Here is a 72,089-nt window from a genome sequence, read left to right as displayed (position 1 = left end):
AGAGGAGAAATGCTCACGAACATGGATGTAAACAAATTTGTGCTCAAAATTTGAGAGAAATAAGCTCTTGGTACTTATGGTAAATTTACAGGATCTTTTCATTCATCTCACAGGACCAAGACTTTTTGTTCAGTGTATAAAGGCAAATGCTTCTACAAATGTTCTGTCCTCTGTAATCTCTAATAGGCAGATATTTCTCTGTTGCCTATATTAGTCCTCTAGGATAAGTAACCCTATTAGCTTAGCTTCTATCAAAGGATTGTATAAATTCTTCATGAATTATGTTGACAAACATAGAACTGCATCTTAAAGACAATGATAGCCGAATTGACATTATGTACCTGAATTCTACGAATCTATTGCCTGACAATTCATCCTGAATTTAATTCCACTGATCTATTGATCTTTATTTACATTCAGTCTGAACCTGCCACCCTAGAAGTCGTTTGTGTGATGTCAAAATGATGAGCGTTGTCCAAAACAAATTCATCAGTAATTGGATCGTCTCTAAAAAATCCAACCAATCAGAGTATCAAAGTTGATAACGTCACCCTGTAGGCCAGTTCTTGCCAACTCATTGGTTTCTGGGACCAATCAGAACGGTTAGAATGTGTTCGCGTTCCAGAAGTCGTCGGGGAGAGAGGCAAGTCCAGACTCATCATGGAGAAGAAACGTTAGTGGGCGTCGCAATTGGTGATGTGGATGGGTTGCCACGTAAACAAACCTAGATAAATGGCAAAAAAAATATAATTCACAACACTCGTTATGATGCTGCTACTCCCTTGGTCAGCCAGTAGCCTTCCTTACAAATCAACACTGTGTTCCAAATGGCAGCCTATTCCCTGTGTAGGGCACTACTTTTCACAGGGCGCTGATAAAAAGTAATACACTATAAAGATAATAGGTTACTTTCACAGGTGTGACTGATTGCCTCATTAACTCTCAAAGTAATCTCATTGGTTAATTGTGGTTTCTGACTTGTATTAAACCCCTGTTTCTTTATGTTTGAGGGGAGGTGATGCAGTCCAGAGTTATGGTGGTTTCCCGGAGTATGAGGGAAATGGAGTCTTGTGAGTTTGATGAGCGAAACAAGATGGACCTCTGTCTCCTGAGCTGCACCGACTTCTGTGCCTTTTTGTTATTTTCATTTAAGATTGCATGGTTTGTGAAAGTTCCTGAGCCAGTGAGAAAGGCCACTGCTAAACAAGGGAACTTGCAAACCCTATTTATTCAATGCTGAAACTGGTCCTTTGTTTGGTCTCTACTTCACTCTGCCTACTCAACTCAGATCTAAAAGAACCTGTCACTTTTCCATCTCTTGACATTTGGCGTAGTCGGCAAGATCTGTGTCACCGAGTCGGCAGTTGTGGAGCACAGGCAGGTTTTGTTTACTTTTGCTCTTTGCACTGTGTTTGTGTGCAGTCTGGTGGTCCTGGGAGTGGTAGGCGTAGAGATGGGTGACAGCTCAGCCGCCCTGAGATGGTGAAAATTGCGTTGTGGTTAAGCTGAGGGGGAATTTCCAGCTAAGAGTCCAAGATAGCGCTGGCATGTGGGGCATGACTACCGGACAGGGTGGTCCACTCAAGTGAGTGAGCGGTGTGGCTGGGGTTACGGGGGAGGAGAGTGCAGTAAGCACCCTCGGTACACAGCCAATTTAATGAGGATATGAAACGCCATGCCCGCATGGGCATGGCGTTTCCATCATTTAAGTCTTACTCTAACCTAATCTATAACAATAACTAGGTTTCCATCCAACCTTTTTATGCGAGTAAAGTACATGCTCTGCATTATTTATCAAGAAAAAGGGCTTAAATGCCCAGTGCAGTCAACCTTCAGTGTTTCCTGTGTATACAGAACCAACAGAAAGTATTCACACCCCTTGACCCCCTTTTTACACATTTTGTTGTGTTACAGCTTGAATTTAAAATGGATTACATTTAGATTTTTAGTCACTGACCTACACGCAATACCCCATAATGTCAAAGTGGAATGATATTTTTCTGAATTTTTACAAATTAATAAAACATTTAAAAGCTGAAATGTTGTGAGTCAATAAGTATTCAACCACGTTGTTATGTCAAGCTGAAATAAGTTCAAAAGTAAAAAAATATCTTAATAAGTCACATAATAAGTTCCATGAACTCTGTGTGCAATAATAGTGGTTTAACATGATTTTTAAAAATCATTACCTCATCTCTGTACCCCACACATACAATTATCTGTAAGATACCTCAGTCGAGCAGTGAATTTCAAACAGAGATTTAACCACAAAGATCAGGGAAGTTTTACAAAGCCTCACAAAGAAGGGTACCTATTGGTAGATGGGTAAAAAAACTGTCATTGAATATCTCTTTGAGCATGGTGAAGTTATTAATTACAATTTGGATGGTGTATCAATACACCCAGTCACTTCAATGGTAGTGTACTTCCTAATTCAGTTGCTGGAGAAGAAGGACACCATTCAGTGATTTCCCGATAAGGCCAATGGTGACTTTAAAACAGTTACAGTTTCATGTTTGTGATAGGATCAAAACTGAGGAGGAATCAACAACATTACAGTTGCTCCACAATACTAACCTAATTGACACAGTGAATAGAAGCCTGTACAAAATACAAATATTCCAAAACATGCATTCTGTTTGCAACTAGGCCCTGAAGTAATACTGTAAAAATGTGGTAAAGCAATTCACTTTTTGTCCTGAATACAAAGTGTTATGATTGGGGCAAATCCAATACAACACATTGCTGAATACCACTCTTCATATTTTGAAGCATGGTGGTGGCTGCATCATATTATGGGTATGCTTGTGATCATTAAGGACTGGATAGTTTCTCAGGATGAAAAATAAATGGATGGGAGCTTAGCACAAGCAAAATCCTTGAGGAAAATCGGGTTTAGTCTGCTTTCCACCAGACACTGGTAGACAAATTCACCTTTCAGCAAGACAATAACCTAAAACACAATACCAAATCTACACTGGAGTTGGATCCCAAGAAAACAGTGAATGTTCCTGAGTATCTGAGTTACAGTTTTGATTTAATCCTTAAGAGTCTAAGCAAGGGGCGGGGGGGGGGGGGTATACCTAACATATAGAATTGTTTTAAAATGGTCAAATCAAATATAATTTTGCTATTTGATTTAGAATTTTAGTACCCCTTTAGGTATACAAAAGAGATTACAAAATGATTTGATGAAACATAACATTTGGATTTACTGCTACTAGCCAATAGAAATGCATTGAATAACAGATTCATACATGGAAAAACAGTGAAAAAATGTATCAAAGTAAAGATGCTGATCAGACTCTTGTCAATTTTCGCCTAACATAACCCAAATCTATAACATAACCCAAATCAAATCAGACCCAGAGTCCTAAGCTTGGGGAGAAGCTTGGAGGGGACAATGGTGTAGAACACTGAGCTGTAGTCAATGAACAGCATTCTCACGTAGGTTTTCCTCTTATCTAGGTGGGTGAGGGCACTGTGGCTAGCAATTGATATTGCATCACGCATGGATCGGTTGGGGCTTGCTAGTCAATGTTATCGGTGGAGTCTCTAAACATATTTCAATCAGCACTAACAATGCAGTCCTGTAGCATAATCTCTGATTACCATGTCTCATTGGAGTCACGGGTACTTCCTGTTTGAGTTTATGCTCGTAAACAGGAAGCAGGAGAACAGAGTCATGATCGGAAATGACGAATGGCGGATGAGGGAGGGCCTTGTATGCTTGCTTGTGGGTAGAATAACAAGAGGCTTGTAGGGGTCGTAAAGGGGTCATAATAGTTTGTAGGCCAAACCGTTCGGACACTACATACGATTTTGTGAGAAGAACGATTTTTGGGATGTCTCATGGTCTGACCAACATCGCTCCAAATCTGTCACCTTTCACTGGAGAGGCGGAAGTGCAACATCGGCAAATGGGTGGATTGAGACTAGTTTAAATTGACAGATTTTTAAGGGGAATTTGTATTATGCTAATTCGATTTCAGTGGGGCACGGAAAAAGACAATAGGGTGTTCATTTTATGTACAAAGATAGGATATTCTCAGTGATGGGACAGTTTCTACATGCATCCAATCCAGACCTCCGAAATCTCTCTGCTACCGTATGAGTTTGATTGGTTTTCTGAGGACAGCAGAGCAGGACAGGTCTTGGTTATCTCCCCCTAGTGGATGGATATAGATGGTCTCCATCCTCAGAGTGATAGGTTCCTTGACAAATTGACAGTTTACAAGAGCCAACTTCACCAGTCAGACTGCCTAATTGAGAGCCCCATCTGTTGAAGTTTCCTGCAAGACACCCATTTTAAAGTTAATACTAGACCATCTGCTACCCATTACATGCATTTGTCTTCATAAGGATTCTTCCAAGAATGCATGAAATACTTCACAATACTCCTTTTATTTACATTTTTAGCTGAAGTAGATGCATATGAGTGCAATGAACCACAGTGTTGTTTCCATGGAGACAACCAGATAAAAAGGGGGGCGGTTAAATTGCTGAGCAATGTGTAATTGATTGGGAGGCTAATTTCCAAGGATATAATCCCATTTGCCAAAAATGGGCTGTACAGCATGGCTGATGTGATTGAATCCCTGTATCATTACATTATACAAAGTCGGAATCTAAAGCCTCGCTAGAGAGGCCCAAATATGGTGTTTAATCCTACACTCTTTCCCTTTTTCCCTTCTTGTTCAACAGACTATGGCTTCCCCCAAATGTATTCATATTATTCAGTACTGACAAAGAAAAACCCAGTGCAGGCCTTAAAATTGACACGCTCTGAGAAGTAACAGACCGTGCCATTCGTTTGGTTTGTTTTTTCCATCTGAAATATTAGATGCAAATTTTGCTTGCATACAAATGCTTAGTTAGTGAAACTGTCCTGATTTCGTAAGCTTCACACTTTAGGATATTAAAGCTGCAGTCTGTAATTCAAATAACAATAAAACAGTCACTCAGTCACTTTATCTTGGTAAACATTTCTTTGAAGTGCACATTTTTTAGGAAAATTTGATATTCTGTACATACAGTTGCAACAAGTAGCAAAACGTTTAACCTATCGAACGCACCCCAGGTGATCTTGATGGTGTTCCCATTTCTCCCATTGACCTTGAAAAGGGCTTCTTGCTTGAGGCCTTGCTGAGTCACTGGAGAAATGGGAGCGTATCTGATTAGTGTGTCATCACTTTTTTCTGATTGCCTCTTTCATTTGCATGCCAAATACTCACTAAGCAGCCTTGGGTTCTTATTTAACCAGGCTGAATCCAAATAAAAAAAGACAAAGAGATATCAATTAGAAATATTTTACAGCAGAATCCTCTGAGAACAGCTTCATCTCACAAGCTCTGGCTGATATTGAATGTTTATCCAATGGCCGGAACACATCGGATTTTGTAACGTTGCAATATTAAATTCTTTAGAGGAGACAAAGCTTGTCAAAATTAGTACATTCACTCATCAGAATTAGGATAATCAGGATATATCAAGGATACTAAAAACCTTGTTGGGTTAATGATCAAGCCAAAACACTAGGCCAAATCAGGAAGTGCAGCTCTCCGTTAAACATTTGCCCAAGATGTTCTACATCGTGAGGTAACAGCCATACACATGTTTTAGTTTAGTGTTAGTTTTGGCTTCAGAATGTTTATTTAACCTGTACCTAACCATACCCTGACCATAACCACACATGGTTTATTATCTAACCTTAAAACCCCCTAAAGTTGGCCCTGTGGGAATCGAATTAGCATAATAAAAACATCCTCATCAAAATCTGCCAGTTTAAACTAGAGATATCTGTTTTTTGTATGCATTGGATGTGTCTCAATCCACCACATCCGCAGATGTCGCACTTCCACATCTGCTGTGAAAGGTGACAGAGCTAGAGCGGTGTTTGCCAAATCATGAGACATCCTGAAAATTGGTCTTCTTACTAAGCCAACAAAGTATTTAATCTATGGAAAGATGAGAATCTCACGAACACGATGGTGTTTGCGTTTTGCTCTACGACCCCCACAATCATCTTCAGACTTGTCTGAAGTCGGTACAGCCGATCTGCCAACTTCTGTCTGTAGCATCCTAACAGTTTGGGCTACACACTAATACAACCCCTCAGTGGAAAGGTGAGACGCTCACAAACGCCTCACAAGACTTGTCTGAAGGTACCCAGTTAACAGTTAAAAATATGAATGGAAGTATGTGTGGATATAGTTTAGTACTAAAAATAAGGGGTTAAATACATGTAAAAAAATATATATAGTTTCCTGATCTTTCTTATATACCTTAGATATAGGGCAGACATTATATATATTTTTACTATCTGTTGTTCCATGTAGTGAATCTGTGAATCTGACCTTAGAACAATGATATATGTTAGCTTAGTAGAATGAATGGAGGTAAGGACTTGCCAGAGTCCCATTGATGGGCATGGCAGTGTAGATCAGCTACTGGTCTCTCTCTCTCTCACACACACACACACACACACACACACACACACACACACACACACACACACACACACACACACACACACACACACACACACACACACACACACACACACACACACACACACACACACACACACACACACACACACACACACACACACACACACACACTGATTACATTATCAATGGTGGCTTTGATTAGCCTAGTGGAACCAACCTGATCCTGTGTTCACCTTTCTATTTCACTTGCGATCAGACTCGTTCCACCAGGCTAGGTGATGCCCTGGACATTATATGCATCTAATAAGTAGGAAATGAGAAACAAATAATATCAGTTTACATAAATTATGTTTCAGAATTGGGTTATCAAATGTATCAAACTAATTAAGTTGACTAACTTCTGTATTTGTACAAATGATAAGCCTGTGAAAGCTGTTGCGGCTGAGGTGAAGGTTTCTGGCTAGATACTTGCCAACATGTGACTGACTGTCCCATTCATAGGAATGCTCACAGCGAGGGCATGTCTGCATGATGCTGATGAGGGCCCCCTTGCTGGTCTTCTCTATGCTGCTGGTCGGCTGCAAACTGGACACCTCCCGAACAACTGCAGAAGGCAATATTATGTGGTGTTGACTGGGAGGGCCTTTGACTTAATTTTCTGTTAGTGCTGGAATCCAGTAGACACCAATGACAAGTATCAATGAGTGACATCGTCCATTATGTGACAAGTATTAAGCTTTGTTTCTATTTTTCAATTAATTTACCTCAGGGATACTCCACGTTCTACCTATTTATACAGTATGTACACTACATCACCAAAAGTATGTGGACACCTGCTCATCGAACATCTCATTCCAAAGTCATGGGCATTGATATGGAGTTGATCCCCCCTTTGCTGCTATAACAGCCTCCACTCTTTTGGGAAGGCTTTCCACTAGATATTGGAACATTGCTGCTGGGACTTGCTTCCATTCAGCCACAAGAGCATTAGTGAGGTCGGGCACTTATGTTGGGCAAATAGGGCTGGCTCGCAGGCAGCTTTCCAAAGGTGTTCGATGGGGTTGAGGTCATGGCTCTGTGCAGGCCAATCAAGTTCTTCCACACGATCTCGACAAACCATTTCTGTATGGACCTCGCTTTGAGCATGGGGGCATTGTCATGCTGAAAGAGGAAAGGGCCTTCCTGAAACTGTTGCCACAAAGTTGGAAGCACAGAATTGTCGAGAATGTCATTGTATGCAATAGCATTCAGATTTCCTTTCACTGGAACTAAGGGGCCCGAACCATGAAAAACAGCCCCAGACCATTATTCCTACTCCACCTAACTTTACAGTTGGCACTATGCATTTGGGCAGGTAGCGTTCTCCTGGCATCCGCAAAACCCAGATATTGTCCCTCATCACTCCAGCCAACGCTTGGCATTACGCATGGTGATCTTATGCTTGTTTGTGGCTGCTCGGCCATGGAAAACAATTTCATTGATTTCCCGATGAACAGTTCTTGTGCTGATGTTGCTTCCAGAGGCAGTTTGGAACTCGGTAGTGAGTGTTACAACTGAGGACAGAGGATTTTTACACGGTACGCACTTCAGCACTCGCCAGTCCCGTTCTGTGAGCTTGTGTGGCCTACCACTTAGCGGTTGAGCCGTTGTTGCTCCTAGACTTTTCCACTTTTCCACTATAATAACAGCACTTACGGTTGACCGGGGCAGGTCTCGCAGGGCAGATATTTGATCTCGTTTACAAAACTGAATTTGGACTACACTATGCCTTTTAAGCCCTTTGTCATGATAAATAATGTACGAGCCCTAAGACACAGTTGTGAAGAGAAATGGGAAGGCATCTAATTGTGTTTATGATCATTTGTAATGCCAAGAATGTACAGTGGAAGTCTGAAGTTTACATACACCTTAGCCAACTACATTTAAACTCAGTTTTTCACATTTCCTGAGATTTAGTCCTAGGAACAATTCCCTGTCTTGGGTCAGTTAGGATCACCACTTTATTTTAAGAATGTGAAATGTCAGAATAATAGTAGAGAAAATTATTTATTTCAGCGTTTATTTATTTCATCACATTCCCAGTGGGTCTGAAGTTTACATGCACTCAATTAGTATTTCGTAGCATTGCCTTTATATTGTTTAACTTGGGTCAAACGTTTCGGGTAGCCTTCCACAAGCTTCCCACAATAAGTTGGGTGAATTTTGGCCCCTTCCTCCTGACAGAGCTGGTGTAACTGAGTCAGGTTTGTAGGCCTCCTTGCTCGCACACGCTTTTTCAGTTCTGTCCACACATTTTCTATAGGAGTGAGGTCAAGGCTTTGTGAAGGCCACTCCCATACCTTGACTTTCTTGTCCTTTAAGCCATTTTGCCACAACTTTGGAAGTATGCTTGGGGTCATTGTCCATTTGGAAGACCCATTTACGACCAAACTTTAACTTCCTGACTGATGTCTTGAGTTGTTGCTTCAATATATCTCCACATAATTGTCCTGCCTCATGATGCTATTCGCTCTGGATAAGAGCGTCTGCTAAATGACTTAAATGTAATGTAAATGTATTTTGTGAAGTGCACCAGTCCCTCCTGCAGCAAAGCACCCCCACAACATAATGCTGCCACCTAGAGTTCGACCGATTATGATTTTTCAACGTTGATACCGATACCGATTATTGGAGGACCAAAAAAATCCGATATCGATTAATTCGCCGATTTTTATATATATATTTGTAATAATGACAATTACAACAATACTGAATGAACACTTTTATTTTAACTTAATATAATACATCAATAAAAATAAATGTAGTCTCAAATAAATAATAAAACATGTTCAATTTGGTTTAAATAATGCAAAAACAAAGTGTTGGAGAAAAAAGTAAAAGTAAAATATTTGCCATGTAAAAAAGCTAACGTTTAAGTTCCTTGCTCAGAACATGAGAACGTGAGAAAGATGGTGGTTCCTTTTAACATGAGTCTTCAATATTCCCAGGTAAGAAGTTTTAGGTTGTAGTTATTATAAGAATTATAGGACTATTTCTCACTATACCATTTGTATTTCATATACCTTTGACTATTGGATGTTCTTATAGGCACTATAGTATTGCCAGCCTAATCTCAGGAGTTGATAGGCTTGAAGTCATAAACAGCGCAATGCTTGAAGCACAGAGAAGAGTTGCTGGCAAATGCACGAAAGTGCTGTTTGAATGAATGCTTATGAGCCTGCTGCCTACCACCGCCCAGTCAGACTGCTCTATCAAATATCAAATCATAGACTTAATTATAATATAATAACAAACAGAAATATGAGCCTTAGGTCATTCATATGGTCAAATCCGGAAACTATCATTTCGAAAACAAAACGTTTATTCCTTCAGTGAAATACAGAACCGTTCCGTATTTTATCTAACGGTGGCATCCCTAAGTCTAAATTTTGCTGTTACATTGCACAACCTTCATTGTTATGTCATAATTATGCACAATTCTGGCAAATTAATTACGGTCCTTGTTAGGAAGAATTTGTCTTCACACAGTTCGCAACGAGCCAGGCAGCCCAAACTGCTGCATATAGCCTGACTCTGTTGCACAGAACGCAAGAGAAGTGACACAATTTCCCTAGTTAAAATAAATTAATGTTAGCAGGCAATATTAACTAAATATGCAGGTTTAAAAATATATACTTGTGTATTGATTTTAAGAAATTCATTGATGTTTATGGTTAGGTACACATTGGTGCAATGACAGTGCTTTTTTTGCGAATGTGCTTGTTAAATCCTCACCCGTTTGGTGAAGTAGGCTGTGATTCGATGATAAATTAACAAGCAACACATCGATTATATGCAACGCAGGACAAGCTAGATAAACTAGTAATATCATTTAACCATGTGTAGTTAACTAGTGATTATGTTAAGATTGTTTTTAATAAAATAAGTTTAATGCCAGCTAGCAACTTACCTTGGCTCCTTGCTGCACTCGCGTAACAGGTAGTCAAGCCTGTCACGCAGTCTCCTCGTGGACTGTAATGTAATCGGCCATAATCGGTGTCCAAAAATGCTGATTACCGATTGTTATGAAAACTTGAATTCGGCCCTAATTTAATCGGCCATTCCGATTAATCAGTCGACCTTTACTGCCACCCCCATGCTTCACGGTTTCGAATGTGTTCTACGGCTTGCAGGCCTCCCCCTTTTTCCTCCAAACATGGCCAAACAGTTCTATTTTTGTTTCATCAGACCAGAGGACATTTCTACAAAAAGTGTCATCTTTTTAGGTTCATTCCCCTCTTTCTCTCTTCCTCCCTCTCTCTCTTCTCTCTATCGCTCCGTTCCTGCTCCCAGCTGCTCCTATTCCCCTAATCAATCATTTAGTCTTCCCACACCTGTTCCCTATCTTTCCCCCTGATTAGAGTCCCTATTTCTCCCCTTGTTTTCCGTTTCTGCCCTGTCGGATCCTTGTCTATTGTTCACCGTGCTGTGTCTGTGTATCGCCCTGTCGTGTCGTGTTTCCCTCAGATGCTGCGTGGTGAGCAGGTGTCTGAGTCTGCTACGTTCAAGTGCCTTCCCGAGGCAACCTGCAGTTCAAGATCGAGTCTCCAGTCTGTTCTCGTCATTACGAGTGGAAATTGTGCTTTATGATTGTATTTTTACTTTACTGGATTAAAGACTCTGTTTTCGCCAAGTCGCTTTTGGGTCCTCATTCACCTGCATAACAAAAAGTATGATCTTTGTCCCCCTGTTCAGTTGCAAACCGTAGTCTGGCTTTTTATGGCGGTTTTGGAGCAGTGGCTTCTTCCTTGCTGAGCGGCCTTTGAGGTTATGTCGATATAGGACTCGTTTCACTGTGGATATAGGTATTTTTGTATCTGTTTCCTCCAGCATCTTCACAAGGTCCTTTGCTGTTGTTCTGGGATTGATTTGCACTTTTCACACCAAAGTATGTTCATCTTTAGGAGACAGAATGCATCTCCTTCTTGAGAGGTAGGACAGCTGTGTGGTCCTAAAGGTGTTTATACTTGTGTACTATTGATTCTACAGATGAACCAGACCTGTGAAGGTCTACAATTTTTGGGCTGAATTCTTTTGATTTTCCCATGATGTCAAGCAAAGAGACACTGAGCTTGAAGGTAGGCCTTGAAATACATCCACAGGTAAACCTCCAATTGACTCAAATCATGTCAATTAGCCTATCAGAAGCTTCTAAAGCCATGACTTCCTTTTCTGGAATTTTCCAAGCTGTTTAATGGCACTGTCAATTTAGTGTATGTAAACTTCTGACACACTGGAATTGTGATATAGTGAATTATCAGTGAAATAATCTGTCTGTAAACAATTGCTGGAAAATTACTTGTGTCATGCACAAAGTAGATGTCCTAACTGACTTGCCAAAACTATAGTTTGTTAACAAGAAATTTGTGGAGAGGTTGAAAAACGAGTTTTAATGACTCCAACCTAAGTGTATGTAAACTTCCGACTTCAACTGTATGTATGCTAAGTATTTAAAACACTTCATGGGCTTTGGTACGACAGGACACAGTTGTCCTCTAAAATAATGGGTGCATGATGCCCATGTGTGTGTGTGTGTGTGTGTGTGTGTGTGTGTGTGTGTGTGTGTGTGTGTGTGTGTGTGTGTGTGTGTGTGTGTGTGTGTGTGTGTGTGTGTGTGTGTGTGTGTGTGTGTGTGTGTGTGTGTGTGTGTGTGTGTGTGTGTGTGTCTGTGTGTGTGTGTCTGTGTGTGGGTGTGTTTCAAGGGGGACATTCAGTAATGACACACTGATTAGAGTAATATACTGTAGATGGAGGGCATTTGTAACTAAGTAGACTAATGAACACATGACCCACACGCACACACACCTCCCATTAATATGTATTCTTGATATACAGTATAGCTAACTTTTATCATCATCATTCATAAATTACTTCTAAGCAGGGTGAACAATGTTTTACAACGGCCAACAGGAACAACATTATCATCCCTTACCTGGTTGTTTGATAGGAAAAATGACACACAGTATATGAGTTTAGTCTAAATTAGGTGGATTAGATTAGGTTGCCAGTTCCTTCTGATTTGCCTCTGTAGTGTAGTTACTGTCCAGAATATTGCCTCCAAGGCTTTCATTCTGTGTTGCTGAATAACGTAACTCCCTGTATTACTGTAATCTTAAATAATAATCCAAAGACTTAATTTTAATTAATATACTCTTGCCTGGGTTCAGGCAGTATCTCAAGATAATTATTCCTATGACATTGAGTGAAAGATTTAATTAATCAGACGCATTTAGCCATTGTGCAAGTCATGAATACATAATAGCAATACTGTAATAACTATCTATCATTAAAAGTGCAATCTGCTGTTCAAACAACAACAAAGCACCCATCCAGCCACTGTTTTGGTAAACACTGAGGGATGGGTTTGGAGAAATGTAACCACTCTCAAATTCATAGACAGGGCAAGGACTGTCCATCTATTGGATCAAAATGATTGTTTCTCTAAGCAGTGCAGTGTGTGCAGTCTCCTGGAACACTGAAGTGGATAAATGACTTAAATGTAAATGTAAATGTAAATGTAAGTGCAGCGTCCTCTTTCCCTGGTCAGTCTGCATTACATGAGCACCACATGTAATGTTTTATCAACCAGGCAGCACAGTAGTGGCAAATGAAAGCACTGAAGATGAATGTACCCGGCAGGGAGAAACACAGCAATTGCTCTACCATTGAAGCAAAGCATGATCCTTTACATACTAACTTTGCAATACTATACAGTAGCCTGCATGCAAAGGAAGCATTCTGAAGTGCTGGTTGCCATTACTTTCCTATAATATAGTTGGGGAAGCATGACAGCATGACTTGCTTATATGAATCCTTTTGCAACACCATTTAGTTGGTTAAAATAAACGAAGACTAGAGTTTAGAAACCATGAGGCTGAGGAGATTTGCTGCAAAGTCATTGTGGGTCTGTTAGTCTGTTTTATGAAATGTTTGACTGTATTTAGACAATGAACATGACATGTTGTTATTACGCCAGTTTTTCCACTAAATATTTACTTAAACAGAAAGACTTATGTCCAAGATGAGTAAACTCAGAACACTCTGCAGATTGTTTGGAACAATGTGGAATGGAAGAATTTCAAGCTGTGATCTGAGCTCTGTCACCCTCATAACGTTCACCGGGGAAACAAAAGAAAAGGCACAAAAATTATTTTAGCATCTAATTGGTCATCCAAACGCATTCACCTCAAAGGTTGTTAAAAACAGTCAGGTGACCAGCTTAATGTGGCAACAAGAACATTGTGCTCTGTTTTCTGTGAATCGTGATCATGGAGACCTTGTTAGCACTAACTCATACTCCATATCCAGGACTGCTGCTCCTGCTGGACTTAACATTTGAGCACTTTGAAGAACTCAATGACAGTGGTAATAGTGAGAACCAAGGGCAGAAGATTACCAAAGGGGTTGTGTGATACATGGTGAAGCTATAACACAGCAGACCGACAAATTGGAGCTGTCAACCCTTGTCATTTAAAACTGTAGTGTGAAGAAGAAAGAAGAAGTCACGGATAGATTACAAATCCTGTCTATATGCTTGCTGACCAACTTTTTAAGATTGCTTTTCTCTAACTTGGGAAAAGTGATAATTTAATTTATAGACCTTGAAAGTAGATCTGATTTATTTAAAATGTTCAGACATAACACCTCAGTATATGTAATGAGAATAACATAAGAGAGTACCATGTCTAAAATATCTAGTAATAAAATGTTTTTTTTATTATTATGGAGAGACCATGAAGCTGTTAGTCAAATTAATATTGCATTTCAGTCACAGACTAAATGGAATAAGACAATGACAAGAACTCCATTCATGAGGATGTTCTATTGTAAAAATGAAGACATTTTGAATTTGCTGTAATGAGGCTCATTGAGTTTCCTAAATTGCTTTTCCACACAGGTTCCTTGAACTCAATTTGAACTGAGGACAACATTTGCAGCGTCTTTAAGTTCAATCTGCTGGACAGGGGAAATTATTGAAAGTAGTTGCCCTTCCTCTATAACATTCCTTAAATAGTTTAGCATTGTTACGGTTTTCATGTGGTGAAGGAGAGTCGGACCAAACTGCAGCGTGTAGATTGTGATCCATGTTTAATAAACAACGTAGACACGAAAAACACAAACACTACAAAACAATAAACGTAACAAAAACCGAAACAGCCTATACTTTGTGTAAACTAACACAGAACAAGGACATCTGGACACTAAGGACAATCACCCACAACACAACCAAAGAATATGGCTGCCTAAATATGGTTCCCAATCAGAGACAACAATAAACACCTGACTCTGATTGAGAACCACTCCAGACAGCCATAGAATCTGCTAGATCACCCCACTAGCTACAATCCCACTATATACCAAAACCCCAAGACAAAACACACCACAATACAAAAACCCCATGCCACACCCTGGCCTGAACCAATACATAAAGATAAACACAAAATACTTCGACCAGGGCGTGACAAGCATGAGTCAGTGCTGTGCACAGAGCTTTGGTGGGGTAGGTGCTCAAAGTGAAAAAAGGACAAAACCCCCAATTCTAATAATTACCATAATTCCATTAATAGATTTCAACTTGTTCTGTTACAAGAAAAAAAAATTGACTAAAAGAGAAAGGTCATTATTGTTTTAGCGCCACCAACATTTTTCATAGGAGGGCAAAAAGGCAGGTTCTCCACCACCCCTGGGGTTAGGGTTACAAACATGCAGTGCTGTGTTCTCTAGAAGACCACCCAAAGCAACACCAAGTCAAGGCCAAGACCGGAGCAAATCGAGACCAATTCAAGACCAGGACCGGAGCAAATCGAGACTGGAGGGAGACAGAGTCAAGACCAGAACAATGCAAGTCCAATCAAAGATCATGATTGTAATTTTGTCAGATTGCTACTATAATAAGTGTTGTATTTCTGTGCTCATATGGATTCTGTGTTCATATTTCAAAACATATGGATTCTGTGTTCATATTTCAGATCATGTGGATTCTGTGTTCATATTTCAGATAATATGGATTCTGTGTTCAAATTTCAGAACATATCGATTCTGTGTTCATATTTCAGAACATATGGATTCTGTGTTCATATTTTAGACCATATGGATTATGTGTTCATAATTCAGAACATATAGATTCTGTGTTCATATTTCAGAACATATGGATTCTGTGTTCATATTTCAGATCATATGGATTCTGTGTTTATGTTTGGATTCTGTGTTCATATTTCAGAACATATGGATTCTGTGTTCATATTTTAGACCATATGGATTATGTGTTCATAATTCAGAACATATAGATTCTGTGTTCATATTTCAGAACATATGGATTCTGTGCTCATATTTCAGAACATATGGATTCTGTGTTCATATTTCAGATCATATGGATTCTGTGTTTATGTTTGGATTCTGTGTTCATATTTCAGAACATATGGATTCTGTGTTCATATTTCAGATCATATGGATTCTGTGTTTATGTTTGGATTCTGTGTTCATATTTCAGAACATATGGATTCTGTGTTCATATTTCAGAACATGGATTATTTAGTCATTCAGAATGATGAAAAATGCATGACCAAAGCTGGTCTCTGAAAAACAGATTTTAAAAAATCGAAATATTTTACAATTTCCGCCAGTCCCCTCTTACTTATAGCGAGCATGCAACTAATACAATTTCCCCTAGTGTCCCCTATTAGCGGTGCAAGGAAATTAAGAGGATCAAATCAAATCAACAACTCAACTAAACCCCTTTTTACATCAGCAGATGTCACAAAGTGCTTATACAGAAACCCAGCCTAAAATCTCAAACAGCAAGCAATGCAATGTAGAAGAGGATAATCTATATGTCTCTGTAAGTGCTTCTTTAGTATACAGAGGTGAAAAACCCAGGGAGAGAGAGAGAGAGAGACAGAGAGAGAGAGAGAGAATATAGCGGGAGAGAGTTTGTTTGTGTGTGTTCACAGGTGCATTTGTGCCCTTACAAATTCCACATGTGAAACTGCATATCTGATTCTCAAATGTGAAAAGTGAAACCACAAATTTCAGATGTGAAACTGCAATTCACATGTGAGGTGAAAACATGTTGGTGTTAAAACGTGAACTCTAAATGTAACACGTGCAATTTAGGCTCGACATGTGAAAACATCTATTTCACATGTTATACTGCAAATTTGACGTTTTTTTTTCATAAGGGTGTGTGTGTGTCAAATCAAATCAAAGTTTATTGGTCGTGTACACAATTTGGCAGAGGTTATAACAATGCAGTAAAAATGTCAAACAAGTACACAAATAATAATATGAAAAAACTAGAAAAAGTGTGTTTGAGTGTATATATGAGAACAGGAGTCTGTGTGTATGTGTGTGTTTATGAGGTGTGTGTGTATGTGTGTGTGTGAATGAAGTGTGGGTATATTAAGTGTGTGTGTTTGAGGTGTGTGTGTGTGTGTGAGGTGTGTGTGTGTGTGTGTGGTGTGTGTGTGTGTGTGTGTGTGTGTGTGTGTGTGTGTGTGTGTGTGTGTGTGTGTGTGTGTGTGTGTGTGTGTGTGTGTGTGTGTGTGTGTGTGTGTGTGTGTGTGTGTGTGTGTGTGTGTGTGTGTGTGTGTGTGTGTGTGTGTGTGTGTGTGTGTGTGTGTGTGGCGTCAGAGAGAGACAGTGGAGGAACAAGAGGAAAATAAACTATGTTCGATGAGTACACATTCTATTATTCATGGATAACTGGAACCAGTTAGACTTTCAATCACCCCCTCATTACAGGCAGTACATAGAATGAACTACATATAACTGCATCTAGAGATTGAATGCATTAAAATGTCTAATTCTATTGGACTTTTTAGCACATTCTGACAAACAGTACAAGAGCAACAACAAAAGCAAACAGTAGAGTTGTGTTTGAAGTACTGCAGATCAAGATGTGAGAAACAGATCACTGATTTGTAATGGATCATGTTGCATTGTGTGTGAGGAGATCTGTAAAACTTTGATTTAGTGTGGATGACTAGCTACTTCTGCAAGCCTCTCTATGCCAACAGCTGGTATGCAGAGTGAGCTGATAAGAGGGAGAGTTATAGTCAACAACCCACAGAATGACAATCAAAAGGTAACAGTGTGGAGCTCCAAAAAATGTGGTTAACCTGTACATTATCCTCATTCTTGCTGTCACATTCATCGTATGAATGAGACCAAGGCGCAGCGTAAGTACAGTTACACATGTTTTTAATAAAACCGAAACTCACCGAAACAAAACAAACAAACGAACGAACGAAACGTGAAGCTATACGAAGAGTGCAGACAGGCAACTAAACATAGAACAAGATCCCACAAACACCAAAGGGAAATGGCTACCTAAATATGATACCCAATCAGAGACAACGATAAACAGCTGTCTCTGATAGGGAACCATATCAGGCCAACATAGAATTACAAAAACCCCTAGACCTACAAAACCCTAGACATACAAAAACCCTAGACAATACAAAACTAGCGTACCCACCCTAGTCACATCCTGACCTAACCAAAATATAAAGAAAACAGAGATATCTCAGGTAAGGGCGTGACACTTGCATTGAACGATCCATGATTGTACTGTCCATTGCAGGACATTTTAAAATTATAGTGTATTTGAGGTTTAAAAAGGCTTCTGGATTTTACCTTATGAAAAATGTATCAACCCCGACAAACATTTTCATGAACTATAATCAAAATAATAATTCACATTTCCTGTTGCTTCAGGATCATTTTCCTGCTGTAGCAAACTGGCTCAAATTCAGATCCTATATCTGTACTGCCACACAAAATGGGTATCTGCTCTGTTCTGTCATTACACAGAAGCAGAAAAACACTACCATTTTAAATAATAAAATGGTTTACATGTAGGTATATACAATGCATTCGGAAAGTATTCAGACCCCTTGACTTTTTCCACATTTTGTTACGTTACAGCCTTATTCTAAAATGGAGTAAATAAAACAATCCTGAGCAATCTACACACAATACCCCCATTATGACAAAGCAAAAACAGGTTTAGACATTTTTGCTAATTTACATTAAATAAAAACAGAAATCCTTATTTACATAAGTATTCAGACCCTTTCCTATGAGACACTATATTGAGCTCAGGTGCATCCTGTTTCCATTGATCATCCTTGAGATGTTTCTTCAACTTGATTGGAGTCCACCTGTAGTAAATTAAATTGATTAGATATGATTTGGAAAGGCACACACCTGTCTATATAAGATCCCATAGTTGACAGTGCATGTCAGAGCAAAAACCAAGCCATGAGGTCGAAGAGCGCTGAGAAAGGATTGTGTCGAGGCACAGATCAGGGAAGGGTACCAAAAAATGTCTGTAGCATTGACGGTCCCCAAGAACACAGTGGCCTATCTGCACCACTCCACCAATCAGGCCTTTATGGTAGAGTTGCCAGATGGAAGCCCCTCTCAGTTAAAAGCACATGACAGCCCGCTTGGAGTTTGCTAAAAGGCACCTAAAGACTTTCAGACCATGAGAAACAAGATTCTCTGGTCTGATGAAACCAGGATTGAACTCTTTGTCCTGAATGCCAAGCGTCACGTCTGTAGGAAACCTGGCACCATCCCTACAGTGAAGCATGGTGGTTGCAGAATCATGTTTTTCAGCGGCAGGGACTGGGAGACTAGTCAGGATCGAGGCAAAGATGAATAGAGCAACATACAGAGAGGTACTTTATGAAAACCTGGTCCATACCACTCAGGACCTCAGACTGGGGGCAAAGGTTCCCCATCCAATAGGACAACGACCCAACGTGGCTTCGGGACAAGTCTCTGAATGTCCAAGATTGGCCCAGCCAGAGCCTGGACTTGAACCAGATCAAACATCTCTGGAGAGACCTGAAAATAGCTGTGCAGTAACACTTCCCATCAAACCTGACAGAGCTTGAGAGGATCTGCAAAGAATGGGAGAAACTCCCTAAATACAGGTGTGCCAAGCTTGCAGCATCATACCCAAGAAGACTCAAGGCTGTATTCACTGCCAAATGTGCTTCAACAAAGTACAGAGTAAATGATCTGAAAATGTATGTAAATGTAATATTTCCTTTTTTTAAATATAAATTAGCAAACGTTTCTAAAAAACAGTTTTTGCTTTATCATGATCGTGTGGAGATGTGTGTAGATTGACGAGGGAAAAAGACAATTGAATCAATTTCAGAATAAGGCTGTAAAGTAACAAAATGTGGAAAACGTCAAGGGGTCTGAATACTCTAGGCACTGTATTTAGCCTAGAGGTTAGAGATCCCAAATCTGGTGTGGAAAGTTTGCTAGCAATTGTATCCTAGATGCCACCTACCTTGAGAAAGGAACTTATTTACAGTTTCATGGCATTCTCATGTTTCCACTTGTCAATTGTATGTGTTTTTGTAAAAGTCTCTAATCGATTGGGATTGGTCCACTGAGCTGTAAAAAAAAAATGATAATAAAACCTGGATTCCAACTGCTCAGTTGTGTGTGTGTGTGTGTGTGTGTGTGTGTGTGTGTGTGTGTGTGTGTGTGTGTGTGTGTGTGTGTGTGTGTGTGTGTGTGTGTGTGTGTGTGTGTGTGTGTGTGTGTGTGTGTGTGTGTGTGTGTGTGTGTGTGTGTGTGTGTGTGTGTGTGTGTGTGTGTGTGTGTGCGCGTGCGTGGGGCGTGTGCGTGTGTGTTTCTCAGGGAGTTGGGTTAAAAGCTCAATTGATATGTGGCTGTCTCACCTACCTTCGATGAATGCACTGACTTTAAGTCGCTCTGGATAAGAGTGTCTCCTAAATGACCAAAATGTCAAATGGACATTACAATCTCATTTTTTTTATGTCTTAGCCATATTGAAAATCTAGTCAAACATCAAACAGCAAACCTCTTAACTGAATAAGAATACATTACTTGAAGATATTTAAATGTCAAGAGAACAATATGGTCCATATTGTTAAGGAAGAGCACGGTTCCAATCTGATGCTTGAGGCATGCTTTTGAAGCTCCTAAAAGTGAATCTCCATAGGACATACTGTAATTACAATCTCAATGGATCTTCACTAATAGGGCTCTATTGAGGGCTCTACCTTGGTTCAAATATAATTTGTTCTATTTAAAATACTAATTAACACTAGCCATACTGAATAACGATAAAACGTTATTCTCTTTAAACAGTATGCCTACCCAAACAAATACTTTGCCAGGCCTGCATTGGAAATAAGAATGTGTTCTTACTGTAACAGGGCTAAGTGAATAGTCGAGAACAAAAATATCTGTTAACTATAAGATGCCAGCTACTTGCTTGAATTCCACACAATGTATAGCCTTAATCAGATAGCAATGTAATATGGGCCCTTTACGGTACAGTACATAACCTGTAAATAATAATACAACAAATGATGTTGTATTGTCACATACACTGGATAGGTGCAGTGAAATGTGTTGTTTTACACGGCCAGCCATAATAGTACAGCACCTCTGGAGCAAATGAGGACTTAGTGCCTTCGTCAAGGGCACCGACGTATTTTCACCTTCTCGGCTCAGGTATTCTAACCAGCAATCTTTCGGTTACTTACCCAACGCTCTAACTACTAGGCTACTGTACTACGCGATCTACAGGAGAATACACTACTTCAAAGACATGGACATATGTTTTGATGTAACTAAAAACTGTGCTTGTGATCTACGGCAGTGACATATTTGAATAATAACATCACAGAAGCAGTTTGTAAATTATTCAAAACAGAGGACTCACTGTGGCATTTGTCCTATAACTTAATCAAATGTTTTTTAGTGTCGCAACTGCAGCTGCTTTGTTCTGTAAAACATTGTTCGACCTTCAACACATTAACAAATGAATGTCATCCACTTAACATTTCCCAGAAACAGCAATGTAACACAGAGTTACATTACCATGATTCAAATCAATGCCTATTGGATTATAGGAGTGGGTACCAGACCTCTTTCACTTATAATGCAACACAAAACATTAAATATAAGAATACCTCAAATCATTCTACAAGTGTCAAAAGGAGATTACGTGCGTAAAAGTGTTATGTGTGATCTACTATGTAGATACAGTACGTGATCAAGCATTACACTGCACTGGGAGTTAGTGACACCTTGTATAATGCTTTGACTGTTGGTGCATGAAGTGCACCTGTTGCTTAAGAGGATACCACCTCCTCCACCGCCCTCATCATCACCAACACCACCACCACATAGTTGTACAATTGTAGCCTATATCTTTCTGATATTGGTAGCTTGCTACTAGCCTACACTTTCAACTAGACTTTCAATTGTAGCCTTTATGCCTATATGCTGCGCTTCAGATTGACCTGCGGCTGGGTTTGGAGTTTGAAAAATGTATGCAGTCTACTGTAGCGCACTTAAATTAAGTCATTAAAAAAATTATATACAGACAATTACCACTTTCTAACCCCTTTCTAACGCCCGTGCGTCAGGTGGTTCATGGAGTGACGTCATTTTTTGATAAATTGAGAAAAAGCATTAAGGGAAATTGGTAATATTCATTCATGTTCATCTTCCTTCCGTCACTCGTGTTTACGGGTACGTGCATAACTTGGTGTGACACAAAAGCGCCTTCAAACTCACACTGTGCAGCCTGGAAGGTGAGATAATCGTTCCGGGATTTCTTGTGCTGAGCGCCTCAGCACACACAGCTTCAGTGGACCTGCAACAAAAAGCGATACAGCAAGTCGCGCCAGTGATAGCCTACATTTCAAATCAGCACATCATTATTCAGTGGACGATGGGAAGCGGTGGCAACACATCGGACATTCCGTACTATTTCTCACATTTTGCCATGATGAACAATAGTGTTTTTTGTCGGAACTTCAGCGATAACGTGAGTGTAGAGGCCAAATGTGAGAGAACAGACAACCTAGCCAAAGACTCGACACCAGTGATCATCGCGATTATAATCACGACTCTTTACTCTATCGTGTGTGTGCTTGGTCTGGTGGGGAACGTACTCGTCATGTATGTCATTATCAGGTAAGATATCACAAACTAATCCCATGTTTTATAGTCTACACTGCCCTGACAATTGTCCAGATGTTTGTTAAATCCTAGCCTAGTCTAGGTTAGTCTTTGTACATTTCAAAGTAATAGGGACATCAATGGACAGTAACCCGACATAAACGGGGACACCATGAGTAACTTGTTGCCTTTTACATCATGTAGAATAGTATGTGGTAAATTGAAAGAAACAGGTTGTTTATAGATGAATATGGCACCCTGCTCAATAATTCATCTGAACAGAGCATGCACAGCTCGGTTGGAGCGAGTGGTCGCATCTGCACGTCGCTCCAACGGGTAGTATAACTTTTTCATTATATTTCATTATATCACAACGGTTTGATTTGTCTTATCTTAGCAATTTCTTCTCAGCTAGCTACATAGCCGTCTTTGTATCAAAGATAATTGCGTAATTATCGTATTTCGCCGTCCTAACGTAGTCTTCACTAGCCAGCTAGCTAACGTCCACTGATTAGCTGCACTGAGAAACTTTTACACTCAACTGAACGACTTGATTAGTTTAGTGTTAGCTACCTACATAGCTGTCTTTGCTGTCTTCGTATCATCGTATCATCGTATCCAAGATAATTGTGTTGTTTAGGTTTAGAGTGTGTAGTCTTAGAGTGATTATCTTAATTTACCGAGGTTAGCTAGCCAGCTATTTGTCGTCCTTAACGTAGGTGACTCTGCTAGCTAGCCAACGCTAGCCAACGTCTTCTGTATAGAACTCAACTACCCGGTCGCATTCACAGGTTGTATCACATTTTCACTTCATTTCATTACAGTACAACGGTTTGATTTGTTTGATCGTAGCTAGCTACTTAGCTAGCTACATAGCCGTCTTTGTATCAAAGATAATTGTGTAGTCTAGAGCGATTTTCTAGGTTCGCTAGCCATCTATTGTCGTTCTTTTAACGCAACGTAACGTAAACAACACTGCTAGCTAGCCTGCTAGCCCCCGAATATAGCAACACTGCAGAAACTATTACACTCAACGGAATGACTTGATTAGTGTAGTGTCAACAACGCACCCACTGCCAGCTGGCCTACTTCAGCAGTACTGTATCATTTTAATCATTTTAGTCAATAAGATTCTTGCTACGTAGCTTAACTTTCTGAACATTCGAGACGTGTAGTCCACTTGTCATTCCAATCTCCTTTGCATTAGCGTAGCCTCTTCTGTAGCCTGTCAACTATGTGTCTGTTTATCCCTGTTCTCTCCTCTCTGCACAGACCATACAAACGCTCCTCACCGCGTGGCCGCGGCCACCCTACTCTGGTGGTCCCAGCGCGCACGACCCACGTGGAGTTCCAGGTCTCCGGTAGCCTCTGGAACTGCCAATCTGCGGTCAACAAGGCAGAGTTCATCTCAGCCTATGCCTCCCTCCAGTCCCTCGACTTCTTGGCACTGACGGAAACATGGATCACCACAGACAACACTGCTACTCCTACTGCTCTCTCTTCGTCCGCCCACGTGTTCTCGCACACCCCGAGAGCATCTGGTCAGCGGGGTGGTGGCACCGGGATCCTCATCTCTCCCAAGTGGTCATTCTCTCTTTCTCCCCTTACCCATCTGTCTATCGCCTCCTTTGAATTCCATGCTGTCACAGTTACTAGCCCTTTCAAGCTTAACATCCTTATCATTTATCGCCCTCCAGGTTCCCTCGGAGAGTTCATCAATGAGCTTGATGCCTTGATAAGCTCCTTTCCTGAGGACGGCTCACCTCTCACAGTTCTGGGCGACTTTAACCTCCCCACGTCTACCTTTGACTCTTTCCTCTCTGCCTCCTTCTTTCCACTCCTCTCCTCTTTTGACCTCACCCTCTCACCTTCCCCCTACTCACAAGGCAGGCAATACGCTCGACCTCATCTTTACTAGATGCTGTTCTTCCACTAACCTCACTGCAACTCCCCTCCAAGTCTCCGACCACTGCCTTGTATCCTTTTCCCTCTCGCTCTCATCCAACACCTCCCACACTGCCCCTACTCGGATGGTATCGCGCCGTCCCAACCTTCGCTCTCTCTCCCCGCTACTCTCTCCTCTTCCATCCTATCATCTCTTCCCTCCGCTCAAACCTTCTCCCACCTATCTCCTGATTCTGCCTCCTCAACCCTCCTCTCCTCCCTCTCTGCATCCCTTGACTCTCTATGTCCCCTATCCTCCAGGCCGGCTCGGTCCTCCCCTCCCGCTCCGTGGCTCGATGACTCATTGCGAGCTCACAGAACAGGGCTCCGGGCAGCCGAGCGGAAATGGAGGAAAACTCGCCTCCCTGCGGACCTGGCATCCTTTCACTCCCTCCTCTCTACATTTTCCTCCTCTGTCTCTGCTGCTAAAGCCACTTTCTACCACGCTAAATTCCAAGCATCTGCCTCTAACCCTAGGAAGCTCTTTGCCACCTTCTCCTCCCTCCTGAATCCTCCGCCCCCTCCCCCCTCCTCCCTCTCTGCAGATGACTTCGTCAACCATTTTGAAAAGAAGGTCGACGACATCCGATCCTCGTTTGCTAAGTCAAACGACACCGCTGGTTCTGCTCACACTGCCCTACCCTGTGCTCTGACCTCTTTCTCCCCTCTCTCCAGATGAAATCTCGCGTCTTGTGACGGCCGGCCGCCCAACAACCTGCCCGCTTGACCCTATCCCCTCCTCTCTTCTCCAGACCATTTCCGGAGACCTTCTCCCTTACCTCACCTCGCTTATCAACTCATCCCTGACCGTTGGCTACGTCCCTTCCGTCTTCAAGAGAGCGAGAGTTGCACCCCTTCTGAAAAAACCTACACTCGATCCCTCCGATGTCAACAATTACAGACCAGTATCCCTTCTTTCTTTTCTCTCCAAAACTCTTGAACGTGCCGTCCTTGGCCAGCTCTCCCGCTATCTCTCTCTGAATGACCTTCTTGATCCAAATCAGTCAGGTTTCAAGACTAGTCATTCAACTGAGACTGCTCTCCTCTGTATCACGGAGGCGCTCCGCACTGCTAAAGCTAACTCTCTCTCTCTCTGCTCTCATCCTTCTAGATCTATCGGCTGCCTTCGATACTGTGAACCATCAGATCCTCCTCTCCACCCTCTCCGAGTTGGGCATCTCCGGCGCGGCTCACGCTTGGATTGCGTCCTACCTGACAGGTCGCTCCTACCAGGTGGCGTGGCGAGAATCTGTCTCCTCACCACGCGCTCTCACCACTGGTGTCCCCCAGGGCTCTGTTCTTGGCCCTCTCCTATTCTCGCTATACACCAAGTCACTTGGCTCTGTCATAACCTCACATGGTCTCTCTTATCATTGCTATGCAGACGACACACAATTAATCTTCTCCTTTCCCCCTTCTGATGACCAGGTGGCGAATCGCATCTCTGCATGTCTGGCAGACATATCAGTGTGGATGACGGATCACCACCTCAAGCTGAACCTCGGCAAGACGGAGCTGCTCTTCCTCCCGGGGAAGGACTGCCCGTTCCATGATCTCGCCATCACGGTCGACAACTCCATTGTGTCCTCCTCCCAGAGCGCCAAGAACCTTGGCGTGATCCTGGACAACACCCTGTCGTTCTCAACTAACATCAAGGCGGTGGCCCGTTCCTGTAGGTTCATGCTCTACAACATCCGCAGAGTACGACCCTGCCTCACACAGGAAGCGGCGCAGGTCCTAATCCAGGCACTTGTCATCTCCCGTCTGGATTACTGCAACTCGCTGTTGGCTGGGCTCCCTGCCTGTGCCATTAAACCCCTTCAACTCATCCAGAACGCCGCAGCCCGTCTGGTGTTCAACCTTCCCAAGTTCTCTCACGTCACCCCGCTCCTCCGTTCTCTCCACTGGCTTCCAGTTGAAGCTCGCATCCGCTACAAGACCATGGTGCTTGCCTACGGAGCTGTGAGGGGAACGGCACCTCAGTACCTCCAGGCTCTGATCAGGCCCTACACCCAAACAAGGGCACTGCGTTCATCCACCTCTGGCCTGCTCGCCTCCCTACCACTGAGGAAGTACAGCTCCCGCTCAGCCCAGTCAAAACTGTTCGCTGCCCTGGCCCCCCAATGGTGGAACAAACTCCCTCACGACGCCAGGACAGCGGAGTCAATCACCACCTTCCGGAGACACCTGAAACCCCACCTCTTTAAGGAATACCTAGGATAGGTTAAGTAATCCCTCTCACCCCACCCCCCTAAGTTTTAGATGCACTATTGTTAAGTGACTGTCCCACTGGATGTCATAAGGTGAATGCACCAATTTGTAAGTCGCTCTGGATAAGAGCGTCTGCTAAATGACTTAAATGTAATGTTAAATGTAATGTAAATGTAATGTGAAGGAATGGCACCGGGAGTGAGGCGCATGTAAATCATGATATTGACCAGCAAATTGCTACATTATTTAGCCTGTGTAATTCATTAGGGAATTCATTACAACATGTGCTGCTGAAGGCCATCATAAAAATAAAGCATATTGCATTATTTGTGTCAGTAGGCAGAGCATTGCACCATGTGTAATCTCATGGAGCCTAGTCAGAATAAAATGCTGCAAGAAAAAGCATTGCAATCACATGTTAATCAGACAATTACAATTTACAACTCCAGTTGTTAAGGAATTTTGGCTAAAATGCAACGGATTTCCAGACCCTCATAGTCATCTTCATAACATTAGCTGCCATAGAAACCATTGTTGTGGCACAGTAGAAACAATTTAACATTATTTGTAATTGTTGGTATTTAACTGTCATAAACACTTTACTTTGAGAACATATAGAGATATTTTAAGGAGCATATGCCCCACCCTCTCAAAATGCATATCAAATTGGCCATAAAAATGACAAGGCCTGTTATTTTGCAATAATATTAAAGCAAAATACAGTAATTACAGGCTTAACAGGTACAATATAACAATGTGTAATTGCACTATTATTACACTGAACCTGGCTATATGTCAATAGTAGTATGGCCTATACCCTTTCAATGAAAAATGATTCGCTAGAGTAAAGGCTCATTAGAAATGTATTGTATGTGTAGCCCTTGATATGCCCTTGTGAGACTGAGCAGCAGACCTGCCTGTATGGAGACATTGAGAGGATGGATTGGCTACGAGACTGCTGATAGCTTTCTGATTGACATGTGTACATGTGTAACAGTATAGCTTCCGTCCCTCTCCTCGTCCCATCCTTGGCTCGAACCAGGGACCCTCTGCACACATCAACAACAGCCACCCTCGAAGCATCGTTACCCATCGCGCCACAAAAGCTGTGGCCCTTGTAGTGCATGGGGAACAACTACTTCAAGGCCTCAGAGCGAGTGACGTCACCAATTGAAACGCTATTAGCGCGCACCACCGCTAACTAGCTAGCCATTGCACATCGGTTACACATGTTACTTTGTTATCGGTCCCAGCATGCATCACACCATTTTCTATACAGACATATTATCTTTTAGTCACAGGTTTGTTGATTGAAGGGAGCTCATGCATCTTTTAGCATGCTGTTGCCAAATATGTGTTTTTAATTAAACAGCTTCACTAATGTCCTTCATATTATACCAAAGGTGTTAAGAGCCTAAAACTTTGAAACAGTTGAGTATCTCCAGTCACAATCCCACACTGTCATTGAAAGATGCTCAAGGCAAGCAGTAAATCAATGCTGTTTCTCAGAAATGTCTTCCTCAGCCGGGGTGGCCTTAGTAGCCCATCAGCATTCGCCTGCTTCTTTTAGTCTTTGACCAAAAGAGGAGATGACAACCAACTGATCTCTGCTGATGACATAGTAGTCTAAGACTCCTGAGTAGAGTTCAGTTTTATCCAGAATAACTACTACCTCAGCTTGTCCAATAAGAACACAGATATTCCATACTCACAGCACAAGTTTCATTACGGTGTTCCCTACTGAACATGTGCCACATTGCCACACTTCACTATGACCCAGAGGCATGTAAGCTACATTAAGCACAACCTCAAGAGAGTCAACTCCCTTGGGGAATTCAGAATCCACTCACAAAGTCCTCCATTTACCCCAATGAACGCCGTGGTGGTGAACTGATTGGCATTATGATTCAACTTTATTTTAAAGAATGCACCAATTTGTAAGTCGCTCTGGATAAGAGCGTCTGCTAAATGACTTAAATGTAAATGTAAAGACATGTAGCCTGAGATTGCTGTGCATAACTCGTGAAAATCTTTCATTGACGTCAATGCATGATGTACACAAAATCAAGTTAGTCATTCCTATCTCAAATTTGGATTCTTTCCTAAGTGCGTACCAACTTAATAGCTCTAGTAACTGCAAAGACCTTTTGAACCTTTATATGTTCAAAACAGCTACACAGTGGACATGTTCATGCCATTAACAACAACACCTAACCCACCCCCAATCTTCCACCAGATCAGCTCTTTCATCCAGAAACTCTCACAAGCACAAACAAATGACAATCAGTGTCACCCACAGAATGATATCTGCATGCTCATGTGGAAAATCCATTCCAGTTGGCAGAAAAACTGCAGGGAAAATAGTGCAGAGTGCTTTTTGTTGTCATGGAGACACCAAGGCTTTCTCGCTGACCATCCCATTCCCCAGTCAGCCTACCAAACCATCCCTTCCCCCAGTCAGCCTACCAGACCATCCCTTCCCACATTCAGCCTACCAGCCCATCCCTTCCCACATTCAGCCTACCAAACCATCCCTTCCCCCAGTCAGCCTACCAGACCATCCCTTCCCACATTCAGCCTACCAGCCCATCCCTTCCCACATTCAGGCTACCAGACCATCCCTTCCCACATTCAGGCTACCAGACCATCCCTTCCCACATTCAGGCTACCAGACCATCCCTTCCCACATTCAGGCTACCAGACCATCCCTTCCCACATTCAGGCTACCAGACCATCCCTTCCCACATTCAGCCTACCAAACCATCCCTTCCCCCAGTCAGCCTACCAGACCATCCCTTCCCACATTCAGGCTACCAGACCATCCATTCCCCTAGTCAGGCTACCAGACCATCCCTTCCCCCAGTCAGCCTACCAGACCATCCCTTCCCCCAGTCAGCCTACCAGACCATCCCTTCCCCCAGTCAGCCTACCAGACCATCCCTTTCCCCAGTCAGCCTACCAGACCATCCCTTCCCCCAGTCAGCCTACCAGACCATCCCTTCCCCCAGTCAGCCTACCAGACCATCCCTTCCCCCAGTCAGCCTACCAGACCATCCCTTCCCCCAGTCAGCCTACCAAACCATCCCTTCCCACATTCAGCCTCTTGCAGTACAATAAAACACCAGATGTGATCCATTCCCTGAATTGCTGTTAACACTTACATTTTTGGGTCACAAACAATGCATTCAAAAGGGTCCTGTACCCTTCATGGCCATATGTTCCTTGATGAACAAAAACGGTGGTTTATTGTTGTCAGTCTAGTGCTTGTATTTTATCATCATTTTGAAGGGTGCAAAACATGACGAGGTAGGGAAATTAATTCAGGCTAACATGTCCCTCTATGCACAAACAAAATTAAAGATTTATCATTTAATTGTCCTCTTATCAACAGGTTGCTTGTAACGAAGTTCGTCTGTTGTTTGAAGAGAGTCAGACCGAAATGCAGCGTGTAGGTTACTCATGACTTTTAATGAAGATAATGCGGTACATGAAATAACTGAAGAAGAAAACAACAAACGAGTGAAACTAATTACAGCCTATCTGGTGACTAACACAGAGACAGGTACAATCACCCACTAAATACAACGCGCACTCAGGCTACCTAAATACGGTTCCCAATCCGAGACAACGAGAATCAGCTGACTCCAATTAGGAATCGCCTCAGGCAGCCAAGCCTAACTAGACACACCCCTAATAATACACACTCCCAATTAATACAAACCCCAATACGAAATACAACATATAAACCCATGTCACACCCTGGCCTACCCAAACATATAACAAAAACACAAGATACAATGTCCAAGGCGTGACAGAACCCCCCCCCCCCTAAGGTGCGGACTCCGGGACGCACCTCAAGAGCATAGGGAGGGTCCGGGTGGGCGTCTGTCCATGGTGGCGGTTCTGGCTCGGGACGTGGACCCCACTCCATAAATGTCCTAGTTCCTCCCCTTCGCATCCTAGGATAATCCACCTTCTCCGCCGACCATGGCCTAATAGTCCTCACCCTGATCCCCACATAACTGAGGGGCAACTCGGGACCGAGGGGCAGCTCGGGACAGAGGGGCAGCTCGGGACAGATGGGCAGCTCGGGACAGAGGGGCAGCTCGGGACAGAGGGGCAGCTCGGGACAGAGGGGCAGCTCGGGACAGAGGGGCAACTCAGGACAGCAGGGCAGCTCAGGACAGAGGGGCATCTCAGGACAGAGGGGCAGCCCGGGACAGAGGGGCAGCCCGGGACCGAAGCAGCCCGGTACTGAGGGGAAGCCCAGTACAGAGAGGAAGCTCAGGCAGGTAGTAGGCTCCGGTAAATCCTGGCTGGCTGGTGGACCTGGATGATTAAGGTTGTCTGGCCGATCTAGAAGATCTTGGCAGACTGGCACTTCTGGCGGATCCTGGCAGACTGGCACTTCTGGTGGATCCTGGCAGACTGGTGACGCTGGGCCGACTGGCGGCGCTGGGCAGACAGGAGACTCCGGCAGCGCAGGAGAGGAGAAAGGCCCTGGCTGTGCTGAACAGGCGGGAGTCTCCAACAGCGCAGGAGAGGAGAAAAGCTCTGGCTGCGCTAAACAGGCAAGGCGCACTGGACGCGCTGGGCCGACTGGGAGCACTGGTGGCGCTGAACAGACAGGAGACTCCGGCAGCGCAGGAGAGGAGAAAGGCTCTGGTTGCGCTGAACAGGCGGGAGACTCCAACAGCACAGGAGAGGAGAAAAGCTCCGGCTGCGCTGAACAGGCGAGGCGCACTGGACGCGCTGGGCCGACTGGAAGCACTGGTGGCGCTGGACAGACAGGAGACTCCGGCAGCGCAGGAGAGGAGAAAGGCTCTGGCTGCGCTAAACAGGCTGGAGACTCTGATAGCACAGGAGGGGAGAAAAGCACTGGCTGTGCTGAACAGGCGAGGAGCACTGGAGGCCTGGTGCGTGGTGCTGGAACTGGTGGTACTGGCGCGAGGACACGCACAGGAAGCCTGGTGCGGGGAGCTGCTACCGGAGGACTGGTGTGTAGAGGTGGCTCTGGATAGACCGGACCGTGCAGGCGCACTGGAACTCTTGAGCACCGAGCCTGCCCAAGCTTACCTGGCTCGATGCCCACTCTAGCCCGGCCAATAGGAAGGGCTGGTATGTGTCGCAGCTGGCTCTGCACCCGCACTGGAAACACCGTGCGCCCATAGCATAACACGGTGCCTGCCCGGTCTCTCTAGCCCAACGGTGAGCACAGGGAGTATGCGCAGGTTTCCTACCTGGCATAACTATTCTCCCTTTTAGCCCCTCCCCAATAAATTTTTTGGGGTGACTTTCCGGTTTCCAACCGCGTCGCCGTGCTGCCTCCTCATACTTGTGCCTCTCCGCTTTAGCTGCTTCTATTTCCTCCTTGGGAAGGCAATATTCTCCCGGCTGCGCCCAGGGTCCTTTTCCATCTAATATCATCTCCCAAGACCAGAAGTCCTCATATTGCTGCTCCTCACAATTAACAGGGAGAGTAGGCTCAGGTCTGACTCCTGACTCTGCCACTCTCTCTCTGCGCTTTCCCCCGTTACCTACGGTTTTCGCTCTGTAAAGCCGTGCTTTCCTTTTCGATTTCATACGTGTATAGCCCTCTTCGCATTGCTGTAGGGAATCCCAGGCAGGCTCCTGCACTCGATCTGGGTCGGCCGCCCACCTGTCGATTTCTTCCCACGTCGTATAATCCCTGCTTCTGCCGTCCATAACGTCCTCCTTTAGATCCTGCCAGTTCACACGCTGCTCGGTCTGTAAATGGTGGTGGGTGATTCTGTAACGAAGTTCGTCTGTTGTTTGAAGAGAGTCAGACCGAAATGCAGCGTGTAGGTTACTCATGACTTTTAATGAAGATAATGCGGTACATGAAATAACTGAAGAAGTAAACAACAAACGAGTGAAACTAATTACAGCCTATCTGGTGACTAACACAGAGACAGGTACAATCACCCACGAAATACAACGCGCACTCAGGCTACCTAAATACGGTTCCCAATCCGAGACAACGAGAATCAGCTGACTCCAATTAGGAATCACCTCAGGCAGCCAAGCCTAACTAGACACACCCCTAATAATACACACTCCCAATTAATACAAACCCCAATACGAAATACAACATATAAACCCATGTCACACCCTGGCCTACCCAAACATATAACAAAAACACAAGATACAATGACCAAGGCGTGACATTGCTACAATGTATGCCTAATACGTCAGGTCCAATTATTTTAAGGATCACACCCTTTTTATCAATTTTCGCCTAAAATGACATACCCAAATCTAACTGCTTGTTGCTCAGGCCCTGAAGCAAGGATATCCAGTTTCTTGGTACCGTTTGAAAGGAAACACTTTGAGGTATGTGGAAATGTGAAAGGAATGTAGGAGAATATAACACATTAGATCTGGTAAAAGATAATACAAAGAAAAAACCAACTGTTTTTTTGTACCATCATCTTTGAAATGCAAGAGAAAGGCCATGTGTATTATTTGTCCTTCTGTAGCTCAGTTGGTAGAGCATGGCGCTTGTAACGCCAGGGTAGTGGGTTCGATCCCCGGGACCACCCATACGTAGAATGTATGCACACATGACTGTAAGTCGCTTTGGATAAAAGCGTCTGCTAAATGGCATATATTATTCCAGCTCTGGTGCAATTTAGATTTTGGCCCCTAGATGGCAGCAGTGTATGTGCACAGTTTTAGACTGATCCAATGAACCGTTGTATTTTTGTTCAAAATTTTGTATCAAGACTGCCCAAAGGTGCCTAATTTGTTAATTAATAACTTTTCATGTTAAAAAATGTGCACTCTCCTCAAACAATAGCATGGTATTTGTTCACTGTAAGAGTTACTGTAAATTGTACAGTGCAGTTAGATTAACAAGAATTTAAGCTTTCTGCCAATATCAGATATGTCTATGTCTTGGGAAATCTTGTTACTTACAACCTCACGCTAATCGTATTAGCCTATGTTAGCTCAACCATCCCACAGGGGACCCATCAATCCTGAATAAGTTTTAAAGGAGGGTTCTGAGCAAAATGTCAAATAACTTTTTCTGTAAGTGTTACCTGCTCAGTCATTCAACAACCCTTCAGTAATAACACATCTCATCTCCTCATTTCATGATGTTAGTTGGTTTCATAAAGCCACTTCAAAGACGTCCATGTGTTGGATGTCGTATGGGGATAGAAATGTGTTTGAATAGGCTCCACACAGTACTCTATGCCAAACAGCATCAGGTAAATGGGCAGAGAATACAGGTTAATACTAGTAGTTCCATCCTCTCAAACTCAAGTGAATAACATGTACAGTGAGTGAAAAAAGTATTTGATCCCCTGCTGATTTTGTACGTATGCCACTAACAAAGAAATTATCAGTCTATAATTGTCACGCCTTGGTCATTGTATTTTGTGTTTTCGTTATATTATTTGGTCAGGCCAGGGTGTGACATGGGTTTTTGTTATATTGTATTTTCGTATTGGGGTTTGTAGTATTTGGGATCGCGGCTGATTAGGGGTGTTGTATAGGCTTGGCTGCCTGAGGCGGTTCTCAATCTGAGTCAGGTGATTCTCGTTGTCTCTGATTGGGAACCGTATTTATGTAGCCTGGTTTCGCTGTGTATTTTGTGGGTGATTGTTCCTGTCTCAGTGTTGTTTCACCAGATAGGCTGTAATTAGATTTCACTTTCCGTTTGTTGTTTTTGTATTGAGTTATTTCATGTATCGTTCCGTTTTCATTCATTAAAGATCATGAGTAACAAACACGCTGTATTTCGGTCCGACTCTCTTTCGACAAACGAAGAACGCCGTTACAATAATTTTAATGGTAGGTTTATTTGAACAGTGAGAGACAACAACTAAAATCCAGAAAAACTCATGTCAAAAATGTTATAAATTGATTTGCATTTTAATGAGAGAAATTAGTATTTGACCCCCTCTCAATCAGAAAGATTTCTGGCTCCCAGGTGTCTTTTATACAGGTAACGAGCTGAGATTAGGAGCACACTCTTAAAGGGAGTGCTCCTAATCTCAGCTTGTTACCTTTATAAAAGACACCTGTCCACAGAAGCAATCAATCAATCAGATTGCAAACTCTCCACCTTGGCCAAGACCAAAGAGCTCTCCAAGGATGTCAGGGACAAGATTGTAGACCTACACAAGGCTGGAATGGGCTACAAGACCATCGCCAAGCAGCTTGGTGAGAAGGTGACAACAGTTGGTGCGATTATTCGCAAATGGAAGAAACACAAAAGAACTGTCAATCTCCCTCAGCCTGGGGCTCCATGCAAGATCTCACTTCGTGGAGTTGCAATGATCATGAGAACGGTGAGGAATCAGCCTAGAACTACACGGGAGGATCTTGTCAATGATCTCAAGGCAGCTGGGACCATAGTCACCAAGAAAACAATTGGTAACACACTACGCCTTGAAGGACTGAAATCCTGCAGCGCCCGCAATGTCCCCCTGCTCAAGAAAGCACATATACATGCTCGTCTGAAGTTTTCCAATGAACATCTGAATGATTCAGAGGACAACTGGGTGAATGTGTTGTGGTCAGATGAGACCAAAATGGAGCTCTTTGGCATTAACTCAACTCGCCGTGTTTGGAGGAGGAGGAATGTTGCCTAGGACCCCAGGTACACCATCCCCATCGTCAAACATGGAGGTGGAAACATTATGCTTTGGGGGTGTTTTTCTGCTAAGGGGAGAGGACAACTTCACCGCATCAAAGGGACGATGGATGGGGCCATGTACCTTCAAATCTTGGGTGAAAACCTCCTTCCCTCAGCCAGGGCATTGAAAATGGGTCGTGGATGGGTATTCCAGCATGACAATGACCCAAAACACACGGCCAAGGCCCCAAAGGAATGGCTCAAGAAGAAGCACATTAAGGTCCTGGAGTGGCCTAGCCAGGCTCCAGACCTTAATCCCATAGAAAATTTGTGGAGGGAGCTGAAGGTTCGAGTTGCCAAACATCAGCCTCAAAACCTTAATGACTTGGAGAAGATCTACAAAGAGAGGAGTGGGACACAATCCATCCTGAGATGTGTGCAAACCTGGTGGCCAACTACAAGAAACGTCTGACCTCTGTGATTGCCAACAAGGGTTTTGCCACCAAGTACTAAGTCATGTTTTGCAGAGGGGTCAAATACTTATTTCCCTCATTAAAATTAAAATAAATTTATAACATTTTTTGACATCCGTTTTTCAGAATTTTTTTGTTGTTATTCTGTCTCTCACTGTTCAAATAAACCTACCATTCAAATTATAGACTGATCATTTCTTTGTCAGTGGGAAAACATACAAAATCAGCAGGGGATCAAATACTTTTTCCCTCACTGTATAGAATTGACGTACATGCAAACTCAGCCACCTATGGATCGCCAACAGGCAGCTTATGTCACACTGTTTTTGGCTCAATATATTGGCTCTCCTTATGATTAATGCATTCAGGGCAATCTCCATCTTCTTATGCTCAATTACCTTCTATCTTTATTAAGGAAGATTAACAATATTGGTCTTGAAAGATCAGCAGTGGTGAACAATTGTATTTCCGCCTCCCTCCCATAGGGATTGTCTTTCCTCAAGGTAAGATGAGGACAAGAATAGGACTGCTCCTGAACAGTAAATGTGTCTTCGCAATATGATTGATAGTAGTAGCTTTGTCAATGAATGCATGACTGACATTGATTCAGTCTCCACACATTATATAGTACAGATGTGTGATATTAACTTGATCAGTTTTTCACAGCAACAGGAAATGTGAATTATTGTGTGAGTTTGTACTAATGGGCATTTTTGTAAGGGTTAGTGCAAATCCAGTCTGACATTTTCAAGTGGAAGTTACACATTTTAGAAGCCTTTTTAAACCTCAAACACAATACAAGTTTGCGTTCCTTGCCATGCAGGGTGATCAAATTAAGATAGTTCTTATCTTGGTTCTCTCCACCATTGAAAGGATTACAATGGCTCCTATATTAACTGTAGATTTTGTGATGATGGTTTTTGAGGGAACATGTATTTGACATTTCCAACTGAATAATGTATTGTCCCTTCGACAAAGCTTTCCAGTTTTAAAACGCTGGAAAAAGAAGGACGTCAGAGTCTAAATTGCCCACTTTACATTTGAATATTCATCAGAACTTTAACTGGTTCGTACCAAAGGATCTCACCACATTGTTTCCATTATTTAGGTGGGGTCCTATGGGTATTAGGGAAATTGATTTCAATTCAAATGTTTAAAGAGGCCCATGTTAATTTTGGGGGGCTTTGGACCCGCCTGAAACAATCTAGGAGAAACACTGTCTCAGCCTGAATGTAATGGAAGGTTGTATCAAAGATTTTTTCGAACTAACCCAAGATAGACCACAGCCTGTTGTTTCCAATGGGAGCAAATTAATCATAGTGGGCAAAAAAACAAGCAAGGAGGTGGACAGAGTCAAGCACGAGCTAGCGAGATCTTATTGTCGCGTTCTAGCATGTATTTGCATATTTACATTAGGGAACGCCTACTCTCTGAAGTATTCGTGTGCAATAACTCAATTCGCCCTTGCACTCCTTCTAAACAACACCATCTTTAGAAACTTTGGCAAACAGTAAAGTCTACTAAACTTATTCCAGTCTGTTCGTAACAGATTTTAGTTTTGGGTACAGAAAACTGTATTGAGATCCAATGTTTCATTAATGAGAAAACGTGTAGAATGTTGGCCAAAATCCATCTCAATCCATCTTCTCCCACTGCCAGCCACTGGGCTTCCATATTTGGTGTTAAGTGGAAATGCCAACCGGATGCTTCAGATTTCTACTCTGGTGAAACATCTGGCTCATTGTTCTATCTGTGGCTGTATGATTTGATATAGGGAGAAGGTAATCACAAAAAGTAAGAGGCGATGTTCCGGTTGTTCCTTAGCAACAAGCCTTGATTGCTATAGGCTACCCTGCTGCGCTGTTTCTGTGGTTATACTACCATTCATTTCCTAAAATCGAACTGCATTTTGAGAGATAATCAAAACTAACCAATGTTTTGTAAACAGGCTCACCATACCATAGTGTGTTACTGCTCTATATCCACACAATCAAAATGTTTTCAAATCAAATCACATTTTATTGGTCACACACATATTTAGCAGATGTTATTGTGGGTGTAGCGAAATGCTTGTGTTCCTAGCTCCAATAGTGCTGTAGTATCCAAAAATTCACAACAATACACACAAATATAAAAGTAAAATAATCGAATTAAGAAATATATAAATATAAGAATGAGCAATGTCGGAGTGGCATTGACTAAAATACAGTAGAATAGAATACAGTATATACATATGAGATGAGTAAAGCAGTATGTAAACATTAAACATTACTCAAGTGACTAGTGTACCATTATTAAAGTAACCAGTGATTCCATGTCTATGTATATAGAGCAGCAGTCTCTAAGGTGCAGGGTTGAGTAACCGGGTGATAGCCGGTTAGGGGACAACATAAATTGCACTAGTGTGGCTCTGATGAGTTCAGAGCTATTGTGAAAAGGCTTGTTTATGTCTGCTCTATGTCAACTGTCACTATGCATGTGCATTAGGCCTTACAACATGCCATGCACAAAGGCCATTTGCAGAGCCGGCCCTTGCCTTTTGGGGGCCCTAAGCAAGATTTGGTTGCTGGATCCCCCCACCCCCCCACCTCACAGTCAAAACATTTTGGTGGCCCACCTCTTGACGGCGGAGATAAAATGTAAGTTTTAAAGTTCATTTCCTGCAATTGGACACATTTTGCCATGGGGAGTGGAGAAAATGTAGCAGTTTTAAAGCAAGCTTTCTGCTATTATACACATTTTGCCACAACTTATGCCATGTTAATGATATCTGAGTGAGAGTCACTATCAAAATCAATAGGGGCCCCCGGGAAGTCAGGGCACCTGCCCTGCATGCCTGGTTGGAATTCGGCCATGATTACTACACGTTTAGATTGCTGGCTAGACTCATTTACCAATCTAAAAATTGTTAGCTGACATGCTAATTAAGTGACTGTCAGTGACTGACATAACAAGAGAAAAACTGCTGATGCACAACCAAATTTGCACCTAGTGCATTCTACTATTGTGACCATCAACAGTAAGTTGGGACCTCGACATAAGCTTATGTCGCTTATGCCTGGAGCCATGTGTCAGCGGTGAATATCCAAAAGTATTTGCAAATCCGTTCCACTAGACATCATCTGCTGAATAATGAGAAAAGACAGCTGGCTGCGCAGGGATATCTGCTCTATTTGAGTGGAGGTAACTGCCACCGGTGTGATCATGTCTGCCAGTCGAGCGGACCATCACACTCAGTAATTGCAGAGGCAGTTACTATGAGGCAACTGAAGTGTTTTAGTGTTAAGCTGCTGTCTGTCTTAATCGATGCTGTGATGGCTGTGCTCCCTCTTTCATAGCGAACTGGTTTCCACTGACTAGAGGCAGACAGCGCTGTTGCAGGAGGTGTCCTGTGCCATTGCTCCCTGCTACACACTTTTCTGCTGGGCAGCAGGTAGCCAGCGGTTAAGAGCATTGGGCCAGTAACTAAAAGGTTGCTGGTTTGAATCTCCGAGTCGACTATGTAAAATATTTTGTGCCCTTGAGCAAGTCACTTAACCCTGGTTGCTCTGGATAAGAGTGTCTGCTAAATGACAAAAATGAAAGATGTTGGGCAGGAGACTTCTCCTCCAATACACTACGGCCAAAGTCTGTGGGAACAGGTTGTTGTGTTGGCATCAAATGGATTTGTCCCCCAGCAGATGTTAGCGAGCTTTGATGGCTATTGAATTCTAAGGGCCTGACTCACCCATAATCACTAACCTCAAATCACAGCAGAGAGAGTCATTTCCAGAGGTGGAAAGAATCTGTTTTTGATGGTGTGCAACTGCCATCCTCTCTCCATGCTGCATCAGAGGGTTCATCATTCCTTTGATACATAAGAATAACTCTCCACCTCAAGGAATCTGGATCCAGACTAAAGAATATTGGGAGATGATTCATCTGGGAATCCCTGATTATGGGGACAATTTCCTTAATGAGGAAGGACCAGTTAAATTCATCCAACTTAAGAGAAAAAAAGGCTTTTGATGCACATTCGCTCTACTTGTAATTGGCTTGTCATCTAAAACCAGGAACAAATCTCTTATTGAAAAAAGGCACTAAAAGCTCATTTAACAGGATTGTGCACAGGGACTATTTCCATTCTGCTGTGTTATAACCATCAATCATTTTCTCTTTTCCTGTGAAATTTCTTGTGTGAGAGACAGGATGAGCGTAGTAGAGCATTTAATATGAATAAGTGAACTCCAACCATAGCCGTCACTGTCGCCCATTACTGATTACTGATCATACTTCTGAACTTCCCTTTTGTTAGCACCCAAGGTCACTTATGAGAATAATGAAATCCAAGACCACATATGAGAATAATGAAATCCAAGGTCACATATGAGAATAATGAAATCCAAGGTCACATATGAGAATAATGAAATCCAAGGTCACTTATGAGAATAATGAAATCCAAGATCACATATGAGAATAATGAAATCCAAGATCACATATGAGAATAATGAAATCCAAGGTCATATATGAGAATAAGGAAATCCAAGGTCACTTATGAGAATAATGAAATCCAAGATCACATATGAGAATAATGAAATCCAAGATCACATATGAGAATAATGAAATCCAAGGTCACATATGAGAATAATGAAATCCAAGGTCACATATGAGAATAATGAAAACCGCAGAGCATGTTGGCATGGCTTTTTGTACACTCTGGGAGATTCATACATAGGTCCAGATAGGGCTGTGGCGGTCACTAAATTTTGTCAGCTGGTGATTGTCCAACAAATAACTGTCGGTCTCACGGTAATTGACTGTTAATCAACATAAACACATTTAGCATCTCATGGCTTCCACACTGTTGGCTGGCTTCCTGGCTTCCACAATGTAAAAAGTATAATAAATCCATGTAATATAGCCTACACCTTCACAATAAATCCGTTATTTATTTTAGACACGTCTAAAGAAGCATGATATGAATAGATTGTAGTCTATTTCAGAATAACAGAATAGCATACTCTGAGTTGCCCTTAAGTTAGGTCCTGATCTGTCTATGCCAAATGGCTGGGGGCTACACGAGTTCATTTAGCAGCAAGATTTCCTTAGAATTACATGGCATTATTTTATAGTATGTAGAATACAATTGAACATAGCTGAATAAAATATAAATATTTTCTCCAAACGATTTGAGAGATTGCGCACATGCAGCTGTTCTGTGTTGAACGGTTAATGAAGAAATACAGTGGGGCAAAAAAGTATTTAGTCAGCCACCAATTGTGCAAGTTCTCCCACTTAAAAAGATGAGAGAGGCCTGTAAATTTTCATCATAGGTACACTTCAACTATGACAGACAAAATAAGAAAAAAAATTCAGAAAATCACATTGTAGGATTTTTAATGAATTTATTTACAAATTATGGTGGAAAATAAGTATTTGGTCACCTACAAACAAGCAAGATTTCTGTCTCTCACAGACCTATAACTTCTTCTTTAAGAGGCTCCTTTGTCCTCCACTCGTTAACTGTATTAATGGCACCTGTTTGAACTTGTTATCAGTATAAAAGACACCTGTCCACAACCTCAAACAGTTACACTCCAAACTCCACTATGGCCAAGACCAAAGAGCTGTCAAAGGACACCAGAAACAAAATTGTAGACCTGCACCAGGCTGGGAAGACTGAATCTGCAATAGGTAAGCAGCTTGGTTTGAAGAAATCAACTGTTGGAGCAATTATTAGGAAATGGAAGACATAAAAGACCACTGATAATCTCCCTCGATCTGGGGCTCCACGCAAGATCTCACCCCGTGGGGTCAAAATTATCACAAGAACGGTGAGCAAAAATCCCCAAAATCCCAGAACCACACGGGGGGACCTAGTGAATGACCTGCAAAGAGCTGGGACCAAAGTAACAAAGCCTACCATCTACACACTACGCCGCCAGGGACTCAAATCCTGCAGTGCCAGACGTGTCCCCCTGCTTAAGCCAGTACATGTCCAGGAAGTTTGCTAGAGAGCATTTGGATGATCCAGAAGATTGGGAAAATGTCATATGGTCAGATGAAACCAAAATAGATATTTTTGGTAAAAACTCAACTCGTCGTGTTTGGAGGACAAAGAATGCTGAGTTGCATCCAAAGAACACCATACCTACTGTGAAGCATGGGGGTGGAAACATCATGCTTTGGGGCTGTTTTTCTGCAAAGAGACCAGGAAGACTGATCGGTGTAACGGAAAGAATGAATGGGGCCATGTATCGTGAGATTTTGAGTGAAAACCTCCTTCCGTCAGCAAGGGCATTGAAGATGACACGTGGCTGGGTCTTTCAGCATGACAATGATCCCAAACACACCGCCCGGGCAACGAAGGAGTGGCTTTGTAAGAAGCATTTCAAGGTCCTGGAGTGGCCTAGCCAGTCTCCAGATCTCAACCCCATAGAAAATCTTTGGAGGGAGTTGAAAGTCCATGTTGCCCAGCAACAGCCCCAAAACAATACTGCTCTAGAGGAGATCTGCATGGAGGAATCGGCCAAAATACCAGCAACAGTTGTGAAAACCTTGTGAAGACTTACAGAAAATGTTTGACCTCTGTCATTGCCAACAAAGGGTATATAACAAAGTATTGAGATAAACTTTTGCTATTGACCAAATACTTATTTTCCACCATAATTTGGAAATAAATTCATTAAAATCCTACAATGTGATTTTCTGGATTTTTTCCTCATTTTGTCTGTCATAGTTGAAGTGTACCTATGATGAATATTACAGGCCTCTCTCATCTTTTTAAGTGGGAGAACTTGCACAATTGGTGGCTGACTAAATACGTTTTTTTGCCCCACTGTAGGTACTCCTATATGCTTAATTTAGAGTTATTAATGCAACTTTAGTTGTTCTGCAGATGTTGGGCTATATGTTTTGATCTTTAATACATTGTTAGGCTGCTTGATACGACTCTAATGACGATTTGAAAAAAGTAGCTTGAAAGACATGAGGTAGCTTTGTTTTTTTGCGTAGGCTGTACACACTTTATCAGTCTCTCATTCACAATTTGACAAGCACTTGACAATGCCTCGAATATCACAGCGGCATCCCCTTTGTGGCCATAATGCACCCCCAAAAAATCCATGCCTTTCGCGGCCAGTTGTGGTTGTGCCCTTGGCCCGAATTGCTGCGTTGTGCCCTTCTACCTGAGTGCTGCGTGCCCCTAAGCGCCTCTCACTCACATGGCTCTCCATCACATGATTGGGTCTTTCTCACAGGCTACAAGTGAAGACAGACACATCTGGGACGCAACTGCGTGCACCCTTATCTGATCCGATCCCGAGATGCATATTGAAGTTATTGGAAGACCTGTCCACATTTACTTTTCATCAGCCAACAAGATGCGGTGGCCTGACAAACAGCAGAAGCACTAGCCTATGTCAATCTACTATCCCCCATAGTACAAATACAGTCATGGCCAAAAGTTGAGGACACAAATATTAATTTCCACAAAGTTTGCTACTTCAGTGTCTTAAGAAATGTTTGTCAGATGTTACTATGGAATACTGCAGTATAATTACAAGCATTTCATAAGTGTCGAAGGCTTTTATTGACAATTACATGAAGTTCATGCAAAGAGTCAATATTTGCATTGTTGACCTTTGTTTTTCAAGACCTCTGCAATCCGCCCTGGCATGCTGTCAATTAACTTCTGGGCCACATCTTGATTGATGGCAGCCCATTCTTGCATAATCAATGCTTGGAGTTTGTCAGAATTTGTGAGTTTTTGTTTGTCCACCCGCCTCTTGAGGATTGACCACAAGTTCTCAATGGGATTAAGGTCTGGGGAGTTTCCTGGCCATGGACCCAAAATATCGATGTTTTGTTCCCAGAGCCACTTAGTTATTACTTTTGCCTTATGGCATCATGCTGGAAAAGGCATTGTTCGTCACCAAACTGTTCCCTGATGGTTAAGGGGGATGTTGCTCTTGGAGGATGTGTTGGTACCATTCTTTATTCATGGCTGTGTTCTTAGGCAAAATTGTGAGTGAGCCCACTCTCTTGGTTGAGAAGCAACCCCACACATGAATGGTCTCAGGATGCTTTACTGTTGGCATGACACAGGACTGATGGTAGCGCTCACCTTGTCTTCTCCAGACAACCTCTTGTCCGGATGCTCCAAACAATCGGAAAGGGGATTCATCAGAGAAAATGACTTTACCCCAGGCCTCAGCAGTCCAATTCCTGTACCTTGTGCAGAATATCAGTCTGTCCCTGATGTTTTTCCTGGAGAGAAGTGGCTTCTTTGCTGCCCTTCTTGACACCAGGCCATCCTCCAAAAGTCTTCAAGTTTGATAGGTACTAATGACCTCAGCAGCATCAGAGCTTGGAGAAGCCTAATTACCGTGACGAAACGGTCACATGGAATTTGACTGCCGTCATGACTCGTTACCGCCGGTGTGGCGGTAATACAGTCACCGCAACAGCCCTAGGTCCAGATCCAGATATCCCTTCTGTCCAGATCCAGATATCCCTTCTGCCCAGATCCAGATATCCCTTCTGTCCAGATCCAGATATCCCTTCTGTCCAGATCCAGATATCCCTTCTGTCCAGATCCAGATATCCCTTCTGTCCAGATCCAGAAATCCCTTCTGCCCAGATCCAGATATCCCTTCTGTCCAGATCCAGAAATCCCTTATATCCAGATCCAGATATCCCTTCTGTCCAGATCCAGATATCCCTTCTGTCCAGATCCAGATATCCCTTCTGTCCAGATTCAGACATCCCCTCTGTCCAGATCCAGATATCCCTTCTGTCCAGATCCAGATATACCTTCTGCCCAGATCCAGAAATCCCTTCTGCCCAGATCCAGATATCCATTCTGTCCAGATCCAGAAATCCCTTATATCCAAATTCAGAAATCCCTTATATCCAGATCCAGATATCCCTTCTGTCCAGATCCAGATATCCCTTCTGTCCAGATCCAGATATCCCTTCTATCCAGATCCAGAAATCCCTTTTGGCCAGATCCAGATATCCCTTCTGTCCAGTATTAGTCTTCCTTACAAAGAGAGTGCATTGGGAGCCACATTTTCACTTTCTCTCCCTGGAACTGGTAGGAAATCATCATTTTTTTGTCTGAGAGACTCAAGCGTCACCTTATCAACAATTCTCCCCTGCTTTGTTTTATGGTGTTGTTATAGACAGGCATGTTGTGTTCCAGAATGTGCAATACAAAACACCCTGCCCTTGGCTCCTTCCTGGGCTTTTACACTGATGACATCAGACCCATCCATCAGACACGGACAATGTTATGCTTAAAGCTCAAGACATCCGGTTCCTTGTGTACATCCATGGCTTACGTATAATGCACAACTCCATGCGCAAACATAGTAGGCAAAAAATGAATTATCTTTTAAAATAAAATAGTTACATTTATTTTGGCATGCATTCCCCAGCCATCTCAATCTTCTGCCAGGATTCATTCCAAGTGCAATGCACTATCGACAAGGTGGCATGCATTCCCCAGCCATCTCAATCTTCTGCCAGGATTCATTCCAAGTGCAATGCATTATCGACAAGGCATCTTCCCTGATGTTCTCAGAGATTGCATTCAGAGTAAACGCTGCGGATGTTGGCTCAAGCGTAAATTACATTTAAAAGTCAAATGCAGTGCATTTGTTTACAATGTGCCTTTGATTGAACTCTTTGTCTTTTCATTGTTTGGGTTACTGTGCTGCTGTTTTTTATTTTGGAGTAGTCCTTCATTTGAGATCAAGTTCACTTTTATTTGTCAATTGTACACGAGGTTCAACTGAAATGTGACTTCCTCTTTATCCCAACCCCTCCAAATGACACACAAACATATAGCGGTCAGAGAGGTTGGAGCAGGCGTCTGTCACCCTGGCGCCTGTTGAGCAGTTGTTGAGGGGGGGGGTTAAGTGCCTTGCTCAAGGGCACAACAGCAGGCAATGGCATCCAGGATTCCCTTCCTGGCAGATTCTTCCCATCAGACCCAGAATTTCAAAATGCTGTCTAGCCTCTCTAACCATTAGGCTACCTGCGGCCAATTTGAGATTGTATTTATCCAGAAAATGCCTTGTATCTTAAAGGGATACTTCTGGGTTTTGTCAATGAAGCCCTTTATCAAATTCGTGGATGTAGAAGACACATTTCAGTTGGAAGGTATTCAGTTGTACAACTGACTAGGTATCCCCCTTATTAATCAGGGCCACGGTACAGTTTAGTAATCTATCTAAACAGTGTGATCAGGGAGATTTTTCCAAAATAAAAAAGATGATTTGCTGTTATCTGTTCTGAAAATCTCATTGACATTAGAAGATAATAAAGAGTTTTGGAAACGAGAAGAAATGAGACAATCCCAGACTGCTAATGTGGCATTGGAAATGAATGAAACATTTTCTCATGAAAAACCAATCAGAATGATGTGGATGAGCATAATGGGATTGTATTTGCTATTCTCAAGCGTTATATAATATTGTTTATATTATCCAAATACACAAGCCATTCTATCTGTTTAAGATATGCCACTCTTTCTTTTTGGGCATTATGGGAAGTTCAACAGCAATACGTTATTACTATCCATTAATTGCGGAGACGCAGGAACGACAGTTCAAGCTCCGTCACACTTGAGTTCCCCCCCCCACGCATCCAAAACTCAATTTATAACTTTTATATAATATGTCATTAATGGTAATCCGCAGCACGCGCAAACGTAAAATGTAGGCAGGTCGGTCCACAAGATTGCCGGGGCGATTTGGATTAGAAAGGCATCTGGTACAGAGTCAGACTGCTCTGAAACTCTAATTCACATATAAGCGACGGATCCTTGTAGTCATTCTGCATCTCCACAATGTAAACACACCTTTACTCTCTCTACTACTACAAAGAAATGATTGCAGAATAGTTATACAAGTGAAAATGGTTTCCTTTTAGTTTTATTCGTGTACAGGAATATGCTGAACCTAGAAAGTAACAAAATTAAACCTACAAATGATGCCTCATAATGAGAAATAATGAAAATTAAGAAACAACAAAAGCGAACAGTACCTCATTATGCAACAATATGTTCTTTGTGTAACGTCGCACAATAAGCTCCAAATGAACACTATGATTTTGATTGAAATGATTAAGATCGGGGATGAGAACAGATACGGATAAAATATCTAGTCTGCTCCGTTGAATAAACACAATGGACGACACTACTTATGGTATCCCTGGATAATTAGTATAATAAGACCAACTGCATCATAAGTGCTCTGATATGATACGTAAGAGATCAATGTAGTATCTAATGGGTGGAAATGACATTCATTCCACCCAACACTGTCTTTATGTATTTGGAGCTTATCATTTTGATGAACTATTGTCAGTGCCTGTCATGAGAGGATTTAGGCTGGTCAAATATTTGATCAAGTAAAAATACCATTTCCATTACAATGACTGTCTGTTTGTTTAACAATAACGTTCTGACTGTTTAAACGTATCGCTTGCAGTACAGTTTTGGAAACATAAGGAACATATCATTCATATCAACGCAAAATAATAATAATATATATATTTTTTAATTACTACACACCTTAATTGGGTTAGTGTTCCTACACGGCCATATCTCCACGTTACATCGCTTGTTTACAGAAGACAGGTGCAAGACATAGGCAGCCACCTGTGCTAATTAGCTATCTAGCATAGAGTATTCTCAACACCTGTGTGTAAACTTAACTGGAGAGGAAGTGTAGTTTGTCAACTGGAGGCACACACTGCTTGTGGATCTGTGCAAAACTGCTACAGTAAGTGTATATTTTTTATTTGAAGGAGTATTTCTCGCTGATACAGTGCATTTGGAAAGTATTCAGACCCCTTGACTTTTTCCACATTTGGTTACATTACAGCCTTATTCTAAAATGGGTTAAATTAGTTTTTTTTCCTAATCTACACAAAAAAAACATAAGGACAAAGCAAAAACAGGTTTTTAGAAAAAAATGAAATTTCACATTTACATAAGTATTCCGACCCTTTACTCAGTACTTTGTTGAAGCACCTTTGGCAGTGATTACAGCCTCACGTCTTCTTGGGTATGACTCTACAAGCTTGGAACACCTGTATTTGGGGAGGTTCTCCCATTCTTCTCTGCAGATCCTCTCAAGCTCTGTCAAGTTGGATGGGGAGTATTGCTGCACAGCTATTTTCAGGTCTCTCCAGCGATGTTTGATCTGGTTCAAGTCGGGGCTCTGGCTGGGCCACTCATGGACATTCAGAGACTTGTCCCAAAGCCACTCTTGAGTTGTCTTGGCTGTGTGCTTAGGGTTGTTGTCCAGTTGGGCCAGTATGAGGTCCTGAGCACTCTGGAGCAGGTCTTCATCAAGGATCTCTCTTTACTTTGCTCCGTTCATCTTACGCTGACTAGATCCTGATCAGTCTCCCACGTCCTGCCGTTGAAAAACATCCCCACAGCATGATGCTACCACCACCATGCTTCACTGTAGGGATTGTGCAGGTTTCCTCCAGACGTGACTCTTGGCATTCAGGCCAAATAGTTCAATCTTGGTTTCATCAGACAAAGAATCTTGTTTCTCAAGAGGCTTTAGGTGCGTTTTGATGCACTCCAAGCGGGCTGTCGTGTGCCGTTTACTGAGGAGTGGCTTCCGTCTGGCCACACTACCATGAAGGCCTGATTGGTGGAGTGCTGTAGAGATGGTTGTCCTTCTGGAAGCTTCTCCCATCTCCACAGAAGAACTCTGTGTCATGTTTGTCATTTATTATCATGTCTTGTCCCTGTGCTCCCCATTCTATTCGTTTCCCTCTGCTGGTCTTATTAGGTTCTTTCCCTCTTTCTATCCCTCTCTCTCCCCCTCCCTCTCTCACTCTCTCGCTCTCTCTTCTCTCTATCGTTCCGTTCCTGCTCCCAGCTGTTCCTATTCCCCTAATCAATCATTTAGTCTTCCCACACCTGTTCCCGATCCTTTCCCCTGATTAGAGTCCCTATTTCTTCCTTTGTGTTCCGTTCCTGTCCTGTCGGTTCCTTGTTTAGAATTCACCGTACTGTGATTGTGTATCGCCCTGTCGTGTCGTGTTTTCCTCAGATGCTGCGTGGTGAGCAGGTGTCTGAGTCTGTCTGGTTCAAGTGCCTTCCCGAGGCAACCTGCTGTTCACCTGCTGTTCAAGATCGAGTCTCCAGTTTCGAGTGAAAGTTGTTTTTTTGTTTGTATTTACTTTACTGGATTAAAGACTCTGTTTTCGCCAAGTCGCTTTTGGGTCCTCTTTCACCTGCATGACAGAAGGAACCGACCAAGGAATGGACCCAGCGACTTCAGACGCTCGTTACACTGCCGTCGAGATCCAAGGAGCCATGCTCGGCAGACACGAGCAGGAATTGTCTGCTGCTCGCCATGCCGTGGAGAACCTGGCCGCTCAGGTTTCCGACCTCTCTGGACAGTTCCAGAGTCTACGTCTCGTGCCACCTGTTACTTCCTGGCCTGCCGAGCCTCCAGAACCTAGGGTTAATAACCCACCTTGCTACTCCGGGCAGCCCACTGAGTGCCGCTCCTTTCTCACGCAGTGTGAGATTGTGTTCTCTCTCCAACCCAACACATACTCTAGAGAGAGAGCTCGGGTTGCTTACGTCATTTCACTCCTTACTGGCCGGGCTCGAGAATGGGGCACAGCTATCTGGGAGGCAAGGGCTGATTGCTCTAACAAGTTCCAGAACTTTAAAGAGGAGATGATTCGGGTTTTTGACCGTTCAGTTTTTGGTAGGGAGGCTTCTAGGGCCCTGGCTTCCTTATGCCAAGGTGAACGGTCCATAACGGATTATTCTATTGAGTTTCGCACTCTTGCTGCCTCTAGTGAGTGGAACGAGCCGGCGCTGCTCGCTCGTTTTCTGGAGGGACTCCACGCAGTGGTTAAGGATGAGATTCTCTCCCGGGAGGTTCCTTCAGATGTGGACTCTTTGATTGCTCTCGCCATCCGCATAGAACGACGGGTAGATCTTCGTCACCGGGCTCGTGGAAGAGAGCTCGCATCAACAGTGTTTCCCTGCTCCGCATCGCAACCATCTCCCTCCTCTGGCTTTGAGACTGAGCCCATGCAGCTGGGAGGGATTCGCATCTCGACTAAGGAGAGGGAACGGAGGATCACCAACCGCCTGTGCCTCTATTGCGGAGTTGCTGGACATTTTGTTAATTCATGTCCAGTAAAAGCCAGAGCTCATCTGTAAGCGGAGGGCTACAGGTGAGCGCAACTACTCAAGTCTCTCCATCAAAATCCTGTACTACTTTGTCGGTCCATCTACGCTGGACCGGTTCGGGTGCTACATGTAGTGCCTTGATAGACTCTGGGGCTGAGGGTTGTTTCATGGACGAAGCATGGGTTCGGAAACATGACATTCCTTTCAGAGAGTTAGAGAAGCCTACGCCCATGTTCGCCTTAGATGGTAGTCATCTTCCCAGTATCAGATTTGAGACACTACCTTTAACCCTCACAGTATCTGGTAACCACAGTGAGACTATTTCTTTTTTGATTTTCCGTTCACCGTTTACACCTGTTGTTTTGGGTCATCCCTGGCTAGTGTGTCATAATCCTTCTATTAATTGGTCTAGTAATTCTATCCTATCCTGGAACGTTTCTTGTCATGTGAAGTGTTTAATGTCTGCCATCCCTCCCGTTTCTTCTGTCCCTACTTCTCAGGAGGAACCTGGCGATTTGACAGGAGTGCCGGAGGAATATCATGATCTGCGCACGGTCTTCAGTCGGTCCCGAGCCAACTCCCTTCCTCCTCACCGGTCGTATGATTGTAGTATTGATCTCCTTCCGGGGACCACTCCTCCTCGGGGTAGACTATACTCTCTGTCGGCTCCCGAACGTAAGGCTCTCGAGGATTATTTGTCTGTGTCTCTTGACGCCGGTACCATAGTGCCTTCTTCCTCTCCGGCCGGGGCGGGGTTCTTTTTGTTAAGAAGAAGGACGGTACTCTGCGCCCCTGCGTGGATTATCGAGGGCTGAATGACATAACGGTTAAGAATCGTTATCCGCTTCCCCTTATGTCATCAGCCTTCGAGATTCTGCAGGGAGCCAGGTGCTTTACTAAGTTGGACCTTCGTAACGCTTACCATCTCGTGCGCATCAGAGAGGGGGACGAGTGGAAAACGGCGTTTAACACTCCGTTAGGGCATTTTGAGTACCGGGTTCTGCCGTTCGGTCTCGCCAATGCGCCAGCTGTTTTTCAGGCATTAGTTAATGATGTTCTGAGAGACATGCTGAACATCTTTGTTTTTGTCTATCTTGACGATATCCTGATTTTTTCTCCGTCACTCGAGATTCATGTTCAGCACGTTCGACGTGTTCTACAGCGCCTTTTAGAGAATTGTCTCTACGTAAAGGCTGAGAAGTGCTCTTTTCATGTCTCCTCCGTTACTTTTCTCGGTTCCGTTATTTCCGCTGAAGGCATTCAGATGGATTCCGCTAAGGTCCAAGCTGTCAGTGATTGGCCCGTTCCAAGGTCACGTGTCGAGTTGCAGCGCTTTTTAGGTTTCGCTAATTTCTATCGGCGTTTCATTCGTAATTTCGGTCAAGTTGCTGCCCCTCTCACAGCTCTTACTTCTGTCAAGACGTGTTTTAAGTGGTCCGGTTCCGCCCAGGGAGCTTTTGATCTTCTAAAAGAACGTTTTACGTCCGCTCCTATCCTCGTTACTCCTGACGTCACTAGACAATTCATTGTCGAGGTTGGCGCTTCAGAGGTAGGCGTGGGAGCCATTCTATCCCAGCGCTTCCAGTCTGACGATAAGGTTCATCCTTGCGCTTATTTTTCTCATCGCCTGTCGCCATCTGAGCGCAACTATGATGTGGGTAACCGTGAACTGCTCGCCATCCGCTTAGCCCTAGGCGAATGGCGACAGTGGTTGGAGGGGGCGACCGTTCCTTTTGTCGTTTGGACAGACCATAAGAACCTTGAGTACATCCGTTCTGCCAAACGACTTAATGCCCGTCAAGCTCGTTGGGCGTTGTTTTTCGCTCGTTTCGAGTTTGTGATTTCTTACCGTCCGGGTAGCAAGAACACCAAGCCTGATGCCTTATCCCGTCTGTTTAGTTCTTCTGTGGCTTCTACTGATCCCGAGGGGATTCTTCCTTATGGGCGTGTTGTCGGGTTAACAGTCTGGGGAATTGAAAGACAGGTTAAGCAAGCACTCACGCACACTGCGTCGCCGCGCTTGTCCTAGTAACCTCCTTTTCGTTCCTGTTTCCACTCGTCTGGCTGTTCTTCAGTGGGCTCACTCTGCCAAGTTAGCTGGTCATCCCGGTGTTCGAGGCACTCTTGCGTCTATTCGCCAGCGCTTTTGGTGGCCGACTCAGGAGCGTGACACGCGCCGTTTCGTGGCTGCTTGTTCGGACTGCGCGCAGACTAAGTCGGGTAACTCTCCTCCTGCCGGTCGTCTCAGACCGCTCCCCATTCCTTCTCGACCATGGTCTCACATCGCCTTAGACTTCATTACCGGTCTGCCTTTGTCTGCGGGGAAGACTGTGATTCTTACGGTTGTCGATAGGTTCTCTAAGGCGGCACATTTCATTCCCCTCGCTAAACTTCCTTCCGCTAAGGAGACGGCACAAATCATTATTGAGAATGTATTCAGAATTCATGGCCTCCCGTTAGACGCCGTTTCAGACAGAGGCCCGCAATTCACGTCACAGTTTTGGAGGGAGTTCTGTCGTTTGATTGGTGCGTCCGTCAGTCTCTCTTCCGGGTTTCATCCCCAGTCTAACGGTCAAGCAGAGAGGGCCAATCAGACGATTGGTCGCATACTACGCAGCCTTTCTTTCAGAAACCCTGCGTCTTGGGCAGAACAGCTCCCCTGGGCAGAATACGCTCACAATTCGCTTCCTTCGTCTGCTACCGGGTTATCTCCGTTTCAGAGTAGTCTGGGTTACCAGCCTCCTCTGTTCTCATCCCAGCTTGCCGAGTCCAGCGTTCCCTCCGCTCAAGCGTTTGTCCAACGTTGTGAGCGCACCTGGAGGAGGGTGAGGTCTGCACTTTGCCGTTACAGGGCACAGACTGTGAGAGCCGCCAATAAACGCAGGATTAAGAGTCCAAGGTATTGTTGCGGCCAGAGAGTGTGGCTTTCCACTCGCAACCTTCCTCTTACGACAGCTTCTCGTAAGTTGACTCCGCGGTTCATTGGTCCGTTCCGTGTCTCCCAGGTCGTCAATCCTGTCGCTGTGCGACTGCTTCTTCCGCGACATCTTCGTCGCGTCCATCCTGTCTTCCATGTCTCCTGTGTTAAGCCCTTTCTTCGCACCCCCGTTCGTCTTCCCTCCCCCCTCCCGTCCTTGTCGAGAGCGCACCTATTTACAAGGTACATAAGATCATGGACATGCGTTCTCGGGGACGGGGTCACCAATACTTAGTGGATTGGGAGGGTTACGGTCCTGAGGAGAGGAGTTGGGTTCCGTCTCGGGACGTGCTGGACCGTTCACTCATTGATGATTTCCTCCGTTGCCGCCAGGATTCCTCCTCGAGTGCGCCAGGAGGCGCTCGGTGAGTGGGGGGGTACTGTCATGTTTGTCATTTATTATCATGTCTTGTCCCTGTGCTCCCCATTCTATTCGTTTCCCTCTGCTGGTCTTATTAGGTTCTTTCCCTCTTTCTATCCCTCTCTCTCCCCCTCCCTCTCTCACTCTCTCGCTCTCTCTTCTCTCTATCGTTCCGTTCCTGCTCCCAGCTGTTCCTATTCCCCTAATCAATCATTTAGTCTTCCCACACCTGTTCCCGATCCTTTCCCCTGATTAGAGTCCCTATTTCTTCCTTTGTGTTCCGTTCCTGTCCTGTCGGTTCCTTGTTTAGAATTCACCGTACTGTGATTGTGTATCGCCCTGTCGTGTCGTGTTTTCCTCAGATGCTGCGTGGTGAGCAGGTGTCTGAGTCTGTCTGGTTCAAGTGCCTTCCCGAGGCAACCTGCTGTTCACCTGCTGTTCAAGATCGAGTCTCCAGTTTCGAGTGAAAGTTGTTTTTTTGTTTGTATTTACTTTACTGGATTAAAGACTCTGTTTTCGCCAAGTCGCTTTTGGGTCCTCTTTCACCTGCATGACACTCTGGAGCTCTGTCAGAGTGACCATTGGGTTGGTCACCTCCCTGACAAAGGCCCTCCCCCGATTGCTCAGCTTGGCCAGGCGTCCAGCTCTAGGAAGAGTTTTGGTGGTTCCAAACTTCTTCCAAACTTGTTCTTGAGGATCTGCAATGCTGCAGAAATGTTTTGCTACCCTTCCCCAGATCTTCACCTCGATACACTCCTGTCTCTGAGCTCTACAGACAATTCCTTCGACCTCATGGCTTGGTTTTTGCCACAGGTGGACTCCAATCTCAAGGATGATCAATGGAAACACGATGCACCTGAGCTCAATTTCGAGTCTCATAGCAAAGGGTCTGAATATTTATGTAAATAAGGTATTGATTTTTTTTATTTTATAAATTTGCTAAACAAAAAAACTGTTTTCGCTTTGTCATTATAGGGTATTGTGTGTAGATTGATGAGGGAAAAACCTATTTGATCTATTTTTAAGGCTGTCACTTAACAAAATGTGGAAAAGGGAAGGGGTACTTTCCGAATGCACTGTATGAAATATAAAAGTTATATCAGCATGTTTCGAAAACCGTTTCGCAAGCAATGATTTTTGACATTTCTAAACGTTAAAACACACTGTCTGAAGAATTGTAGTTGACACGCAGTCAACCGTGTGCGAAGCAAACCTCTGAAAACCCACATATAATTAGAAGAGTTTTCGAGAGCTACCCAGTAGGTAACGCTGTAAGAAAGAGAAATTTAATTTGAATTAATTAACAGTTGTGTATGTAGCCCTATGTCAATACACCATCTGTCTGTGTGTTTGTTTGTAATATAAATTCCTTATGAATCCAATATTTTGTAAACCTGTTCTTGGTGGTATGATTTGTCTGAGAAACTGAGACACAGCGATAAGACGTTGCCATGAACGGCAAGGTGAACAGAAGACATTGCTGAGCTTATGGTTTTGAGATAGACAAGCTGCTGTCCAGATTATTTGTCTTCTGATAAGCATCCCCTAATTTGGTCTTTCCATTTTTCTTTCTGTATGTTATCTTTCCAGATACACTAAAATGAAAACCGCCACAAATATCTACATCTTCAACCTGGCCTTGGCTGATGCACTAGCCACCAGTACACTGCCCTTCCAGAGTGTCAACTTCCTGATGGGGACTTGGCCGTTTGGAGACATTCTGTGCAAGATAGTGATATCCATCGACTACTACAACATGTTCACCAGTATCTTCACATTGACCACCATGAGTATTGACCGTTACATTGCAGTGTGCCACCCCGTCAAGGCCTTAGACTTCCGCACGCCCCGTAACGCAAAGATTGTCAACGTGTGCAACTGGATCCTGTCCTCTGCCATCGGTCTGCCTGTCATGTTCACCGCCTTAACTACTGTAACTGATAATGGCAAGTATGACAGTACGTTTCCCCATGCTGTTTTTCTTTGATCCGCTATTGTAGGCCGCCTATCTATAATGTCAGTGAGTACACCACAGTAGCGAGAGAGTAACAATTATGTTTTACACTTCATTTTATTTCTGTGAAGTGAATGGAATTCGCCAAATGATCACTTTGCTGTTCTACACATGGTCTGGGTTTGAGTCATAGAGGGAAAGTGCCATGTTAGCTAAGAAGCTTTTTTTTATTATCATATAATAAGAACACTTTCAGTTCCTTTATTTAGGTTTACGTGTGACATTAACTTTTACATAATGGTGGATTTAAAACTGCAAATCAGAGGATATATTAAGTAATGTTTTGTAAGTGTTCATTACTAATTGGCCTTAATGTAGGTTTCCAACTCTATTCATCAATATAATGCTTTAAAGCTGCAAAATGTCACTTTTAAGGGTGACCCAACCAACTTCACATAGAAATGTGAGTTATGTGTGTTTATATGATACCAGGGGTCCGAACCATGATTTTTTATTTTTTTTACAAAAATGTTTCTTTGGAACCTGCGGTCGGTATTGACCCCATTCTGGTTTCGGTTCTGGTCCACGATCCGCCAGTTGAGTATGGAGGCTCTACCCTATACTTGCTTGTTTTGTCACATAAACTGAAATTAGCAACCAGGAAATTGCAGAGCGATTTCTACATAGTGCATCTTTAAAGATGACTAATATAACCATAGACTAGCAGCTTCCACCATGTAGACTTTATAGATGACTAATATAACTATAGACTAGCAGCTTCCACCATGTAGTCTTTATAGATGACTAATATAACTATAGACTAGCAGCTTCCACCATGTAGTCTTTATAGATGGCTAATATAACTATAGACTAGCAGCTTCCACCATGTAGTCTTTATAGATGGCTAATATAACTATAGACTAGCAGCTTCCACCATGTAGTCTTTATAGATGACTAATATAACCATAGACTAGCAGCTTCCACCATGTAGTCTTTATAGATGACTAATATAACTATAGACTAGCAGCTTCCACCATGTAGTCTTTATAGATGGCTAATATAACTATAGACTAGCAGCTTCCACCATGTAGTCTTTATAGATGGCTAATATAACTATAGACTAGCAGCTTCCACCATGTAGTCTTTATAGATGGCTAATATAACTATAGACTAGCAGCTTCCACCATGTAGTCTTTATAGATGACTAATATAACCATAGACTAGCAGCTTCCACCATGTAGTCTTTATAGATGACTAATATAACTATAGACTAGCAGCTTCAACCATGTATTCTTTATAGATGACTAATGTAACCATAGACTAGCAGCTTCCACCATGTAGTCTTTATAGATGACTAATATAACCATAGACTAGCAGCTTCCACCATGTAGTCTTTATAGATGGCTAATATAACCATAGACTAGCAGCTTCCACCATGTAGACTTTATAGACAACTAATATAACCATAGACTAGCAGCTTCCACCATGTAGTCTTTATAGATGACTAATGTAACCATAGACTAGCAGCTTCCACCATGTAGTCTTTATAGATGACTAATATAACTATAGACTAGCAGCTTCCACCATGTAGTCTTTATAGATGGCTAATATAACCATAGACTAGCAGCTTCCACCATGTATTCTTTATAGATGACTAATATAACCATAGACTAGCAGCTTCCACCATGTAGTCTTTATAGATTACTAATATAACCATAGACTAGCAGCTTCCACCATGTATTCTTTATAGATGGCTAATATAACCATAGACTAGCAGCTTCCACCATGTATTCTTTATAGATGACTAATATAACCATAGACTAGCAGCTTCCACCATGTAGTCTTTATAGATGACTAATATAACCATAGACTTGCAGCTTCCACCATGTAGACTTTATAGATGACTAATATAACCATAGACTAGCAGCTTCCACCATGTAGACTTTATAGATGACTAATATAACCATAGACTAGCAGCTTCCACCATGCAGTCTTTATAGATGACTAATATAACCATAGACTAGCAGCTTCCACCATGTAGTCTTTATAGATGGCTAATATAACCATAGACTAGCAGCTTCCACCATGTATTCTTTATAGATGACTAATATAACCATAGACTAGCAGCTTCCACCATGTATTCTTTATAGATGACTAATATAACCATAGACTAGCAGCTTCCACCATGTATAATAGTCTTAAAGTCCATGCATCATTTCAGTATAATAGTGGGATGGAAACTTGTCAGAAAAATTTGTGATGCTTCTCCTGAATTAGGTTTTCAAAATGCCTGTAAAAACCATCTTAGCTCTTTTTATTGGTAAGAGGAGAATGGGTGTTATTTGCAGTCTCTTTAAGGAACTCTATCCGATGTCAGCTTGGGGAATAGAAGCAGGCAGCACAAGGTTGTTTAACAAATAGCTGACTATTATGGCTAACATTATGAGCAATGCTTCGGGGCCTATGTAGCTTTATCTACAGTTGAAGTCGGAAGTTTACATACACTTAGGTTGGAGTAATTAAAACTTGTTTTTCAACCACTCCACAAATTTCTTGTTAACAAACTATAGTTTCGGCAAGTCGGTTAAGACATCTACTTTGTGCATGACACAAGTAATTTTTCCAATTTTTTTTACAGACAGATTATTCACTGTATCACAATTCCAGTGTGTCAGAAGTTTACATACACTAAATTGATTGTGCCTTTAAACAGCTTGAAAAATTCCAGAAAATAATGTCATGGCTTTAGAAGCTTCTAATAGGCTAATTGAAATAATTTGAGTCAATTGGAGGTGTACCTGTGGATGTATTTCAAGGCTTACCTTCAATCTCAGTGCCTCTTTGCTTGACATCATGGGAAAATCTAAATAAATCAGCCAAGACGTCATAAAAAACATTCTGGACCTCCACAAGTCTAGTTCATCCTTGGGAACATTTTCCCAATGCCTGAAGGTACCGCGTTCATCTGTACAAACAATAGTACGCAAGTATTAACACCATGGGACCACGCAGCCGTCATACCGCTCAGGAAGGCGATGCATTCTGTCTCTTAGAGATGAACGTACTTTGGTGCGAAAAGTGCAAATCAATCCCAGAACAGCAAAGGACCTTGTGAAGATGTTGGAGGAAACAAGTACAAAAGTATCTATATCCACAGTGAAACGAGTCCTATATCGACATAGTGAAAGCAAGGAAGAAGCCACTGCTCCAAAACCGCCATAAAAAAGCCAGACTACGGTTTGCAACTGCACATGGGGACAAATGTTGTACTTTTTGCAGAAATGTTCTATGTTCTGATGAAACAAAAATAGAACTGTTTGGCCATAATGAACATTGTTATGTTTGGAGGAAAAAGGGGGAGGCTTGCAAGCCGAAGAACACCATCCCAACCGTGAAGCACAGGGGTGGCAGCATCATGTTGTGGGGGTGCTTTGCTGTAGGAGGGACTGGTGCACTTCACAAAATAGATGGCATCGTGAGGAAGGAGAATTATCTGGACATATTGAAGCAACATCTGAAGACATCAGTCAGAAAGTTAAAGCTTGGTCGCAAATGGGTCTTCCAAATGGACAATGACGCCAAGCATGCTTCCAAAGTTGTGGCAAAATGGCTTGAGTACAACAAGGTCAAGGTATTGGAGTGGCCATCACAAAACCCTGACCTCAATCCAATAGAAAATGTGTGGGCAGAACTTGAAAAGCTTGTGTGAGCAAGGAGGCCTACAAACCTGACTCAGTTACACAAGCTCTGTCAGGAGGAATGGGCCAAAATTTACACAACTTATTGTGGGAAGCTTGTGGAAGACTACCTGAAACGTTTGATCCAAGTTAAACAATTTAAAGGCCATGCTACCAAATACTGATTGAGTGAATGTAAACTTCTGACCCACTGGGAATGTAATGAAAGAAATAAAAGCTGAAATAAATCATTCTTACTATTATTCTGACATTTCACATTCTTAAAATAAAGTGGTGATCCTTACTGAACTAAGACAGGGAATTTGTACTAGGATTAAATGTCAGGAATTGTGAAAAACTGTTTAAATGTGAAAAAGACTGCCGTGAAGCTATTGGTTTCCTCATGTACTACTTTCCCTCAACTGTGTCTTGTACTCAATCTCCACATGTTCAGGATTCATCGACTGCACTTTGATCTTCCCACACCCATCCTGGTACTGGGAGAATCTCCTGAAAATCTGCGTCTTCATCTTTGCCTTCATCATCCCAGTCCTCATCATTACTGTATGCTACGGGCTAATGATCTTGCGCCTGAAGAGTGTGCGCATGTTGTCCGGCTCCAAGGAGAAGGACCGCAACCTGCGGCGCATCACCCGCATGGTCCTGGTGGTGGTGGCCGTCTTCATCATCTGTTGGACGCCCATCCACATCTACGTCATCATCAAAGCCCTTATCAACATCCCCAACTCCCTGCTGCAGTCCGTCACCTGGCACTTCTGCATCGCTCTGGGCTACACCAACAGCTGCCTGAATCCCGTCCTCTACGCCTTCCTGGACGAGAACTTCAAGCGCTGCTTCCGCGAGTTCTGCATCCCCCTGAGTCCCTCTGTGCTGGAGCTGCAGAATTCTTCTCGTACCCGCCCCCACCAGCAGCACCAGCGCGATCAGCACTCCAGCGCCAACAGGGTGGAGAGGTCCAATCAACAGGTATGACTAGGTATGGAGATGTTGTCTTTGGACTCACGCTACCAGCCTAACGATGACATGAGCTCGGAAGTCACCCAGGTAACCACAGTGCTCTGACACAAAGCTCTGACACATGATGCGCCAGGATACTGAAGTGCTTCGTAGCACAAGCATCGATCGTACTGTCGCCTCTTTCTGGAGAGGCTGACAAGTATTTGAATGCAGAATGACACTCTTTATAAAGCCTTCTGTCAGGTAGCATTATTAAAATGTTGAACATTAGGCAGAACACTGAAATGAAGACACATCAACTATTATGTACACAGTATCTTTGTAGACTGGTATATTGAACATACTGTAATATGATAATGTTCTGTGGTCAACATCATTCACAATTAGAAACTCTTGATTGAGAGCACTTATTTCAAGACACTAATTCAAGAAGATTGTTATTCAAGGGTCAAGCGGCGATTCAAAAAAACAAGGCGGCCACCCCACCACTTGTTTTGGTAAACAGCTGAGAGATGGGACTGGAGGAATGTTACCACTGTCAAATTGATAGACAGAGCTATGGATGCAAGAACTGACCATCCATGAGATCAAAATGATCTGTTTGTTTGTTTCCAGAGTCAATGGCTTTATATTATTCATTTTAAAGTCAGAAAATGGATGTAGCCTACCAATCTGCTTTACATCTACTGTATGTATAGCAGCTTTTATATACTGTATGTTCTGTACTAAATTGTTATTTATTATATGTGTATATGATGTGCAAGTGGTTTGGGAACTATCAAATGAATGAATTGTATTGTATTTCCGTGTCAAATCGGCAGTTGGCAACCCATCCCTTACTGGATTTACTGACGCATAGGCAAACATTACAATGATTCACAGTGATTATTTAGTGATAATTCTTCCAGTGTTCTGTGCAGTGTGCACTGCATAAAGAATGAAAAATGAATAATAATAAATAAGGTTTTTCAAGCAATAATAATAACAACCCTAGAGCTGTAAAATATAAAACAAATTATTAACAAAAGAAATACAGCAAATGGCATTTAAACCCGGTCTGGCACAAAGAGAATATTTAAATCAAATCTAATTTTATTTGTCACATGCACCAAATTCAACAGGTGTTCATCTTACTGTGAAATGCTTACTTACAAGCCCTTCTATTGTGAGTGATATACACAATCTATATACATATTTGTACTTTGAATTTAATTCTGTCACCCTTTTTCTTTTATTCCCAGCTTTATAAAACAAAATCTGCAAACAGAAATACACAACAGACAAAAAACTATTTCAGTTTCTCTTCATCCCTCAGCCACATAATGCCAGGGTAGATTTGGTGGAATTTCTGAAAGCGTATATTGTGGTAGAAAGGACAATAGAGGATAAAATTAATTGAGTTCTCTCTTCGAGGTCACAATAGTTACATAGTGTCTCCGCTTCCATTTCACCACAAACCGACCTGTTTCAATACACTTAGACAATATCCCTTATATTACCTGTTTCAATACACAGAGACAATATCACTGATCTTACCTGTTTCAATACACAGAGACAATATCCCTGATCTTACCTGTTTCAATACACAGAGACAATATCCCTTATATTACCTGTTTCAATACACAGAGACAATATCCCTGATCTTACCTGTTTCAATACACAGAGACAATATCCCTTATATTACCTGTTTCAATACACAGAGACAATATCCCCGATCTTACCTGTTTCAATACGCAGAGACAATATCCCTGATCTTACCTGTTTCAATACTCAGAGACAATTTCACTGATCTTACCTGTTTCAATACACAGAGGCAATTTCACTGATCTTACCTGTTTCAATACACAGGAAATTTCCCTGATCTTACCCGTTTCAATACACAGAAGCAATTTCCCTGATCTTACCTGTTTCAATACGCAGAGGCAATATCCCTGATCTTACATGTGCACATAGCGATCACTTGCTTTTATGTAGGTTGTACATAATATATATATATCTCACACACAAAGTCAGCCTTAATCAAAAAAAAGGTTCTCAATTTGGGTTTATGATTCATCTCCACCCATTTGTTTTAATATTGCATTGTCAGTTAATTTTTAATAGCATCTATGTCTCCTTTAATTTGGTTTTCGTTCAAATGTTCACAGACAGGGCACAATGGTGTCAAGTCAAGTTACCAATCGTTTTTCCACCATTCATTTTTCCCATAGTGAATTTTAGAAACACTTAAAATAAGAGCTGTGTTTCATGTAGGCTCACCCTGGCATGATGTTTTGATAACCATGTAAATCTCTAGGACAAGGATACTTTTATCAATATATTTTCTGGTATTTAACCCCCAAAAGTGAAATGCTAATGAGCTGCTAATGTGGCTATCCTAAAAAAAAACTACAAATGCCATGATGATCTGGACGAGCCTGCCGAATTGAGGCAAAGGTAACCATCTCTAGATTAACTATCTAATGTTAGCTACATTTTGTAATTAATAAATTGTCTACATTTCTGTAAATTGATAAGTCTGTGAACTGTCTTGTGCAAGTTAAACCCCACCTCTTTAAGGAATACCTAGGATAGGATAAAGTAAACCTTCTCACCCCCCCCCTTAAAAGATTTAGATGCACTATTGTAAAGTGGCTGCTCCACTGGATGTCATAAGGTGAACGCACCAATTTGTAAGTCGCTCTGGATAAGAGCGTCTGCTAAATGACTTAAATGTAAATGTAAATATAATACCTGATAGCAAAGGTGTCAGCTAGAGTGTAATGAACTTCGTCTGTTGTTTGTAGAGAGTCCGACCGAAATGACTGGTTACTCATGACTTTTAATGAAGAATAATGCGGTACATGAGATAACTGAAAATACGAAAACAACAAACGAGTGAAACAAATACAGCCTATCTGGTGACTAACACTAAGACAGGTACAATCACCCACGAAATACAACGCGCACTCAGGCTGCCTAAATACGGTTCCCAATCCGAGACAACGAGAATCAGCTGACTCCAATTAGGAATCGCCTCAGGCAGCCAAGCCTAACTAGACACACCCCTAATAATACACACTCCCAATTAATACAAACCCCAATACGAAATACAACATATAAACCCATGTCACACCCTGGCCTACCCAAACATATAACAAAAACACAAGATACAATGACCAAGGCGTGACATAGAGTTGACTTGCAGGAGCTTGCAAGACGTCTACTGAGAGTAAATAGAGGCAAATATATTGATAAAAGTCACATTGTCCTAGAGACATTTACATGGGTATAAAAACATTTCGCCAACCAACATTACGGTTGGCTGGACCTCTCTAATTTCCCGTAGATCACTTCATTTCTCCCTTTTTGATTAATTTCTCCCTTTTTGACTCATTTCTCCCTTTTTGATTCATTTCTCCCTTTTTGATTCATTTCTCCCTTTTTGAACTTCAAACATATCTCACTTCTCTGTTTTGTATTTTTTATTGAACTAGGCAAGTCAGATAAGAACACATTCTTATTTACAATGACAGCCTACACCGGCCAAACCCTAACCAGGACGACACTGTGCTCCGCCCTATGTTTAAGTAGAGAAAGAAGAGGCACCAAAAACGCTCACAGGGTTGGTTAACTCCCTTGTCCCTTGTGTCTCTACCAACCTAGGTAAATTAGCCCTTAGTTTTAATGCCGCTCATGTTTGGAATAATTTACAATCCTCATTACATCTTGAATCCTTGCCAGCAACGCAGTTTAGAACGCTGATGTGGAACATTCTCTGAGGTTTGCGAGTGTTTTGGTTGATTGTAATGATTTATTTGTGTTGTTGAAATGTATCTGTTATGTCTTGTATTTTCATTTTTTGCTGTTTTATTGAATTATGTTGATTTGTGAATTGTTTGTTCTCAGGGCACTATTATGAACGAGACCCTGGCCTCAATTGGGATCCCCTGAATAAGTAAAAGTGAAATAAAAATAAATAAATACATATTGCCTTTACTGTAGCAGTGCAGAATATCAAAACTGAAAAGGGATTTAAAAAAATGATTACATTTAGTTATATCCAGATATTGTATTCAATACTTTTTTGTCATTTTTAACTTGGCAGATGACTTGCCCACATCCAGAATGTGCCATCAACATGATAATGCTGCTGATATATTACAGTGCTTGCATGTTTACAGAGACAAAGTCCTAACCATTCGATTGTGGCAGGCCTGGGTTCAAATGCATGCTTAATTAAGTATGTATATTTTAAATACTTATTTTCTGTGTATTTGAATATTTTCAAATAATGTGCCCGAATCAACTACTTATATTTGACGTAGTAAAAAATACTTGTATTTCCAAAGAAAAAAATATCAAAATACTTACTTTGAAATAAATGTGAAAGTAATTGAAATCCCTTAAATAGTATTTGAACCCAGGTCTAGGGTGTGGCTGTTCATTCCAAACTCGATGTACTTGCTTGATATATTTCTATATTATATACATTTTTTAGATCAATCCATTCAATGATTTTAAAAGGCATGTGTAGATAGGGATGCCATTAGGCTTTGTCAGATGTTTATTATGGTCTTATTATGCCTGTGTCGCTTTTCAGGGACATACAATAGTCTATCATGTAACATTTTATTGTAAAAGTGTCATTTTTCTGTATTAACAATTTTGCAATTACAGGTGCTTTGACAAAATCCCTGAATTGTCTTAAAATGTAATGTTACCACGGTGAATGTACTTGCGTGTACTTTCTAAATTATTGTTGTAAATTTGAAACTGAGTATGTGATTTTGATTCAAAATATCTAAGATGGACAGTATATCAAATTACTAATATTTTCAGGCCAAATTTAGAAATTTGCATGTTAATGAGAAAATGTTGTTTTTCTAAATATACTTAAATTCTGAATTTTGTCATATCATGAATGTTTTTATAAGCACTCAAATAAACCATTATCTATCAAAATCTGTAAAAAGTATTAGTCCAACATGGTCATGTTCAATAAATCTGCACACCTTCCCTCTCTATAATGCAGCAAAAAAAAGGTTTTGGTTGAGATGCACTGCATCAAACACCTTAGATCTCATATGAATGACAAATCAGTTTTCCCCATCCAATCCACTTATCATGTCAAAGCTGTCAAAGCATTTGACATTGTGGCTTGGTATCACATTCAGTATCAACAGGGGTGTTACAGCCCACAAGCCAATGTGTCATGCGTATTTTATGTGTAAAGGACACCATTTGAAAATGTGTTTTGTTAGGTAACGATGAATGATGCAGAGTAAATGTTAATTTCACCTTTATTTAACTAGGCAAGTCGGTTAAGAACAAATTCTTATTTACATTGACTGCCTACCCTGGCCAAATCCGGACAACGTTGGGTCAATTGTGCGCCGCCCTATGACACTCCCAATCACAGCCTGATTTTAGGTTCTAGATAGCACCTTGTAGCCTGGAAACAAAACAAAGCAGCAGCTGTGTTCAGTTATTGCCCAGGCTGTTAATTACTTGACAAGGGACCTATTTTTTTTCTCTCTCTCTCTCTCTCTCTCTCTCTCTCTCTCTCTCTCTCTCTCTCTCTCTCTCTCTCTCTCTCTCTCTCTCTCTCTCTCTCTCTCTCTCTCTCTCTCTCTCTCTCTCTCTCTCTCTCTCTCAGCCTTATTCTAAAATGGATTTAATAGTTTTTTACATTCATCAATCTACACACAATACCACATAATGACAAAGCAAAGACAGGTTTTAGATTTTTTGCAAATGTATTTCAACAAAAAAAACGGAAAAATCACATTTACATAAGTATTCAGACCCTCTACTCAGTACTTTGTTGAAGCGATTACAGCCTTGAGTCTTTTTGGGTATGACGCATGTCATGACGTTGGCCTGGGGGTAGGTTTATGACAGTCATAAATACCTCTTTCCCCCTTTTTCCTCTCTCTACCCTACTGCTGTTACATTTGCAAAACCCTTGGTTAACATAAAGATTCTGGGAACATCAGAAGGTGGGGGGAAATGAACTATATTCTGGTAATTGAACATATGCGGTGGTACTTAATGAATATGATGTCAGTTCGGTTGTTATCTGAGACATTCTCATCAATGATAAGATGACATAAACTCTACAGTGGAAATTCTACACTTCAGAGTTATCGGATTCGCATGGAATTGTTGTTCAATTTAAATGTTTGAATTTGAAATTATTCATGATGGGATGAAATGTGATTTTAGCTTCTAAAATGTGAGATTTGGGTTTTCATAAGATAGGGCTCTGCTCAATCAGTGGCCCGCCCCTGTGAAGGGACATGGGCTATAAAACTTTTCAAACACGCCCCCTCTCCCTTCCTATATAAGCCCTTGACGACAATATAATCTCCTGTTCCGAGGACTTGAGGACGACGGTCTGATGTCAGAGTGCTTCAGATAATAACTACAGAACTAAGCCAACATCAGCGTGAGCTTTGGATGTGTAACGGCATTCTTCCTCCTCTTCTGAGTGAGGAGGAGTAGCGAGAAGGATCGGAGGACCAATGCGCAGCGTGGTAAGTTTCCATAACGTTTATTTTAAGACAAACTGAACACTATGAAATACAAAACAAAAACCGTGAACATGAACGAAAACCGAAACAGTACCGTGTGGCAACAAACACTCACATGGAAACAAACACCCACAACTCAAAGTGAAACCCAGGCTACCTAAGTATGATTCTCAATCAGGAACAACAATTGACAGCTTCCTCTGATTGAGAACCATACTAGGCCGAACTCAAAACCCAAAATAGAAAAGCAAACATAGACTGCCCACCCCAACTCACGCCCTGACCATACTAAAACAAAGAATAAAATAACAGAACTATGGTCAGAACGTGACAGGTTGCGAATGGTATGAACTTTGAACTCTTATTCACTACAGAAGTGATACCTCCTAGCCGTTGAGTTAGCAACAGCCGCTGCAAACGAGGGTTATGAAAGAACAGACAGAGTATCCCATTTCAGGTAAGACACAGATGCAGACAGTCTTGAAGCTAGAGCTACAGCTGTCATACTTTTGATTGTTGCATTGCTGACGCCATTTCCGGTCACAACTTGCAGACTTGTTAATGTGTTGCTGTGCGTTTTGTGCGTTTTGTTGCCAACCTTACTTTGCTACCTGACAACTTTATGGTTTTTACTTTTTAATTACCGTTTATATTTTGTTTTTTCCCTCACTAAACTTTTTTTCATTCAATTTTTTTCACTCCGGACACTTTATCTGGACGTGGTTCGTCAGGAACTCCAACAGCCGAAGCTAAGTCGTAACATTAACATGATGCCTTCTAATTGCAGTCGCTGTACTGATAATATACAGGAGAACGATCGACTTACGGCGAGGATAGCTGTGTTGCAAGCCCAGCTTCAGACACAATCATTAGGCAAGGGTAATTTCAGTGTAGGAAAGGATGAAACAACATCTGTGCACAACAGTATCTCTACCAGAACATGACCATCTGATCATTTATCACTCCAGTGTTAATCTGCTAAATTGTAATTATTCGCCTACCTCCTCATGCTTTTTGCACACAATGTATATAGACTCTCTTTTTTTTCTTTTTTTTCTTTTTTTTCTACTGTGATATTGACTTGTTAATTGTTTACTCCATGTGTAACTCTGTGTTGTCTGTTCACACTGCTATGCTTTATCTTGGCCAGGTCGCAGTTGTAAATGAGAACTTGTTCTCAACTAGCTTACCTGGTTAAATAAAGGTGAAAAAAAGCATCTGTGCCAACAGTAAGTACAGATAGTAACGTTAGTATAAATCCCATCGCACGGTCCCCACAGCTAGGCAACTTTCTCATGGTTTATGGAGGGATATGCTGTAGGAATGCTCAACCGGTGTCACTCATTCAGCCGACAGAAACTTCCAACCGGTTTTCCACATTAAGCAGCCAGTTGCAGTCTGAGGCCGAGCCTTCTCTTGTCTCTACTCCTCCCGTTACGGGGTCTGAGACGCCGAAGCTTCCCACCATTAGCTGTGACAAATTGAAAACCCTAGTCAATGGCGACTCCATTACCCGCAGTATTAGACTTAAAACGAATCATCCAGCGATCATACACTGTTTACCAGGGAGCAGGGCTACCGACGTTAAGGCTAATCTGAAGATGGTGCTGGCTAAAGATAAAACTGGCGAGTGTAGAGAGTATAGAGATATTGTTATCCACGTCGGCACCAACAATGTTAGTATGAAACAGTCAGAGGTCACCAAGTGCAACATAGCTTCAGGGTGTACATCAGCTAGAAAGATGTGTTGGCATCAAGTAATTTTCTCTGGCCCCCTCCCAGTTAGGGGGAGTGATGAGCTCTACAGCTGAGCTCTATGAATTCTACAGTCTCACAACTCAATCGCTGGTGGAAAACTATTTTCTGCCCATCTCAAAAGATAATAATAAGATAATAAGATAATTGACCCTCTTTCTGGGATTCAAGCCTGGCCTGCTGAGGAGTGACGGACTCCATCCTAGCTGGAGGGGTGCTTTCATCTTATCTACCAACATAGACAGGGATCTAACTCCTCTAGCTCCACAATGAAATAGGGTGCAGGCCAGGCAGCAGGCTGCTAGCCAGCCTGCCAGCTTAGTGGTGTCTGCCACTAGCACAGTGTAGTCAGCTCAGCTATCCCCATTGAGACCGTGTCTGTGCCTCGACCTGGGTTGGGCAAAACTAAACATGGCGGTGTTCACCTTAGCAATCTCACAAGGATAAAGACCTCCTCCATTCCTGTCATTATTGAAAGAGATCGTTATACCTCACATCTCAAAATAGGGCTACTTAATGTTAGATCCCTTACTTCAAAGGCAATTATAGTCAATGAACTAATAACTGATCATAATCTTGATGTGATTGGCCTGACTGAAACATGGCTTAAGCCTGATGAATTTACTGTGTTAAATGAGGCCTCACCTCCTGGTTACACTAGTGATCATATCCCCCATGCATCCCGCAAAGGCGGAGGTGTTGCTAACATTTACGATAGCAAATTTCAATTTACCCCCCCCCAAATTACGTTTTCGTCTTTTGAGGTTCTAATCATGAAATCTATGCAGCCTACTCAATTACTTTTTATAGCTACTGTTTACAGGCCTTCTTCCAGGTACCATGACAGCAGTGGACAAACATCTGGGCTGTAGGTATGCCGACCTCTTCCTCCTGCTCAGTGAAGAGCAGGGGCTGATACCCCAGGGAACACTCAAAGGGCGATAGACCCATGGCAGAGCAAGGAAGGGTGTTGCGGGTGTATTCAACCCACACTAGTTGCTGGTTCCAGCTGGTGGGGTTGACGGAGACCAGGCAACGCAGAGTCGTCTCCAGGTCTTGGTTGACTCGCTCTGACTGGCCGTTGGACTGGGGGTAGAACCCGGAGGACAGGCTGGCCGACAATCCATTGAGTTTGCAGGATGCCTTCCAGAACCAGGATGAGAACTGAGGACCCTGGTTGGAGACCATGTCCTCTGGCAGTCCATGGATCCGAAGACGTGCTGCACCGTGAGCTGGGCTGTCTCTTTGGCAGAGGGTAGCTTGGGGAGAGGAATCAAGTGGGCGGCTTTGGAAAACTGATCCACTATGGTCAGGGTGGTGGTGTTGCCATCAGATGGGGGGAGACCCGTGACAAAGTCCAGGGATATGTGAGACCAGGGATAGTGAGGGATAGGAGATGTTGAAGGAGACCAGTGAAGCTTGCCAAAGAGTCTTGTTCTGCGCACAAATCGTGCATGCGGTGACGAACGGAGACGTCAGAAACCATGGTAGGCCACCAAAAGCGTTGTCGCACAAAGGCCAGGGTCTGCCGGAAGCCAAGGTGGCAGGCCAATCTGAAGGAGTGGGCTCACTCCAGGACCGAGGAGCAGACCGCGTCAGAAACGAACATCCGGTTATCTGGTGTTTGAGATTCCAGGATGGCCCGGTCAGCAGCTCGGGACCACATGAACGGAACCTTGGGAGCGGTGAGTGCAGACAGGGGGGAAGCCAGGGTGCTGTAACCCCAGATAAAGCGGCGATAAAAGCTGGAGAATCCCAGGAAACATTGCAGCTGCACCCTGGACATAGGCTGGGGACTATCCACCACTGCTCTCACCTTTCCGGGAACCATCTGTATGATGTAACCCATACAGGGGATGGTGGAGTGATGAAATTCGCACATCTCTGCTTTTACAGAGAGCTGGTTCTCCAGGAGGAGTTGGAGAACCTTTCGGACGTGCGTGTTCTTGAACGGAGCGGGAAAAGACGAGGAAGACAAAGATGAACTGGTTCAACATGTCGCAGGGAATATCATTAACCAGAGCTTGGAACACAGCAGGTGCGTTGGTAAGGTCAAATGACATGGCAAGATACTCGTAGTGACTGCTGGACATGTTGAAGGCAGTTTCCCACTCGTCCCCTTCCCGTATCCGCATAGTGATAGGAGTTCCGTAGGTCCAGCTTGGAGAACACGGTGGCCCCCTTGAGTGGCTCGAAGGCCGAGGAGATGAGGGGTAGCGGGTGGCGGTTCTTCCCTGTGATGTTGTTGAGACCACGGTAGTCAATGCACGGGCGCAGGATTCTTCTTGTGGAGAAGAAGGGCAAAACACTCAATGTAGGTCTCCATAGCCTTGGTCTCCGGACCCGACAGACTACAGTCGTCCCTGGGGCGGAGTGGTGCCTGGATCCCGCAGACATATGGTCGGTGCGGCGGAAGCGAAGTGGCCCGGGCCTTACTGAACACCTCCCGGAGGTAGAGAGGCCCGGGGCAACTTCTGAGCCCCCAGGAAGACATCCCGGGGCAGACTACAGGCAATGTGTTCCCTGACACAAGTAGGTTGATGGGGGTGGTATTGTGGGTGACCCGTCCTATAGAGCGCCCATCCAGTGCTCTAACGTCCATGGAAATGGAGATGGGCTGAGTGGGGATGTCGAGCTCGGAAGCCAGGGTAGCGATTCTAAAGCTCTCATCGGCCCCAGAGTCGATGAGTTCTCGCAGAGATTTTCGACTGGTTCCCCCACAGCAAAATGGCATGATAAAGGGTGCGAGTAAGGGGAGAGGAAAAGTTCCCCGTATGGCCCACAAGAGTATTTGCTCCTACCGATGAGCCTGGTCTTTTAGTTGACAGGTGGAGACAAAATTACCAGTAGTCCCACAATACAGGCAACTTTTAGTGTGAAGACATTCAGCTGGGGACAGCCTAGCTCTGCCTAGTTTCATAGGCTCTAGAAGAGGTGAATCAGCAGTCTTCTGAGACTCTCAGGGGAACTTAGGTAGCCTTGGGTTCTCTCGGCAACGGAGCTGTCGGAGACTTCCGGGATGCCTCGGAGGCGAGGTGGAATCCTTGGACGGGCGAGTGAAATCGAATCTCCTCTCCTTCCTTCACTCCCGCAGTCACCCATCAATTCGAATGTTCAAGGCGATGAGCGAGTCGAGTTCCGTAGGTTGTTCCCGGGCTGTAAGCTCGTCCTTTACTTCCTCTGATACTCCGTACAGGAATATGTCGTACAGTGGTTTCGGGTTCCAGGCACTCAGCTGCCAATGTGTAGAAACCACCGCATAGTCTGCCACAATGCAGGAGTCTTGCCAAAGCTGGAGTAACTTCTGGGCAGGCTCTCTCCTGGACAATGGAGCATCGAATACTTTCTTTACCTATGCCGCGAACTCTGCCAGACTGACGCATACAGCCGACTGTTATTCCAGTACTGCCATAGCCCAGGCAAGAGCCTTTCTGGACATCAGCGTGATGAGGTGCACTACCTTAGAGTGGTCCGAGGGGAAGGAGGAGCGCTGCAGCTCAATGATGTGGGAACACTGAGTGAGAAACGCCCGACAGATGCCTGACTCTCCATCAAAGTGTTCCGGGTGAGTTTAGCGGGATTCCCAGGAAAACAGAGCAACCGGGGAGGCAGTGCTGCTAACAGCCAAGTTACTGAGGGGCTGGGAGTTTACCGTCGTGGTAGGCTGTCTAACAGACAACCCGCTGAATTGCTCCAGCAATATGTTCAATGCTTGGTCATGGCGTTCGTCCAAGGTCTGGAACCCTTCTATAAGACCAGGAAGCAACTCCTCATGCCTTCCAATGGTGGCTCCTTGGGAGGATATGGCATTGTGGAGCAGGTCCAAGTCTGCTGGTTCAGTCGTGGCCAGTTCGTACTATCACGTTTGAGGTAAGACCCAGATGCAGACAGTGTCGAAGTAACAAAAGTTTATTACTAGTACAGGGGCAGGCAAAACGACAAGTCAAGGGCAGGCAGAGGTCAGCAATCCAGATAGGATGCAAAAGGTCCAGAACGACAAGCAGTCTCAGGG

The 72,089-nt window shown here is 42.9% G+C and overlaps 1 protein-coding gene across 1 annotated transcript; it reads left to right on the top strand.

The window, feature by feature from the left end:
* The first annotated feature begins 22,085 nt into the window (after positions 1-22,085).
* On the top strand, positions 22,086-61,422 carry LOC124038618 (delta-type opioid receptor-like). The gene is made up of 3 exons (XM_046354686.1): positions 22,086-22,472; positions 54,789-55,156; positions 59,284-61,422. The coding sequence occupies exons 1-3, from the start codon at positions 22,228-22,230 to the stop codon at positions 59,820-59,822; spliced, it is 1,152 nt and encodes a 383-aa protein (XP_046210642.1). The 5' UTR covers positions 22,086-22,227; the 3' UTR covers positions 59,823-61,422.
* The last annotated feature ends 10,667 nt before the right edge of the window (positions 61,423-72,089 follow it).

This window comes from Oncorhynchus gorbuscha, linkage group LG06 (genome assembly GCF_021184085.1).
Source record: "Oncorhynchus gorbuscha isolate QuinsamMale2020 ecotype Even-year linkage group LG06, OgorEven_v1.0, whole genome shotgun sequence".
In the NCBI taxonomy this organism is placed as follows: domain Eukaryota; kingdom Metazoa; phylum Chordata; class Actinopteri; order Salmoniformes; family Salmonidae; genus Oncorhynchus; species Oncorhynchus gorbuscha.
Note: the sequence above shows the minus strand (reverse complement) of the source record. Positions and strands in the feature narration are given on the sequence as shown.

Excerpts from the sequence above, each read along its gene's own strand:
- LOC124038618 (XM_046354686.1), top strand. The coding sequence starts at position 22,228 with ATGGGAAGCGGTGGCAACACATCGGACATTCCGTACTATTTCTCACAT. Across the intron at positions 22,473-54,788 it reads GTCATGTATGTCATTATCAG|ATACACTAAAATGAAAACCG; the intron begins GTAAGATATCAC and ends TTATCTTTCCAG. Across the intron at positions 55,157-59,283 it reads TGATAATGGCAAGTATGACA|GATTCATCGACTGCACTTTG; the intron begins GTACGTTTCCCC and ends CCACATGTTCAG.